General features: G+C 47.1%; 1 protein-coding gene and 1 long non-coding RNA gene across 2 annotated transcripts; both read left to right on the top strand.

Moving 5' to 3' along the window:
- The first annotated feature begins 32,249 nt into the window (after positions 1–32,249).
- Positions 32,250–34,688, top strand: HES1 (hes family bHLH transcription factor 1). Its single transcript, XM_061193257.1, has 4 exons — positions 32,250–32,604; positions 32,744–32,839; positions 33,090–33,177; positions 33,836–34,688. Exons 1-4 carry the CDS (start codon positions 32,497–32,499, stop codon positions 34,384–34,386), a joined length of 843 nt encoding a protein of 280 aa, XP_061049240.1. The 5' UTR covers positions 32,250–32,496; the 3' UTR covers positions 34,387–34,688.
- A 16,272-nt stretch (positions 34,689–50,960) lies between these two features.
- On the top strand, positions 50,961–59,002 carry LOC133093422 (uncharacterized). The gene is made up of 3 exons (XR_009701270.1): positions 50,961–50,983; positions 52,040–52,120; positions 58,900–59,002. It is a non-coding gene; the product is annotated as an uncharacterized LOC133093422 (long non-coding RNA).
- The last annotated feature ends 12,555 nt before the right edge of the window (positions 59,003–71,557 follow it).

The raw sequence follows: 71,557 nt of genomic DNA, 5'->3' as shown, positions 1-71,557 counted from the left end.
CTAAGGGCTCATGCTGAAATCATGGCAACAGAAGATGGTACAGCACCCATCAGGTTGGCAGCCATGAGCAGCCCCTTTCCCAAAGAGTTGTACTGAGAATGTAACATGAGTAAGAAATAAACTGGTGTTGCTTCCAACCACTGAGATTTTGGGATTGTTTGCTACCACAGCATGACCTAACTTATCCTGACTAATACAAGACATAACATATGTAGGACACTGCACATAGTAAATGCTTGATAAATATGTATGGTTGAATAAATACACAGACAAATGTCTGAACAAATGACCAAATGGATGAACTAGTAAATATTTCCAGACTGATGCTGCTATCTCTAAGGGAAGTTTGTGACAATTCTTCTGGCTCCTTTATGGTGAATGTAAACACCTTATGCAGATGCCACTGGTGGCTGGGTTACTGCCTAGGCAATAGGCAAAAGGCTGCCCTTTACGATGATTTTTCCTGCCTACCTGGGGATGTAATATCACCCATGCAGCCCCACACGTGTCCCTGGATGCTACTCTGCTACCTCTGGGGGTGATGAGAAACGGGGTCCTCAGTTGAGGCATCTTTGCCATGGGAGATCCCATCTGGAGACTCCCAGCAAAGTGACCCTTAAGGATCCCTTGAGCTTCCTCACCACCCACAAGGCACACTCATCTGGGAGAAGAGCCCGAGGAGAGGGGGCAGGTGGAATCACGGCGGCCGTCCTGCCAGCCTGGAAATGGAGGGGCTTCTGCAGGAGGCTGCTAAGCACAGCCAGAACTGACTGACCCAGTGGAGGACATACAGACCTCAACCTAGAATGGGCTGAGAACTAACATGGCAGCCCCCTGTCAAGCGCACAGGGTTTACCAAGCTTACCAAGTATTTTCACATCTGGTCCAGAGAGCGACCTGATGAAGTTGCTGAGAATGGAGTCATTATTGTCCTCATTTCACAGAAAAGGAAACTAAGGCTCAGAGCAAGGAGATGAATGTTTCAGGACACCCCATAGCATCTAGAAGAGGTGGATTCAGTCATCGACGTCAGGGGCTTGCTCAGGATTTTCCCTCTGCCTTCTGGAGGGGAGGCTGAGAGCGCTTTTGATTTTTTCATGTCATGTTAAGAGCATCCTTTTTCCTCCTGCTGATTCTTACTGCTTGATGAAGCAGGCATATGGCCTGTTCACCAAAAAAATCCTTAAGGACTGCTCCCCGTAGCTATAAAAAATAAAAGGGAGCTTCCCTGGTGGCACAGTGGTTGAGAATCTGCCTGCCAATGCAGGGGACACGGGTTCGAGCCCTGGTCTGGGAAGATCCCACATGCCGCGGAGCAACTGGGCCCATGAGCCACAACTACTGAGCCTGCACTCTAGAGCCCTCAAGCCTCAACTACTGAGCCCGTGAGCCACAACTGCTGAGCCTGCGCGTCTGGAGCCTGTGCCCCGCAACGGGAGGGGCCGCGATAGTGAGAGGCCCGCGCACCGCGATGAAGACTGGCCCCCGCTTGCCGCAACTAGAGAAAGCCCTCGCACAGAAACGAAGACCCAACACAGCCAAAACTAAATATATTAATTAATTAATAAATTAAAAAAAAAAAAGAGAGAGAGAGAGGGAGAGAGAGAGAGAGAATGCAAACCCAGAAACCAACACAGCACCCAGGAGAAGAGGAGACCATTCTTCTGAAGCGCTGCACTCCTGGACCCACAGAAGAGGGAGGCGTGTGCCCCAGAGGCAGCAGAACTAATGTACCGGGTGTGAGATCAGAGTCACTTTTGAGTGGATTCAAAGCCATAGCAAGGAACTGGCAAGATCAAGTCCAAAAGGCAAGGCAACTAGAGCTGGGACAGCAAACGCCAAGTCAAGTGAAGGGAGGGTGGGTGTCGAGAATAGGTCCAGGAAACCTGAGGTCACTGGGGCTCCCTCTTCTGTGGTGTTTGTGTGGGTCTGAGGACAGGCGTTGCTGCCACAGGGGCCCTACAGGGTGGAGTGTTCCTGGCTGCAGTTTCCTTTTCTGGCTGATGAAGGGTTGACACGAGTTCCTTTGCTTGCCCCGGCTCTGACATTGAAATGGTTTTGAACTGAAAGCCTTCTGAGTTTCCAACTCTAGACCACTGGGGACTGGGCCTAGATTCCATGCAAACCAGCCAGCACAGCAGCTGTCACTGTGTGTGTCCGTTAGTCCTCATGACCCAGCAAGGAGGGCAGGGCGCTCGTGCGGTACTGGTGGAGAAACTGAGGCATGAAGTTCATCGGCGGAGGAGCCCAGATTTGAATCCAGCCCTACCTGGCTGCTAATCTCAGGCTATTGCTGCATCGTGCTCTCCCAAGATCCACCCAGAGCAACACACCTGCTGGAGTCGTATTTTTAAAAAGTTGGCCACCTACATCAACAGAGAACTAAAAGGGACCAGTGAAAAGGGAAGATTCTATCTCTTTCCTTTGCCAAAGAGATAAACACTAATACCGAGGGCAGTGGTACAGAAAGCCATTTGCCCCAATGTCCTTGCCAGAGACAGATAACCCTTATTTGCAAGTTTGGTTAAATAGTAACTCAGGACCCAAGGGCGCTGTCCCATACAAGCGAGACAAAGTCCTTGCCTTTGGCTTCAGAGATCAGCAAATGGAGCCTGAGCATCCAGCAGGCCGCTTTCCTCCCACACTGAGGAGCCCAGCCCAGGGGCCCTCCTCCCCATCGCGTGGTTGCAGTCAGGCCCCGTGTATGTACACTGACAGCCTGGACAAGGAGTGAGAACTCAACCCTCATGTCAAACTGAAAGTCTCCTGGCCTGTGGGAGAACTCAGACTCCACCCCATGCCTGCTTCTGTAAACGCCACCCGGTGTCCTCCACAATTACCCCTGGTCTCACTGGCTGTGACCAGGCAGAGCCCAGAGACTCGGCCCCCACGCCCTCGGCTGCATCACGTGGGAACCGCCTCTTCCAGATGTATCAGGGTTTCTGCTCAATGGGCCTCGGTGATATCTGTACCTCTGTCTGCCCACTGGCCAAGAGCCATGTCGCCCTGAGCCTGTGTCCTCTGTTGCTGTGGACACAGCAGGGTGGCAGTGGGAAAGCAGGGCAGTGACGGATGTCAGTGGTGCTGGAGGAGGGCTCTGGCCATTTCCTAAACATGCTGACATCTCCATTCTCAGCTATCATAGGTGCCAACTTCCTTTCTAACTGTCACAAAAATAAATGACAAATCTAGAGACCTACTTTCCTTCCTTAACTAAACCCTGCTACTCAGTGTTATGTTAAAATCTTAGGAAGTAGGACCTTGGTGTTGGCAATAAACCTCACTCATTAGAGCAGATGAGGAATAAAAATAATAGAACAAACAAACAAAAAAAGCCCCCAAACCAGTGTCTTCCTCTTAGGCAATTGACAGCTTAGACAGGACGATAACTCAGGCTGATGGCCCCACCTGGAACTGGAAACTGAAATAAACCAGACGATGGGCCCCCAAAGAAACGAAACAGGCAGCAAGACCGCTCCTGTCCACCCTTACCAATCAAGTCATGGGGCCATCTGCAAATACACTGTCACTCTAGTTGCTCTTATTAGACCTGGGAACTAACAGCCACCCTGACCCCTACCCTCTTTCATACCTCCAAGCTTCCGTCTAGAAAGATCTTCTTTCCCTCCTCCACTTGGCTCACACCATGTGACATAAGCTCAATGCCACCGCCTTGGTGAGGACTCTCCTGACCTGCCCAGCCCTGAACTTCAATCAGAATTGATCGCTCCCCCTTGTATTCCCCTATTTTGAGCACAGCTATTTGACAACACTTAGCACATTTTATTGTATTTATCTCTTTTAAAAATCAGGCTTTTAGAGAACTTCAAATTATTCTTAAGCAGAGAACGTATTTTCTAAACCCCAAACCTGCCTTGAAGCTGCTCAGCGAATGTTTATTGAATGGATTCATGAGTGACTGGATAACACGCCTTTACAATTATAAATGACTTCTTTATCTGGTCCTCACAGCGTCCCTCATATGAGAGAACAAAGATTTGATTATTCCCATTTTACAGATGAGAACAAGGCCACAGGCTCACTCTCACTCACTCACTTAACACATGTTTATTGTGTACAATTTCAGTTTAGAGGAACACTTCTCAGACTTGAATGTGCACAAGGATTTCCTGGAGAGCTTGGTAAAATGCAGGTTCTGATTTAGCAAGGCTGGGGTGGAGCCTGAGATTCTACATGTCTAACAAGCTCCCAGGTGACACCCGCACTGCTGGTACAAGGGCCACAATGGAGTGCTACCAACCTAGCAGGGTCACTAAGAGAGAGAATATGCCTGATTAGCTTGAGTATGTAGCAGGAAGTAGAGTCTTCTTTGAAACCTGGTGAAGGAGAGACATCATTGTGCCCATTCTACAGATATGGAAACTGATGATCAGAGAGACTAAGTACCTCCTCCAAGGACTAATCCAGTCCTTCTGCCACCAGTTCAGAGCTGCCTCTACTGCCACCCACTACACTCTGTGCCGGGAGGATTCGGAGATGAAGTCATAACATTCGAGCTCAGGAAGACGACAAGGGAGATGCACGTGCACCAGGACCTGTAACACAAAGTGGTCTGAGAGAAGAGCCAGAGGTCCAGAGGTGGGGGAGCACGTGCGGGCCAGATTTTAACCCCCAAAAGTGCCACTTACTTGTTTTCTAGCCACAGCCCAATTAGACTGCAGATGGGGGTCTTCTTCCATCAACCCAATCCCTTTAAAAGAAAGAAAGAAAAAAAAAATACCAAAAAACGGTGGCTTTAGGATTTCTCTTTTAAGCCCTGAAGCTCTTCAGTGGAAAGTGCTGCCCTTCCGACCCACTGATGTAATTGCCATAATTGAAGATTCCAGGCCCCCATGGGGGTAGACAGGGCCCCATTCAGCCATCAGGTCAGTGAAGTGTAAACCTGCTGAGTCCTTCAGATGCCCCGGCCACGGCCTCCCCTCCCCCCCTCCAGCCCTGCAGGCCGGCTCCCCGCGATGCCAGGGCAGCCAGGCCCAGGATGGTCCCTCTCTGGCTCTGGGAATGGTGCCTAATTAAGGGGTCTGTTCTCATCTCCATGGGGCCGACTTAAGGCCTCCTGACAGTAATGAGAGCCACACTTGTGGGACTGGGGGGTGGGAAGGACGGCCCACCTGCTGTCTTAGCACCCTATTAAACAGCAAGTCACACACACACATGCCCACGGTGCAATTCGGCTATAATCACCCTCACGTCTTCAGAGCTACAAGAAGCTGCTCCAATTCTGAAAGAGGAAGGAACCAAAGAGAAGAAATAGCTTGCCCAGGGGCACACAGTGAGTCAGTGGGGCTGGCCTCAGGTGTCCTGTCGCACCTCACAGCACAGACTTCCCCTGGAGGGTGGGGCTCCCCGCCGAGGCCCCGAGGGAGAAAATGTGGGGTGGAGGAGGGGAGGGGACCGGCTCCCAACTGCTCCTTCTGGAGCAGCCAGTTTCAGAGGGCCATCACGGTCACCACAGAGCAGAAGGGAGCGGTCCTCCGGGGCTGGGGCTGCTGGCATCTCCGAGACACCCTTTGATCACACGACAGAGCCATCCTCTGAGTGGGACATTCACTGCTGCAGATGGATTCATACCTAATCCTTGGCCTCCTGGCAATGAACAGGAGCCAGCCTCCGTCACCCTCTCCTGCATTCTTTGTGTCCCTGTCTAACCGCCTCCCTCCTCCCCTCCCCCACCCCCTCCCACCCAGCTTCCTCTCTGCCTCAGCCCAGAGCACCCGAACCAGCTGCCCTGCGACCCATTCTTTCTGTCTCTCCGACAGAGGAATGTTGCACGGTGCCAAGCTCATGGCTGGTTCTCAGTAAATATTCATTAAATATGGTAAAAGTCAAGTCCATGTTTGCTCCAGCTCACAGGCACTCTCAGTGCATTGTTCTGATCACAACCTTGCGTACAGAGAGGACCCTGAGGTGAGGTGAAGCAGAAAGGCTTGGTCCAATAACATGGACCAAAACTCAGAGATACGGGCTCATTTATAAAGATAGTGAATGACAGAATATTTCAGTTGTTCCATGGCACCGTGATAAATTCCCAGAAAGAAGCCAATAAGATCCTGGGTACTAACAATATAATCTGGAGACCCGGGGTTCTTCCAGAAGCCCCCTCACTAGCGTCTCTACTCCCATACTCCCTCTTTCCACCTCCCAGTCCTCTGTGCACACTAGCTATCAGACTGATGGATCCCAGTGCTTGTACTGGGTGACACTCCTGCTCAAAAGCCTTCAATGGCTCCCTATTTCCTCTGCATGAAACCTCTTCTGCCTGGCTCTCAGGGACCTCCTTGGTCTGGCTCAGCCTCAACACCGTAGTTTCCCACTGTGCTTTAGACCACTTCTACCCCTTTAATCGAGTTGTTCTCCTCACCCAGCTCAGACAGTATAGGACAGGGCATGGAGGTGAAGATGAAATTTGGAGCCAGAAGACCCAGATATGAGTCCCAGCTCCACCACTTGACCTCTCTGAACCCAGTTCCACATGGGTAAAATGGGGATGATAATAAAATCCACTCCATAGGGTTGGCGTGAGGATTAAGTGTATAATAAGGGTTAAAGTACTTTATAAATTGTAAAGAGCTAAAGGAATGACAGTTATTCGTATCTAGTCATGATTACTCTCACCTCCAGCACTGCCTTTGATCTCATGATTCTTACACGTGGTCAAACTCAACTCAAGCCCTGCCGCCCATCGAAAAATCATGCCTGATAACTCGAGTTCCCACTGACTAGCTTTTAAGGCCTCACCCATAAAATGTGTGGTTTTGTTCACTGTGTCTTGCCCATGTTAGCCTTAGAACTCCAAGCCTATAGTTATTTACTTGTATATAATATAATACAAAAAAATCAAGTTACTTACAATTTAAAAATAAAGACATTTATAACAGCAAAGCTCAAGATACAAATGGAGGGGAAAATCAGAAAGTTACATCCCCTTGGGGATAATCCTCATTTTCCCTCTTCACATTTTTGTAGAGGAGAGACGTGTATTCCTCAGCCCACAAAAGGGGAAGGTTGGAACTTTTCCATCTCTCTCCTTCCTGGGAGGAGGAGTAGCTAATGAGATGGGTGAGGGCCACATCTACCAGGAGAGGGTCACTGGGTCGGGGCACTGTGATGCAGTCACTGCCTTGTGCTCCTTGGTCTCATCAGAGCAGAACAGGTTCCTGCTCTCTGTCTCCCCCCTGGATTTCTGTAAAAAGCCATCTGCACAGGGAGTCACTCCTCACTGCCCGCGCCCTCTCCCCCTCCACCACCTAGTGTTCTGTTGCTTCTACTCCACCGGCCTTCTAGAAGCAGGCCATAATCTTTTCTTGCAGTAGCTTGAGTAAGTAGACTCAGCATCTACTTGGCGGAACACGAAGGTCCCAAAGTCAGGCTCAGGGAGGGAGCTGGGAGTCCCATCCCATTCCCCAATACCGAGATTAAAAGAGAACCTGCAGTTTTGGAAACTTCCTTTGCAATCGGTGAAACTGATACACTGATGTGCATTCGGCCGCTGGTCCTGGAACCTGTTCCCAATCACTCCAAAAGAGGAGGAGAGACGGTTTCTGCCAAATGTGGCCTATGAGCTTCTTGATAGCCTGGGTATCATTATTTGATAAAAAAATGGAAATATAACTGAAGTTAAAGAGGGATGTGTCCTGATATAAGGGACATTGAGTAACACAATGGGTGGGTTGTCAATGACGGTTTAGCAGAAGATGCCAAAACTATCTTTTCTGTTGTTTGGTAATAGCCCATAATCAAAGTTAAGGGAATGTATTAACTTATGATTCAGTGTAAAGGAACTACACGAATGCAATTCAAACCTATTTCTTTGTGTTGACCCAATCAGAAGGACGGGGCTTAATTCATTATTTCAAGCATGTTTTTGACGAGAGATGAATAGCACACGATTTAGAATTAAACTCATGCATTCCCACATAATGCAGAAATAAAAATTGATATGACCCTGGAGACCTGAAACTAACACAACATTGTAAATCAACTATACTCCAATATAAAATAAAAATTAAATTTAAAATAAATTAATTAAGTAAGTAAAAAACAAACACAAAAATCAATATGACCCTTTGGAAAACAATTTGGCAATATGTATTGAGATATTAATAATGCTTAATAATGCTCCTCTTTTTAGCAATTCCACTTCTGGGAATTTGTCTTAAGAAAAACAAATGTTTTAAAAGTTATATGCTTAAATGTATTAAGTAAATCATGGTACATCAATGGTGAAAGATTGTGCAGTCGTTTGAAATGAAATTTATGTTGCCATCACGTTAAAAAACAAAGTGAATTATTACAATGATCATAATCATGTAAAATCATGAAAGAAAAAGAAGAAAAATATCAAATAAGAAGAGTGATTTTCTTTCACCTTTTCTGCATTTTTCTATTTTTTAAAGTGCTTATATTATAACTGGAAATAAACTTTATTATTAATGTATATAATTAGCTGTCTACAGATCCTACTACTTTTTGATACCAGCCTGGTAGACAACAGAGCTGGCATTCTGTTACAAAAATTAAGAGCTATACTTACTGCCTCACCCAGGTGATGGGGCATCTCACTTCCACCCAGAAGGAAACTCGCTGTTGCTGGTGGGCAGGACCTAGCTTTTTCTAAACTAGAAGTTTTGGAGGTGACTGGGCACATTTGGCCATCTCACTTCAGCTGTGGACTCCCTGAGCAAGAGACAGAGTCTTCCACTTCTTTGATTTAGTCCCCAGGGCTTGACTATAGCTTGTCACCTGCCAAGGGACCAACAAGTTGTTGGTTTGATTGGTTAATCTAATGATTTGTCTTGCTGGTTCTCTAAGATCATCTTAGGTACTCAGTCCATCATTACTGAGGGGCTGAATGATGAAATAGACATCAGTGAACCTTTCTGGGAAGTACTAAAAGAAGACAAAACTCTTACGTATGCCTCCAGGTCCAGCTCAGTGGTCCCCGCAGACCACTCTGCCCTCGCTGCCCCCCACCCCAGCCCCACATCCCCCTGTGACCTTGCACAGACCATGACTGTACACTTGGGCCATGACCCCAGCCTCAATGCAATTGGTTTACTTTTCTGACCCCCTTCACTTGACTCTGAGCTTCTTGGGACAAGGTTTTACATTTTGTTCATTTTTTTATTAAATCTGCCTCTAAGGTTATTAGCAGAGGATGGGACATAATTCATTCCCCATGGCACATAATAGGGGTTCAGCAAATGCTTGCGATCGAAGGAACAAATGAACACAGGACAGGATATCTCAAATACCAACGAGCCATCCAGCCCTGGGCCAGGTGCGCTCTCTGAGGGCTCAAAGGAACCACGGAAGAATTGGCTCAACTCTCACCACACTTCACTGTGATGCAACCTTTACTTGTTTCTCTTCCCTTCTAGGTCGCAAATGCCACGAGGGCAGGGGCTGTGTCTGCCTTATTCACCTCAAACTCCAGCAATCACACAACACCGCCAACTCGATAGATTTCTGTTGAAGGAACGAATGGATGGCAAGGGACTCCAATTTTCGGTTTTGATTTCCTCCAACTGTGATTACTCACTGAACACAAGGGCAGATCACAAATAGTGCTGTGCAGCCTGCCCTTCACCGCCCTTTCTCTTGGTTGTTACTAAGAGCTAAGGAGAACTGTGCAGAGCTGGTGGGGCTCTCTCTCCTCAGCTGAAGATTACCTGGCAACTTAAGCGAGAGCCATAGCAGACCCTCCACCAAAGGAGCCTCCGAGGAGAATGTGGATCTTCCCCAAGCAGGTATGAGCAACAAAAACAATTCGCCCCTCCCCCACACCCCCGATGTCCTTGGAGTTGTACCTACATCTTCAAACTTCCTAATACAAACGACTTCCTTAGAAAAGACGGGGAAATAGCAAAAGAAAGGAGATTCCCTGAAGTTTTGAGACAAAATCGGTTAGGGGACAAAGGGCTCTCTCCTTGCATCTCACCAAAAGATGTCCCAGGCTGTCCCTTGCTCCGCTCTACATCAGCCCTGGTCTCGGTTATAAATACATGGAACTCTGGGCCAGGCCAGACCTCCTAACTCGCTTGTGCATTCACTGGCTCCAGCTCTCATTGGAAACATCCTTTTTGATGCAGCAGCCTAAAGCAGGCATTCTCCAACTTAGTACCTAAGAATCTACATGCAGATCCCCAGGACCCAGTCTTGAGACCCTGCATCAGCAGGCTGGGGATGAGAGCCCGGAATCTGCATTTTAATTCCCCCAGGTAATTCTGAGGTCGAGTGCCCAAGGTCTCTGCTTTGAAAGTGGCTCTTCTAGTCCCAGGATAAAACTCTCCTCCCTGTTTCTCCAGGCCACTGTTTGAGCTCTCTTCTTCCCCATGACTCTCTCAAACCCCAGCGGCAGACTTCTCCTCAGGCACGAGTCACACTAGTATCACTGAACTGTGACACCGTCTTTATTTCCCCAGCACGTCACACAGTACGTGGTCTAGAGCAGATATTCAGAAAATGTCTGTTGAATTAAGGAATGAATAAGTGAATGAATGAGTGAGCAAATGTATAAATTTAACAACACCCCAGAATAATTACCCCCCTTTCAGTTTCTCCCCAGTTTTTCCAGCTCTAACTTGAGGAAAACATGACTTGCTATTCAAGATCATTTTTTGCTCACAGACATAGGGAACAAACTAGTGGTTACCAGCAGGGAAAGGGAGGGGGGGAGGGGCAATAGGAGTAGAGCTGTAAGAGGTACAAACTATTAGGCATAAAACAAGCTATAAGGATAGATTGCACAACACAGGGAATACAGCCAATATTTTATAATAACTATAAATGGAGTATAACCTTTAAAAATTGTGAATCACCATATTGTACACCTGTAACTTATATATCGATAATATTATACATCAACTATATGTCAATTTAAAAAATTAAAAAATAAAGAACAATAGGAGAAAATTCAAAAACAAAATTAAGGCCACACCTATTTACAAGTTAATTTTAAATTAAAAAAATAAATAAATAAAAAGATCGTTTTCCGTTCTCCTTGTCTCGGCGGTGTCTCTCAGAGGCACTGACTGGGAAGCCAGCACCAGTGGAGAAAAGCAGGTCCACAAATACAACCTAAAAGAGACTCTCTGGTCATCTGCTAAAGCCCAGAAAACATCGTTTTCCACATCAAAGATTTGTGGATCAAAGACATCCACGGTATTGCTGCTGCGGTACCCATGCTGGAGAAATGGCGCCAGAAGCTTCTCTTCCCTGCAGGGAAGCCCTAGTCAGCCAGGTCAGATTTGGGGGAGGATGGGAGGCTGATGGTTTGCTCTTCTCCAATCTACTGCTGAGAGAAGCCTTGGGCTGGAAATCCCAGTGGGGAGGTTAATGGTGAATTTTGAATTAAAACACAATAAGCTCCTCATTCATTCCCCATTCACACCTTCCTTTCTTGAGGCTGAAGAAAAGAGGAGAGAGGGGGGATAAATTAGGAGTTTGGGGTTAACAGATACATACCACTATATATAAAATAAACAACAAGGTCCTACTGTATAGCACGGGGAAATATATTCAATATCTTGTAATAACCTATAACAGAAAAGAATCTGACAAAGAACATATGTGTATATATATATGTATGTATAACTGAATCACTTTGCTGTACACCTGAAACTAACACAACACTGTAAATCAACTATACTTAGAAAAAAAGAAGACCCCTTCCTCCTTGGCAAGACTGCCCAGGCTTAATCAGAACCTTAAGCCTCTTTCCTTCACCCATGTTGGAAGCACAGTGACCGTGATTAGAATAGTCTGATGTAAGCGCCGCTTGCGATGAAAAAGTCGCTGACAGACAGTGCAAGCTGACACCATGAGAACAGCCGGAGCTATGAGGTCATTTAGTCCAACAGGTAGGCTGTTCTGTTTTCTCAGCCCTGACATTCGATGCCCCGCCAGTTATTCAATAACCAGAAATGAGGTGGGTCCCACAAATTCCTGAATCTCCTTGGGGATGGAGGGGGAGGAGCTGTGCTTTCTTGATCAAGGGCACCCGAGGAGAAGCCAGAGCTGGAAACCTGCCCCCAGGAGGATGGGTGGATGACACAAAATGCAAGAAGGATATTCAGAAGCAAGTGGCATCATTGCTGTGGCGAGACGAATCATTATTCTACATCATATTTAACCCGGACAGTCATGCCCTGCTCCTAGACGGGAAAGTGAAACTCACCCCCAGACTGAACAAATGTACAAACTCTCAGGTCAAAAGAAGTAGCCAATCCTCAGCAAATTTGTTTTTGAAAAGATGAGGGGGGAAGTTACTATATTATTTGTTTGGGGGGAGGTTTTTTGCTTCTGGATTTGTATGTTACTACGCAATATATTCCATACATATGACCCAACATACAAAGGTTCGAGAGCTTTAAATACATGAAATATGTTGATGAGATACTGTAATTAATGCTTCAAAAAGTAAGTTCAACCAAACATATTTTCCTGTGACCATTTCCTAGAGGTTAAAGGAAAAAGAGGTTGCAGGTTTTTTTCCAGGCATAATATTACAGGTGGGGTGATGTATTAGTGTCCCAGGGCTGCCAAAATAAAGTACCACAAACTTTGGGTGACTTGAAACAACAGAAATGTATTGTCTTGTGAGAGTTTTGGAGGTTGGAAGTCTGCCATCAGGGTGTCAGCAGGGCCATGCTCCCTCTGAAACCTACAGAGGAGAATCTTTGCTTGCCTGTCCAAGATTCTGGTGTTTGCCAGTATTCCTTAGTATTCTAGGCCTGTAGAGGCATCACAGCAGTCTCTACCTCCATCATCACATGGCCATCTTCTCTCTCTGTGTCTCTGTGTCTGTGTCTCTTCTTCTCTTCTTACGAGGACGCCAGTCATTTTGTTTTTTTGTGGTTTTTTAAAAAAATATTTATTTATTTATTTGGTTGCACCAGTCTTAGTTGTGACACGTGGGCTCCTTAGTTGCAGCTCATGGGCTCCACAGTTGCGGCTTGGCAGCTCCTTAGTTGTGGCATGTGAACTCTTAGCTGTGGCATCATGTGGGATCTAGTTCCCTGACCAGGGATCAAAGCCGGGTCCCCTGCATTGGGAGCATGGAGTCTTAACCACTGCGCCACCAGGGAAGCTCTGCCAGTCATTTTGGATTAAAGGCCTACCCTACACCAGTATGACTTCACTTTAGCTTAATGACATCAGCAACAAAGCTCTAACAACACTAATTTTCACATAAGGTCACATTCTGAGGTACTGGGGGTTAGGACTGCAACACATTTTTTTTAGGGGACACAATTCGACCCATAACAGGTGATGACTACCAACAGCTATAAGCCCAGCTCATAAAAGGAAAACACAGAGGCCACAGAATTGATACAGCTCCAGTCAGTCCTGGGAAGGCCCTTAGCTACAGATACATCTGTGATTCCTCCCAAAGAGGGGAACAAGCCATTCATTGATCAATCCTTTTAGCAAATATTCACTAAGCAACTACTAAGTGTCCTACATATGCTGTCTGTGGGTGAGAGAGATAAGACAAGGTCCCAGTTATTGGTGGTGAATATTAGAAGGCACTGGGTAGTATTGTAATTCTTCGTTCCACTGTCTCCAGCCTACCCCACTGAATTGTGAGCAGTTTAAGGGGCAGGTACTTTCCCTGCCTATGCAGCAGCTCCCCCATACCCACAATCCTTTGTGGAATCAGGTTGCAAGGAGCTTTTGGGCAGAGAAAAACCAGCATACAAGTGGTTAAAGGACAGTGTGCTACAGGTCAGAGGAGGCAAAGTCCAAAAGCCCAGGAGGCACAAGGGAAGACTCATAAGATTTTTCCAGCTGCAGAGGATTTTTGAGACCATCTTAGTTGATGGCTTCAAACTTGAACACAAAAAAACCAATGGAACATTTTCTTTGCAAAAAATCATGTGAGGACATACAATGTGTGAACAGGCAAAAGCCAGATCCTTCTGGTGGAAGGAAAAGAGGTCTAGGGAGAGCCCCTCCCACTCAGCACATCTCCAGGTTCTGTCCCTGAGCTTCCTGGGAGGAAACTCCTCCCTAGGCATTTTCTGAAAACCATTAGACTACCAATGGGCAAACTGAGGCCCAGAGAGGTGGTAACGAATACCATGTTCAGTGACATGCGTCCATGGCAGAAGCAGGATCAGAACTCAGATCTTTCTCTGACTTCCAAGGTGAAGCTTCCTGCACCACCTCATGCTCTCAGGGTGAAGGGGACAAGAAGAGGGAGTTTCACACCCTCTGATCTTTCTTTTCATAAAGACAGACTCTACTTTCCTATGGCCTCTGCCTGGTCCCCACATTGCATTTCCTGGCAGGGACATATCCAGCACCAGTCCCTGGGCGTGTGCTCTAATCTTCTTCTCCCAGAGGCAGGGGAAGGGACTCAGTGACTTTCTGGGTCTCTTCCAGCCCAGTGATACTGCGGCTCCAATTAGGCTGCCTTTCCCTGTAACCCCAATGTCACCTTCTAAGCTACCCGGGACTTACTCCACTCCATCCCTTTATGAAAGAGGAAAATCAAGGCTCATGAGATACAAATGGGGAGTGGTTTCTTCACAAGTTTGCTCTGAATCCAGCTTTTTCTCATCCACATAATTGACAGAGAGAGCATGGGTTGGGGAGATGCCTAGATTTCTAAAAGGAAATGAGCCCCCCAAATATGTCCAACTTCATTTGGGACAGTTTAGAAGTCCATACTCAAGGAACAACACCCAATACTCAGTTTTCTTAGCCCAACCAATTCAACACTGAGAGAAGCTTCCAGGGATGCAGGCTCTCCTCATGAGGTGTCCCGTCCACCTCTGAGGTCAGTTTGGCCTCCATCCATTGAAATGACTCCCCAAAGACTCACTGCAACCTCTGAGGAAGGTGAGTCCAGAGTCACTTTCCTGCCAGTCAAAGGAAGGACAGTCATTTGGAGAAATCTCCAGAGAGTGTGGCCTCCAGGAGTAATGATGGGCCTTGACGTGTATATTCAAGACCTGTGGGCTCAAGTCCAGGGTTTGCCACTTACTACTGGTGACTTGGGACCAATCTCTTGATTTCTCTTGAACCTACCCTACCCCCCCTGTAAATTGGGGGTTTATTCAACATTCATTCAACACCCACTGAGCACCTACCAGTGCCAGGTAGAGCTGTGGTCAAATTTTCCCCTCCCTACTTCCCAGGCTATTGTGAGGACCAGACCAGCAGGGATCTGAATGGCTGTCAGTGGTGGGGATACAGGGATGCTGTTTCTACTCTAAGATTCCCATGGAGTGGGAGACATTTATTTCCTCAGCATGTCCTTTACTCCTCCAGACCTCATTCTCTGATCTGATGCCAAAACAATGTGATTGGATCTCATGTTTTTCACGATTTTCCATCACATCGCCCATTTTGAGGGCTGAGTTGGCACCTGAAAAACCATTGTCCATGCAAATTGGCATTCTTCAATTTTCCTATAAAAATGGTGAATGACACGAACTTAGCCTTATCACCCTGTATCCTCAGCAGAGACAGACATACAGAAGATGCTCAATAAATGTGTTGAATGAATGAGTGAATGGGAAATGTTGCCTCCAAAGAAGGGAATTACTCAAATTAGAATTAAGAGGAAGGACCACTTTTCTATGGGTTTATTTTACCCGTCTCCCACTAGCTTAGCATCTTTTCTAATATATTCCTGACTCCATGAATGACTCCAGTTGTGTGTTTCCTCTCTGGCTATGGCATGAAAACCCTTGGGACACAGTGTGCTGTCCAGCTGCCAGGCCCGACTTCAGTCCCCTGATCACACCCGTTACACACGCGGGAGGGGACGATGCGTGTGTCCCCTGCCACCCTCAAGCTAACTGCCAGGGCCAAGTGGAATATTTTCATCCGGCCTTTCTCCCCTTTCTTTTTTCTCTTAAGCTTCTTCTAGTGATAAAAGCTGAAGCAAATTGAAATTGGCAGCTCTGTGGTCTTCCAGCGACAGGCAAAGTACTAGAGATCATGTGAACCACACTTTTAAAAACTTTTAAAAAAATCTAATCTTGCCTCAATAAAAACGACATCATGTCACTGTAACCGGCAGGGGGGGGAAAGGCTTGAAAGTTGCTGGCAGCGGCCCAGCAGAGTTCAGGGGTTCTGTTGGCTGCGCTGAATTCCCACGGGAAAGGTAGAGGGAGAGTACTGCCTTTCAGGTGAGGCTTGGAGGCCCCAGGAAGAGTGGGAGGATGACATAGTCCCCCCCTGAAATCTCCCTTCACTCTCGGCATTGGTGTTATCACGGCTCAGGGGCTGGCTTCCTCCGTCCCTTTTCCCACCTGCCTTCCCTCTCGATGTAGCTCTTGGCTGTGCACCTCCCTCTGGCTGGCTGACTTGGAGGGAGAGACAACAGCCAGCCTGGGACATCTCAATGGTCCAGACCCAGAGCCAAAGAGGGTGGTACCAAATGCCCCAATTCCACCCCAGTGTGGAGCCTTTGCAGACTCAGCCCTATGTGATCTGAGCCAAAGACAAAAATAAAAATGGCAGGTTGGCTGCAGTGGCAACAGCTACCACTGGCCCTTCTGCACGGGAGCTGCGTCAGCCCTGGGGAGCGCAGTCCTGGGAGCTGGTTCCCACAGCAACTCAGTTTACCTTCAGTTGGTAGTTACTGGCTGCTACCAGCCACTGGCTGTTCATTAGCGATCCCCGGATGTGTATGCATGGGACAGGTAAGAGTGACTGCCTCTGGGGCAGGGTTTGGGGGATGAGGGCCACGGATGGAAGGGTTACTTTTCAGGATCTACCCTTTGTACTGCTTGAAAATTTTAACCATATGCACTTTTTAGTTAAATCAATGAACAGATAAAGAGAAATCCATTAGCAGCAAATGAACCCTCAGTGATGCCTGCCTCTCATGACTTCTCAAACTGGGGTACACAGGACGCACAGAGGTACAGAGTGGTCCAACGAGAGGAAATCTGGAACTTCAATTTTCCTTGAAAGGTTGGGCAGAGGGAGCAGATATATTATTTTTATATTAAAAGAAATAAGAATATATGCAGAGTGTAATGCAAAATGTACTTGGATGATTAAGAGGAAACATAATATTTTCATTTGTACGATATGCCATATACCAACAAGCCAACCAACAGGCTAATGAAGTATTCGGTGCCAGTTCTTGTGCTTCAGGGGCCCTGAGGCTGCAGGGGTGCTTGAGGTGTGTCTGTGTCCAGGGGCTGCTCTGTGAAGCTGAGTCTACTTAGTGTCCAGGGACAAAGAGGGGAGGAGGGCAGAAAGTCGGGGCTGGGGGCAGGGGTGGAGCTGAGCTTTGGAGGTTAGGAAGGATCTTGACTGGCAGAGAGCACTGAGCAGGGGAGTTTATGGCCATGTGTTGGTGGCCTGAGCAGCAAGTGCCAGAGGGAAATGTGTGATGTACTGCAGGGAGAAGGGAGGTGGACCCGGATAGCAGAAGACTCTGTTGAGGGGCTGTGGAGCTTAGATTCAATGCAGCCAGCCAGTGCGTCTCAAACTTGCTCCTGAAGCCCCACTTCAAGGTGGAGGGAGGAGCATACACTCCCTGGGGGGTTCAGGAGGTGGCCAGAAGCTGCCCACCACACGGGAGATCTTTCCTAGCAGTGTTAGTTTGACCTTCAAAAATACACCCAAACTCCAATCAACTCTTTGCTACCATTCTGGGCCAAGCCACCTTCATCTCTTACCTGAATGAATGTCATAGCTTCCTAAGCATGATCTCCTTGCCTCCATGCTTGCCTACCCCAGAGCAGCCAAAGCCATCCTTTAATCATATGAAGGAGATCATGTGACCTCTTTGCACAAACCCTTGCAGTGGCTCCCGCCTCCCTCAGAGCACAGCCAGGCCATTAGAATGGCCCAGAGCCTGCCCCATCCAGCCCTGCCACTCTCTGCATCCCCTCCCTCTCCCTCCCATTCCCCCTCGGTTACTTGGAGTCAATCACTCTGGCCTCCTTGTTTTCCGAGAGCACATCGGCCAGACATGGTCCTGCCTCAGAGCCTTTGCACTTGCTGTTTCCTCTCTTTAGGAAGCTACCCCCCAGACGTTCACGTGCTGGCTCCCTCCTCTGTTTCAAGTCTTTTCTCTAAGGCCTTTGCTGACTGTGCCATTTAAACCTGCACCTCCTGGCACTTCCTTCTCCCCATCCCTGCTTGATTCCTCTCTCTAGTACCTGTCATCTTTTAATATACTATCTTACCCATTTATTTATTTTGCTTGTCTACCTCTCCATCTAGAATGTAGGCTCCAAAAGAGTAAGGATTTTTTAGATTTTTATTTATTTATTTATTTATTTAAATGTCTGCTTTTCTACCATGTAAAGTCATGCAACTCCTCCTTAAGAAAAGTTCCATTAATAAGTATAGAAGGAATGAGGGAAATGATTAGACTACACCAGGAATGATTGCCATAGGCAAGATCCTCTGATGGACTCTAAAATTAGTGGGCAGAAGTGTAAGCAGAAACAGAATATTTGAGTAGTCTTGAAGTAACACCCCCCAAACATTTAGGAAATACAAAGGGGAAAATTCTAACTGTACAGTGGCCAGTTCTGGTGGAAACCATCTTCACCTCGTGATCATGGTCAACAACAGCAGTGAAATAGAGCAGCATTGTACGGCCCCTGACATGCTGCCCTGGAAAGGGCTCACCAGCCCTGTGCCGTTCTCCTTAGCAGCAAAGCTCCTCTATACAATTGTGAGAAAACATCAGACAGACCCCAGTGAAGGACACTCCCCGAAGCAACTGACTAGTACTCTTGTCGTATCATGACAGACAAGAAAAGACTGTGGAATTGTCACAGGTTGAAGGGGGACTAAAGCGACAAGATAACTAAATGCACTGTGGACCCTGGATGGGATCCTGGAACAGGATGAAATACAGTAGAGAAAATGATGAAATCCAAAACAAATCTATAGTTTGTACCAAGATTATTTTTCGATGATCAGTCCATGGTTATATAAGATAACCATGTCACCAGGGTGGGGTATGTAACAGAGGCGAAGCTGGTTAAAGGGTATAAGAGAGCTGTACTATTTTTGCAACTTTTCTGTAAGTCTAAAATTCTCTCAAAAAAATTTTAAGGGTCGTTGGAGTCAAATTTGGCAGTTATTTTTCACTGAACTCTAGGCTTTGGGGCTGAAAGTAGGGAAAATAAGTCTAGGAGTTACTATTAAAAGTGGAATTGTGGGGCTTCCCTGGTGGCACAGTGGTTAAGAACCCCCCTGCCAATGCAGGGGACATGGGTTCGAGCCCTGGTCCGGGAAGATCCCACATGCCACGAAGCAACTAAGCCCACCGTGCACCACAACTACTGAGCCTGCGCTCTAGAGCCCATGAGCCACAGCTACTGAATCCACGCGCCACAACTACTGAAGCCCGTGAGCCTAGAGCCCGTGCTCCACAACAAGGGAAGCCCCCGCTCGCCGCAACTAGAGAAAGCCTGTGCGCAGCAACGAAGAACCAATGCAGCCTAATTAATTGATTAATTAATTTAAAAAATAATAATTTTTAAAAAAGCAGAATTGTGGAAGAAGGGTCTCCACAGTTAGTTGTTCGAGCGACAGCCCTGCATGGCATCTTTTGAGTCCTCTTTCCCCACCACGACCCAGTCAGTCACCAAGACCTGAACCTCTTTAATTCATTCCCCCCAGCCCTCCAGCCCCCCTTTAATGAAGGCAGTTCTCCACCCTCTCCTCTGCCAGGGCCTCCCTTGCACCAGGTGAAAACGGAAGAGGGTAACGTGTGGGACTCTGGAGAAAGGGTGCCCCTAAAAGCCCATAAAGAGAATCCCTTGCACACCACCGACACAGAGTGACCAGACAGGTGGGAAGAAAAAGAAGGCACATGACATGGAAACCAAGGGGGAAAAGTTGCCTGACCTCTCAGCAAGTGAAAGGGAATATCAATAAAACTCAAAAGGCCCAGTCGTGGTCACTCCACACAATCTTTATTCAGTGAGAGAAAGCGGTGGGCCCCGCACAGGGTATCAAAGACTGAGAGCCCGCATTATCTCCATTTTTTCCTCAAAAAACCCAGCATATTTGGGTGTTTTTCTTTTTTTAATCTGCCCCCTTTCACTTATTGTCTCAGGGTAAACACTTGTGATTCATAAATGCCTGAAGAGTGAATCAGTATTCTCCTGTTCAAACCAGCAGAGGCCATATCCAACAATAGCCCACAAGGTATTATTAATCATTAAATAGGCACATATAAGAACACTCAGGTGAAGGAGCCATTTTTCTTTTCTTTCTTTTTTTTTTTTAAGGAAATTAACAAAGCCCAAACCTTGAGTTTGAACTATTTAGAAAAAGAAATGTGTTTTTTGTTTGTTTGTTCGGCTTTTGGTTTTGGGGTGGGTTTTGGTTTTTGTTTACCACTAAAGACTTAGTCAAATTCAAGGCAAAAAGAGCAAATATTTCAGGTGGGAAAATGTTCTTTCCTTTAGAGTCTTCCTTCAGCCATTAAACAATGGACTGAGTGTCAAATTGCAGCACTCACTTTTTCCACATTCACATGCCCAAGAAAAATGGATGTTCTCAGCCATGGTTGGTCAGTGCAAGAGTCCCTGGCAGCATTGCTATGCTGTAGCCATAACCTGGGTGCAAACTCGCAGGTGGGGAAGCTTGGACCACACCTGCTCTATCGAAGAAGAAACCGAGTCATGTCAAACATGCCTTAAGCACAACCATCCAACCATCACAGGGCCTCCCTCTGACCCTCCCTTCTCCTATACACACTAAGGTCCCCTCGGTTCAAAACTGGGGCTGCTCCCTGTATGGAAGGTAAATCAATGGCATCACCTTCCAGAGACGAAGAAATGCTAAAACATTAGTGACTTAAAAATAATATTTCTTAGGAATTCCCTGGCGGTTTATTGGTTAGGACTCCAGGCTTCCACTGCAGGGGGCATGGATTCAATCCCTGGTTGGGGAACTAAGATCCCACAAGCCGCATGGCACGGCCAAAAAAAAATTTTTTTTTCTTCTTAGGAAGTATCTCTGATAAAAGATATCTAAATAGACAGATGAACAATCTAGGACCTGCCATTGTAGGCCCACAGAACTACGATGGTCATGTGTCCCAGTTTTTATGCCAATTGTCCTGACATAATTGTTAATAGCATTCGTTTTCACTCTCAAAAGTGTTCCAGTTTAGACCATAAATTATATGGGCATCTACAAGCAGGAAAGGTCTCAGACGTTCATCTTTCCCACCCATCTTACCTCATGGAAGTGTGACTGGCATCCAGGGAGGGCCTGCCCATGTTTACTCTTTTGGATGAAGTGTCCCTCGACAGCCCTTCCCGGTCCCTCGTGTTGTCGGCGAGGGGGAATGAATCCCCCTCCTGTCCACAGCCTGTGTGCCTGGCCCCTGCCGATGCCCTTGCCTCCATCTAGAGCTCTACTTTCCATGGGCCTGAGGCTCATTTTAATTATTCCAGGCAGGGCTACACCAAGGTCTGCACCTGCCCACAAACAAAGCCACCAGAGTGCTTAGATGGTAGAGACCCTCCTCCCTGGAAAAGAAGAAGAAGCCAGCTAATTTTTTAGGTTCCTCCTGGTCCCACAGCCTTTGATTCATAAAAGACTGCTGAAGCTTTTGATTTGTCAAATACCTGTAGACCAATTTATCACAGTGGTTGTCCATCCATTTCTTTGAGAATATTAACATCTGAATATTTTTTAAATGAATGAGTGTCTATCTTGTATGCCAGATATAAATATAAACATATATATGGCATATATATAGCAAAATGATAAAAGCATCTGAGAACTTATATGGTATTTACAATATGCCAGGCACTGTTCTAAACATATTCCATATATTGGTCCTCCTAACAATCCTATAAGGTAAGTACTATGAATTTCTCCCCATTTAACAGGCAAGTAAAGTGAGGTACAGAATAGTCATGTCACATAGCTAGAAAGTGAATAAGCTGGAACGTGAACCCAGGCAGTCAGGCTCCAGAGCCTTTGCTTTTTCGCCACCCTGAACATATATAGAGATATGCGCTCAACATTCCTAACAAATAATCACCGGGTCAGTCAAATCTCAGCTGTAAAACATTGAGGAAGGTGCTATTTAAATCTAAGAGGCCATTTCACCTCGACTTTACAGCCCCCTTTATCAATAATACTCAGCATCGTAAAACAACAGGTGTGTTGGGGTACTCTATAAAAACAGGTGTTTTTGTGTGCTGTATTGACACTTTTTTAACCCAGTGTGCCTGGGCGTGATTCCTACATATTCTTGGTTACACGCAATCTTCCACGAGGGGCTGGCATGCATAGGGAGAGTGAGGGCAGGAGAAGAGGTGAGCAGTGGTCCTTCCTGGGGACCAGGTGTAGGCTTCTGCACCTCCCGGTGACTGCCCACCAGACTCACCTTTCCCAGGTATCCTCCTTGTTTTCTTTCCCAGTTTTCCAGCAGGACCAGTGATCTCTCCCGTAGCCTTTTTCCTTCCATCTGCTGCCCAGTGGTGGAACCAGCCTGCTTACATCTTACTTATTAACTATACGTAGATATGGCAGACTGCGATTACAGTAGAATTGTTTGGGAGCTCAATATCTCGCTCCTTCCCACGTACCTTACCCTGGGAATTGCTTTGTACTTTCGTATTGCCGTGTGCTGGTGTGTCTTTAATAACCATCAATAAAGATAGGCCTGGGAAAACACAGCCGTAGATTCCTCTCAATTCTCCTGATTGCAACAGAGGAGAGCTGTCCGCAGGGGTGTCCCTGCTGCCCAGAGGTGCTTACCCGGAGTCGTCAAAGTAAACCCACTCCTTGGACTCAGCAACCTAGGAAAATTTAGAAAAGTACCCTGACCCTCTCAGGGGTCCATTGAATTGCCAGTAAAACATTTTTTTAAGTCGAATTTCACTCGTGCATTTATTGTCCAAATATTTGGGGGTGCTGACTCTGTGAAAGATATTATAACAGACACCGTAAGGAGTTTCTTTGCTTCTTTATCAGAGAAGCAATAGAGATGAAGAATGTGGAGAGTAAAGGCGCAATTTTTATAATATAAACCTGGGATGTCGCCCCTCTGTACAGATGGATAGCATTTGAATAGCAGGAAAGGATGGAAGTAACTGTCAAAATAGACATGTAGTTTTGCCCTCCCCATAGTAGGTGCTCGCAAATAGTCACCGACCTGAATTAAGTTAAACAGGCAATTGGAGATTGGACGGCTTTCACCCCTGACAGGATTGTCTGGCTACCATCCACACAGGTTCACTCCATACAAAGAAAACAAGCTGCGACTCCACCCTCTGTCCAGATGACTTGGAGCTCCAGACACCAAGTCCAGGTCTGTCCCAGGGGCCGGGACTTTGAGGGTAAGTGAGGAGGGTGTAGAGGGCTGAATAGCCCCCCAGGACAGGGAGCTCAAATACTTGAACGTGAGTACCAGGTCCCTCTGTGACTGTGGGAGCCTGGTGAGATAAAGGCCACAGCTGGATCCGTGGATGAGACCCGCACAGCTTGGCAACCTGTTCCAGGAGACAGCCAACGCTCAGGGACTTTATCAAGAGAGCTCCATCGGTCAGGCAGGAGGGGCCGCCACTCACAGCCTCCAGGTTCCTCTCCGATTTCAGTCAAGGGGCCTGTAGAAGCCCAACCCTGCAAAAGGAGCTTCCTCTCCCCTACCTTCCAGCGCAGAGGCAGAGTTGAGCTGAGGGGACCCAGAATGCACTGCAATATGTGGGCAGTTGCCCACATGGTCAGGGAGCTGGAGATGAACCCTGGGTCCTCGGTCCTTCCCCTGGCACTAGAAGAATTTGATGTGCTTGCCTCCCCCTCTGCTCTGAGTCACCCTGCCGCCTCCTCTCCAGGACGACCACCCTCAGACTGGCTACAGAGCAGGATGCAGTCTCCATACTGCCCCCATTCCCTGCCATCACCCCGAACAATCCCACTGCTTTTTCTAGTCTGTGGGCTCTTGTGTTATGCCTATAGCAATATAAAAGCATAGAACAAATAACCTGTGAGGAAAAGTGATGTCGGTTCCAGAGTTCTACAGGGCCCTCAGTCACAGACCCGGTCTCCCTTCCTGAGATTTTCCAGGAAGCCTCTCAGAAGGTACCAGATGCTGAACTAAGCAGCTCAACCTCAGCCCAGTGAAAACTATGGTCACCACTTTTCCATGTCCTTTCCGGAACCTGCTCAGTCATCTTCTTGCTAAGTGGGATTCCTTCCCCTCACCTTCTCCACCCTGGCTTCCTGCCACAAGAAAGTACCCCTCCTCCTTGCTCCCCGCCCAAGATGTGTCCTCCGGATTACTGATACTCTCTAACAAATTGACAGTCATCTCCCTTCTTCCCTCTGCTCCAGTTTCTTGACATCTTATTCTTGCTGGTGGCTGAGAAAGGAAAGTCTGTTCTCTCCTGGCCTCTAAGCTCCTTGCCCTGTTTCTCTAGAGGTACAACTTTCCAGGAAGCTTGTCTATCCTATATCCTGTGCCCTCAACAGCCCATGGTGTCCTGAACTAATCACTTGAATCCTCTCTCTCCCCCTCCCTGGGCCTTCCACCATGTCTTTCTAGGCTAGGTTATAAGGCTATATATGAGGACAAAATGCTGTAATGAACTGTAAAGTGCCTTGTCCACTGTCAAATACTACAAGGCAAGAAGACAGGTACCCTCCAACTCTGTGGAAGAGACCAGAAGCTCCCGAAATGCTAGAACCCCCCAGAGTCTTAAGTGGCAATTGTGGCAGCTGCCCGGACTGTCTTTTCTTGTTCCCTAAGCCTGATACCTAAAAGGAAAATGTATATCTCACATGCAAATACCATCTCTCTACCACTTGGAAAAATTCATTCTTTTTCTCACCTCTCACTCTGCTATTCTGTGTGGCCCCTGCAAGTGGCTTCCTGTCTCCTGGAACTCAGAAATCAAGATCTCTTCTTTTCCAGAGGTCACAGGGTGGTGAGCAAATTCTAGAGGGAATCACGATGCAGCAAGCCTGGCATTTAACCACGCTGTGTGCTGGGCATATTCTGTCACACCACCACACTCGCATACCAGCAGGTAGCTCCGGTTCTCAACCGGAAAATCCATCTTTGGTGGTAATGTTAGTCACTTGCTGTAGATGATATTTCAAAACGTTCTTCTCATACAGATACAGAGGGGAGGGTTTCTGGACTGGTGGGTAGGAAACTCGAGCCTAATTCTGGCCTTCTCTTCCCTCTCTGCGGAGGCTGTTAAACCTTAGTCCAGTCACTTCTTCCTAGGCTCAATTTTCCTATGCATTCAATGAACGGACCCATTAAGGCACCTGTTAGGTCTCTTACTTTGCCTCCCCTACCCCTTTCCTATAAGCCGAGGAAAATAAGCAAGGGTAACAATGACAGTGACTTTGATTTAAAATATGCCTTATACATTCATCCCATATCACTTTCTGGCCCTAAGTTTTATCCAAATGATTCTCTTGGTTAGCTGCATTGTTTTTGTTTTTGATTTTTTGAGAAATTTGATCTGATGTCACAATATGAGCAGCTATCGCCCAGCAAACCCATGTCCTGGGTTTAAAGGGGCTAAGACTTCACCCCACCTTCCTGAGTCTTCCAGAGGCCCCTACAGGCACCAGCCCCCGTGCAGTTCTGAGCTTTTCACACACAAGGGTGCAAGTCAGCAACCGTGCAATCCCTCAGAAATGACCGCCTTCATCCCTGGGCTTGCAGGCTTGCCTCACTGCAGCCCTGCTCATAGAGTAAAAAGTTAGCTGAGAGCACATTTAGAGCCTGCCCGCCATGGCTGCTGTGGCCAAATGTGGGAGTTAAGCTGTCCCCGGTGCCCTGCCCCCGCCCCATGGGAAAGGCTTTCCTGGCAACCATCCTCTTTTTGGGCCCATTAGAAAAGTGCACATTCCCTTGGTCCCACAGGCTGTGGTGAAGTTTTCCAAAGGGCTTGGGGGAAGCAGAAAGCATTACAGCCTGCTATGAGCCAATGCTGAAAAGTTTCTGTTTTTCCACCTTCACCCGCGATTTGCAGTTCGAGGTCCCAGCTTGGCCAGAAACTAACTAGGCAGTTTCGTTTAGAAGTAGCAACTTATTTTTATCAAAGATGGAATGCAGAGCTGCGGTCCTTTCGAATGCCACTGCATGGCAACCAGGACTCTTGCTGCAAGCATTCCTGAATCCTCTTCTGTGGGTAGACACTTGGCTTTCTTGTCTATCCCTTTCTCCATCCAAATGCTGGGTGCAGAGCCGCTCAAGTGCCTCAAAATTAAGAGAAAAAAAAGTTCTGGAAATTCAAAGTATCTTTATTAAAGTGTCTATTTTATTTTATTTATTTATTTATTTATTTATTTAAAGTGTCTATTTTAAATCCAAGTTCTGGCAGTGATCACAACTCTATAAACCCATCCTCAGTTTCCCAAAGCCCACAGCACTGTGGCGTGATGGAAAGGGCTTCGAGCTGGCTTCTGGCCCCCACTCTGGCCCTATGTTGCTTGAACCAGTCCCTGGCCCTCTCTGGGCCTTAGAGTACCCACTTGTAATCGGAGATTGCCTGGAACAGCTTCCTCAACCTTTCTGGGTCAAAAAAGCTTTGAGATTCTGCTAAAAGCTGTGAACCCTCTCCTTGGGGGCGGCGGGGGAATGATGCATTTGTTCATTCATTCAAAAAGTATTTATTAAGCTCCTGCTAAATATGCATGGAGAGACATAATTTTGAATTCCATTTCAGGGGGTTCCCTGGGGGTTCATCCGTGAACCTTAAGGTCAGAAATCCCGGTCGTGAATTCTGCTGTGATGAGCATATATGGACTCATCTAGAAGGACCACAATAATGATTTTAGTAAAGGATCACAAAACTACCAGTCAGGCAGATGCCAGAAGATGAAGGCAGCAAGGCAGTCATTACATCATGCAGGTGACGCCTGGCTTCTCTCGCCTTCTCGGTGCCCCCAGCCAGCACGCGCGAGGGCAAACACGCGTGCACACCGGGGCAGGAATGTGCTGTTTCTGGGCACTTGTACTGTGGGGAGCTGGCTGCAGCCCTACAGAGACAAACATCTCTTCTATCCTGGGCTTTATTTTTCTCACGGTCTCTGAAAGGGCTGCGATCAGGTGATACGTGTGGGACTGCTCCCTGTACAGGTGCGGAGCAGGTATGGAGGGGAGGGGAAAATCCGCCCAGTGTGTACTTACTCAAAGCTCTTTCAATAGCCCTCCCAGGATAGCTCTTGGCAGGGCAGCTACCACGTCTCTGGCAGGCTGCAGGGAATCTGAGTGTGAGAAAGTCAGTCAAGCGGAGGAAAAGGGGGAAAAAAAAAAAAAAAAGCTTCAAGTCCTCAGGCAAAATACCTTTTTTCTTCTTCTCTCACTCTTTCTCCTTTCTTTAGCTTTAAACCAAACCCACAAACCATTCCGATACCCAGGGACAAAGGGGAGTCTCACTAGAGATGCGGTTATTTGTTTTATGGTTTAAAGCAAACAGGTGATGCAATAAGATGGAGAAAAATCACCCTTCATGGGGCAGAAAGGGGGAAGGAGACAAACACAGCAGCCCCTGATTGTATTTATTGGGCATGATACAGTGGGAAAGATTCCTGGTGTTTTGCTGGTCTCACATGGGGATCAAAGAAATGACCTCCGCTGATGAACAGGGTTCAGTTTTCTCTGTGCTTTGGGAGGAGGGGCGGAGGGGATGAGGAAGACGGAAAAATAAAGGCTGTTTCTCTCTAAGAAGAGCTTTCCAAATCCAAAAGGCTTTTCTTGAGTTTAGGAGCTTAGTTACCCATTTGAGAAGGTGCAGAGAGTGTCCCGTTGGTTGGTACTGTTTTCACTGCCCAGGATAAGGATGCTGAAAAATAGCCTCTGAGCACATTTGCAAAGAAAGTTTCTACTTGAATGGTTGGGATGGAGGGCTGACAATTTCATGGCTTGGTTTTTTGTTTGTTTGTTTATTTGGTCCAGAAACAAATTCATGGCAAAATTTTGACCAGCTCTGTCTCTCTATCTGAAAATGTGTGTTTAAATTATTTGCTCATTCTACCAGTCTAAGCACTCCTAAAGTGGCAGTAAACGAGTTGTTGATTAACTATTTGGCCAATGAGGCTGTTTTAGGCACTGCAGTGAGACCATAACTTGACTATGTTCAACATTCTCCACGCACCTTCAGGGTGCCAAATCCTCAGGAGATGACAGAATCAGGGGGAAAAAAAAAAAAGGCTCTTAGGCTAGAAGGGACACGGGGTGGCATGCCCTGCTAGTTAATTAGGGCCCAAGAGCAGACAGCAGTCAATGTCATAGCAGAGTTTAATAGTAGAGGAAGTCACTGGCTCTCATAGATTTGGGGGTAACCTGGAAAGGGTTAACAATCTTCCCTGGGAAGATTTTCATTCCTTGGAAGAATCTGGGTCAGAGTATTTATGCAGTTTTTAAAAAGTCAGATGCTGAGCAGAAGCATTTTAAGAAGCTTGCAAAGTCTGTACAGCAGAAAGCAGGGTAACTCATAGTCTCATCACCTTTCACCAAGAGGATGTCAAACACACAGGGAAACTCCACTTTTTTCAAAAGCAACAGACAATTTTCTGTCATCACCACTTTTCCATCTGTTTAAAATAAGAAAGAAAAGTCCTTCCCCACTGGCCCAGGTTGCAGGTCAACAAAGGAGGCATTGTTCATCATTTCTTCAGAACATGATAGGGCACAGCCCACTCTGCAGTGTGTAAAGAAAACACAAAAAAATCCCAGAGAGTAGCCTGAGGGGCAAGAGTGAGTAAACTCAGCCTGCAATGAGGTACAGGTTTGGCTGCAGACTTGAGGGCTGTCCTGGAAGACGGAAATGAGGCTTGGAAGGTAAATTCGGTCCCAGTCACAAGGATTCCTTGGTTGGACTCCAGGTTGTGGGGGAACATTGCAGTAAAGGGTAGGCAGGTTTCTGCAGAACTTGGATCATTGGACAATGTGCAGTCAACGCCCAGGTGAGCTAGTTCTAGGCAGGTGCTTCCGGGTGAGTGTCAGTCTACACCTGTCACCTAGGAACCTCCTTTACTGGTTTGAACCTCCTAACTGGGCCCTCTGCCTCTGAACCTTGCAAACCACTCTCCACGTTTTCCCAGAGCCATCTTTCTAAAGAAGAACTTTGATGTCCCTTCTCTGCTCGAGAGCATTTCATAGCTCTCCACTGTCTGAAGATAAATCCAAAGTCATTTAGCAAGATGTTTAAGGGCCTTAAGTCTCCTCCTCCTCCAGTGCCTTCTTACACTCCTGGCTGTCACACACCCTAGGCTCCAGACCATGTTCCCTGAATAAAGACCTCAAGTTTCAAAGTCTAGGCTTTCAGTGCCATGGGTACTGCCATCCTCCCCAGCCCCATGACTCACCACATTTCCAATGCCCCAATCCTACCTATTTTTCAAGATACAAAGCACAGGACACCTCCTCCAGGAATTTTTCCAGGATACCCCAATTTATGAGTAATTCAATTATCCTAAAACTTCATAGCATTTTACTTCTATCTAGACACATAACTGTCTCTCTTGAACCTAGGACCTACAAAAGGAATATACGTGGAAATAGGCAGGTATCAGCTGCACTTAAGAGTTCAGTGTCTCTCTGCCCTAGGCTCCCTGAGGGCAATAACTATTGTATTTATCCCTGTACCCCCCCCCCCCATACAGACCAGAAATAGTGTTGCCCATACAGGTGTGGTTCAGTGTTTCTTTTAGGTTCTCCTGATCTGATGGCTTGGGCCATCATCCAAGCCCTAAAAGAAAGGAATAATAGAGGAATGCTCGGTCATCAATCAGGAAATCAGTCTGTCTGCCTCCAGAGTTGCAACTCCTTACAGGCTGCCATTCTATCTGTCGTCGTGGTAATCCCAGGGTTTAACACAGTGTCTGGCACAGAGCATGCGTTCCGTAATGAAAAGAAGAGAGGGGCTTGCCCAAGGTCACCCAGAGTCGGGAACCGCTGAATTTCATCCGGGACGAGATCTGGTGAAATCATTTACAGCATTATCTCAGTGGGGAGCTCAGAGGAAGGAAGGAATGAAGTGACTGAGAAATGTGTGCCAGGCCTCCGGCGGCCTCTAAGCCTAGGGAAAGGCTGGGAGGGCGGGGGGCGACATCAAACAAGACGCGCTCGGCTCCCGGGCTGCCCCGAGCCGCCCGAGCAGCGCCCCGAGCTCCCGGGCGGCGGGAAGGGCGGAAGGGGTGGGGGCGCGGGGCCCGACGACCCGGGCAAGCGGGCAGGAGGGAGGGAGGCGGCGGCGGCGGCGGTGGCGGCCGGCCGGCCGGCCGGGGCAGTGCGCGTCGCCCGCCCTGCGCGGCAAATCCCCCAGGGAGGCCGCCGCCAGAGCCCTGGCGCTCCCGGCCCGGCGCCCGCCACGTGGCACCCGGCGGCGGCAGCGGCGGCTCCTCCCGGCGCGAGGCCTGGCCAACCGGCAGCACGCAGCCGCCCGCGCCGCCCGCCTCCTCCCGGCCGCCCGCCGGCGGCCTCCCGGGCGCAGCGAGGGGGAGCTGCCCGGCCGCCCTGGACCCGGGGAAAGGCGGGCGGCGCGAAGCTGCTTTAACCGCAGCCGCCGAGCGGAGGCAGGAGGCTGACCCGGCCGCTTCCTAAGTGCGGTCAGGCATCTCGTGACCGCGGCGGGCGCCGGAGGCCCCGCGGTGGGAGGGAGGGCCGGGGCTGGGAGCAAACAAGAAGGCCCCCACCCCTCCCCCGGGCTGTTGCTAGTGAGGCTTTCGGCAGAGTTAAAACCTCAAGCCCGAAATCAGGGGTGGAGTGGGGGGTTGGAATAATTCCCCACTCTCCACCCCAGGGCGTGCGCTCCCCGCCCGGAAGGGCTGACCTTGGCCCGGCGGAGTTGGGGGTGGGGGGGTGGTAAGCTCCGGGGCTCGGCTCCCGCCGCCCCCTCGGATTCCTGGCCCGGCGGAGACCAGAGGAGGGGGGCCCGGACACACTCACTCACACACACACACACACACACACACACACACACACACACCACACACGCAGCGCGCGCCAATGAGCCCCGGCCAAGGCGCAGGGGGCGGGGTTTTCCCAGGCTCGAGCACAGCAGCTGCTATTTACCTTCTTGGCTTCTCCCGGGGACCAGGAACCAGCCCCCGCGCTCCGCCGCCCGCCGCCGCCCCCCGCCTCCCTGCCCCCGGGGCGCGCGCACACACACTCACACACGCACGCACACACACATCCTCCCGGCCGGGCCGCAGCCGCGGCGGCAATAAAACATCCTGGCACGTGCTTCGGCTCCTGGCGCGCCCTCGCCGGCCGGCTGATGTCAAACTGCAGCTCGGCTGGTGTAGCTCTTAAAGGGCCCGCGCGCGCCGGGTGCCGAGGCTGCCCCGGCCGCCCGCGGGGCGAGAAGGAGGGAGAGGCTGCTGCTCGGCTCGCCACCTCAACATGCGGCAGAATCGAGAGCCGGCGGGTGGAAAGGGAAAGGGTGGCGAGGACGCGCGCGCGTCCCTGAGGCATTGCCATGAAAGCCCCCCTTGTTCATCTTTCATTTGAAATTCCATTTCCTTTCTGCTCAGTTGGAAATTATTCTGATTGTTTCCTGGGGAAGCGCGGGGTCCAAGCCCCCAACTCCAGAAGAGAAATGAGGGCCGGGCCGGGGTGGGCGTGTGTGGGGGGGGAGAGGGCGGGGATCAAAAACCACTTTGCTCTAAAAAACCTGCAAATTTAAGATGGAGGCACTTTTTCTGCATGCAAAAAGGAATTTTTTGGGTCCGTTTTCTGCATGGTCGACTTTCACCCCTCTCCTCCCCCGAATGTGCGGAGTCTGGGCGGGAAATCACTTGGATGTTTCCGTAACTCACACCCTTACACAATTCCCCCCTTTTAACCACTGCAATTATAACCTTTTATCCTTGCCCTTCTAAACCTTTTTAAAAATATATTTCAAATGAACTTCTTCTTAGCGTCAAAGCAGCTCTATTACACATGAACGGAAATAAGGAGCAAAGACCCTAGCCCCAAAAGAAATAAACTAGACTAGAGCAAACCCAATGCGGAAAAATCCTCTGTAAAGCAAAGCCCAGCAGGGAGAGTAGCAAAGGGTTAAAATCCTTTTGATTGACGTTGTAGCCTCTGGTGCCCCGGGCTCAGGCGCGCGCCATTGGCCGCCAGGCCTTGTGCCTGGCGGCCAATGGGGGGGCGCGGTCCACGAGCGGTGCCGCGTGTCTCCTCCTCCCATTGGCTGAAAGTTACTGTGGGAAAGAAAGTTTGGGAAGTTTCACACGAGCCGTTCGCGTGCAGTCCCAGATATATATAGAGGCCGCCAGGGCCTGGGGATCACACAGGATCCGGAGCTGGTGCTGATAACAGCGGAATCCCCCGTCTACCTCTCTCCTTGGTCCTGGAATTGCGCTACCGATCACCAAGTAGCCATAAGATATTGTAATAAACCCTCAGCACTTGCTCAGTAGTTTCGCGAAAGTCTCAAGTAGAAGGGACATAAACAAAACAATTTTTTTGTGTGTGAAGAACTCCAAAAATAAAATTCTCTAGGGATTAAAAAAAAAAAAAGGAAGGAAAAGAAAATGCCAGCTGATATAATGGAGAAAAATTCCTCGTCCCCGGTGGCTGCTACCCCAGCCAGTGTCAACACGACACCGGATAAACCAAAGACAGCATCTGAGCACAGAAAGGTAAGGGCAGTACCTGCATCTCTTGCAGCCCCAAGAGATTAAGACGGGGTTGGGGGCTCCTTTCTCCCTTAAAATCAAGGGGTGAAATGGCAGGTCCCATGGGAACTCAGCGCTCTTTTTTTTTTTTTTTTCTTTACAGTCATCAAAGCCTATCATGGAGAAAAGACGAAGAGCAAGAATAAATGAAAGTCTGAGCCAGCTGAAAACACTGATTTTGGATGCTCTTAAGAAAGATGTAAGTGGATAATTCTGCTTTTTTAAAAAAAAATAAAAAACCAAAATACTATTTCTCAGGTATTAAGAATGAAACCCCCTTGCCAGCGGGATCTCCGCCTGCACTGCATTCTCTGAGGCGGGAGGGCTGAGCCCCTCTAGCCGGGGTCTAGGGATGTCGCCACCACGGCCGGGGGGGTGGAGGGACCCCCAGCACTCCGAGGCCGCTGGCGGGGCTCTCACTTTCCTCCCTTGCCTTCTCTTCGGTGCAGAGCTCACGGCATTCTAAGCTGGAGAAGGCAGACATTCTGGAAATGACAGTGAAGCACCTCCGGAACCTGCAGCGGGCGCAGATGACGGGTGAGGGCGGCTCGCCGCGTCCCCCTCTGCGGGCGTCCATCTCTCTCCGCGGTGATTTCTTCCAGACTTCCGCCCGTGGTTGTGAGAGGCATTCAGCTACATTTTACTGCCTTGGCTCACTCTTGCGTTCCCACGGTCTGGGGCTTATTTATAGCCACAACTCCAAGTTGTTACTGTTCCGGAAAGGGAGGGAGAGAGGTTGTAGCAGCGAGGGCGGCGGGCGGCTTGGCAGTGGGGGAAGCGGGTGGGGGCGAAAGGACTTGGAACCGTGGCGGTTTTTAAGCTGCGTGGAGCCTGGGGTCATCTGATTTAACACTCTCTCCTCCCCCACTACTGAACGGGAAATAAGGCTAGGATGGTGGAGAAGGGGGGAAGGGCATTATCCAAGGTCACATCGCGCGAGGGTGGGGAGGAGGCAAATCTGAGGCTTGAGATCGGTTTAAATGGAGTGACAGGGAACGGAGAGGGAGCGTCTCGGGTTCGGTCGCCAAGCTAGTGTGGAGAGGCGGATGGTTTTTCTAAACCCAGCCCGGTAGCCAAGAGGCAGCTCCGCGGGCGGGTGGTCAGGGAGGCGCGCCGCGGGGACCTCCCAGGGCGGAGGCGGCGGCTTCGGGGCCAGGGCTGTTCGGTGACCCGTCTGTCTCCTTCTGGCCCGCAGCCGCGCTAAGCACAGACCCGAGCGTGCTGGGGAAGTACCGCGCCGGCTTCAGCGAGTGCATGAACGAGGTGACCCGCTTCCTGTCCACGTGTGAGGGCGTTAACACCGAGGTGCGCACCCGGCTCCTCGGCCACCTGGCCAACTGCATGACCCAGATCAACGCCATGACCTACCCTGGGCAGCCGCACCCCGCCTTACAGGCGCCGCCGCCACCCCCTCCGGGACCCGGAGGTCCGCAGCACGCGCCGTTCGCGCCGCCTCCGCCGCTCGTGCCCATCCCCGGGGGTGCGGCGCCCCCTCCCGGCGGCGCGCCCTGCAAGCTGGGCAGCCCGGCTGGAGAGGCGGCTAAGGTGTTCGGCGGCTTCCAGGTGGTGCCGGCTCCTGACGGCCAGTTTGCCTTCCTCATCCCCAACGGGGCCTTCGCTCACAGCGGCCCAGTCATCCCAGTCTACACCAGCAACAGCGGGACCTCCGTGGGCCCCAACGCGGTGTCGCCTTCCAGCGGCCCCTCGCTCACGGCGGACTCCATGTGGAGGCCGTGGCGGAACTGAGGGGCTCAGGCCACCCCTCCCCCTAAATTCCCCAACCCACCTCTCTTCCCTCGGGACACTAAACAGGAACTTGGAGGCTGGGAAAGAAGGGACGACTTTTGTGATTAAGTGGTTACTTTGGTTTTTTTAATTTCTAAAGTTACTTTTTTGTAGAGAGCTGTATTAAGTGACTGACCATGCACTATATTTGTATATATTTTATATGTTCATATTGGATTGCGCCTTTGTATTATAAAAGTTCAGATGACATTTCGTTTTTTACACGAGATTTCTTTTTTATGTGATGCCAAAGATGTTTGAAAATGCTCTTAAAATATCTTCCTTTTGGGAAGTTTATTTGAGAAAATATAATAAAAGAAAAAAAAGAGTGAATGCTCTTATGTCTTAGAACTGATTATTTCAGAATATGTAAAAAAGAAGGTCTCGGGCAGAATTTGAATTACATGTAATCTGAGAATTCAGGAATTGGCTCTTTTGTTATTAAAAGAACATTTTAAAAAATCTGTCCAACCTTCTACCAACCCTCCTTGAACTAAATTCCATTGAATTTGTGAGAGAACCCATCTGATACGGCTTCCCTGATCAATTTGTGGTCAATCTCTTAAAGGATTTCAAAAACTTTTCTAGTTGCAATTGGGTAGTTCATTCAGTCCTGGCGGTCATACTAGCTCCTTCTGAGGGTGGAACAGGGCTGAATTCATGAAGTTCATCAATCCAGTACTATTGCCCGCTGCACATTTACGGGTGGCTCCTGCACCACTACTGCCCTGGGGTAGCTCACCAACATCCAAGTGAAAACAGTCTTCATAGCTGCAGCCTCCAGCCTTCAAGTGTCGGAGTCTTCCTTTAATTAGTCTTTAGGTGCAGCTAGACATTTTCTGTACCAGCATCTAAAAGTTTGAAATGCCTCTCTGCACCCTCTTCAAGCAAGCTGAGAAGGTCAACAGATTCCTTCTGCCAAGGAACAGCTAGTTAGACTCCCAAGTGGAGCCCGAGTCCAGATGATTAACACCAGACATATGTTTTTGATAAGTTTCTGTGCTTGGCTCTAATAGAGAAAGCATGTGGGGGCCTTGCTGGCAAGCACACAGGCCATCTTCCCCTTTTAATACAAACAGCAAGCGACCCCTTTGCTTGGTCATGCCCCATTTCCAGGCAAGATGTGGGCTCCAGATAGAAGCAAAAGGGTTGTCTCCGGTTTCAGCTCACATAACCCTCCTTAACAAGTCCTAACTCAAAGCGGACAGCTTTAAACTGTGCCAGGATCTGCAGGGAATTTCTTCCAAATCCCATCACAAAGGCTTGTCAGATTTTGTCAGATTTGGCCAGGTGTTTGACTGCATCCAGGTGTTGGGGAAATGAAAACCACGAGCCCTGCGAGACCAGACACATCAGCGGCGCTGTGGGTCTGGCGGACGCGCCTTCCTCCCCCACCGACGGCCAGTCGTCCTCCCTGCCCGGCCCCTCCCGCCAGCCTCCTCTCACCCCCCTTCTTTTGGAAGGGCTTCTGGGAGGAGAAGGATGAGGCGGGAGAGATCAATCTTTGAAGCCTTCCTAACAAAGATAAAGCCAACGATTTTCTGTCTTGTTTCAAAAGCTTTACCTCTCCCCCGCCTAGCTGGCCTTTTCCACAGGCCAGTGTGGAGAGCCGCTCTATCACAGGAATGATCTAGCAGACAGCAGTCAGTTTTCTCAAATACCTTCCACCCAGTTTCAGACCTAGAGTGAGAGGTTTAAAAGATACTTTAAAAATTTTGGCTCCTACTTGCCTCATTTTGTGTCTGTGAAAGGTGTCCAACACACCTTCCCCCCAGAGAAATACACACACATACACACACAGCCTTCTTTATCATATCATTTTTCTGCCGTTTCTCTCTTGTTTAAACACAAACATAATAACAATTGCTCTTTTAAGACACCCATTCCAAGCTCAAATGCTTCACTTGGTAAATCTGTCCTCTGGCTCCGCTGGAAGTGTCCCAGCAGAAATAATGGAGACAACAGGGTCTCATTTTTATAGAAGTACATTTATGTTCTTAAAAATTGACACACACACACAGTGAGATCACTAAATCAACTCAAAACTAAATCTCTTTGTCTTTCCCTGTGCTGAAGGGGAACAACTGAAAAGAGTGGATTTTTATTAATATCATCAAAAGCACACAGATATGGGGGGAGTGATTAAGGAAAAGAAGTAAACATTTGTTCGTTTGAAAATAATTACTAGTTTGAAAATGGTCTTTTTTTCCTGAATTTGGGTTTAAACTAGTAGATGAGGCATTTCTGTACAATATAGAAAGAAAGGGGAGACCCTAGGCCCCAATGGGGATTTTCAGGCTCTTGTGTCAGCTCTGCCACCAAACTCACTGTGTCACTTTGGATGAGTCATTTCCCTTCTCTGGAACATTTCCAAGTCCGTAAAATGAGTGGGTTTATGTCTAAGGCCTTGTGCCCTCCTGCACCCAGGCTCTTTCTGGAGTAATTAGTTGGGGGAGAGGAGAAGCTTCAATCTGGCCCCCACCTGGATCCTTCGGGCCTGAACTAATTACACAGCCTCGGGTCGCACCCAGCAGCCCCTCTCCCCCGCTCCCGGGCGGTGACGATGGCTCCTGGAGATCAGGCGCGGCTCCCAGCTCCACGTCCGGATGCTGGCCGCCGGCCTCGCTGCCGCGTGCATTAGCCTCTCAATGGAGACCCTCGGGGCTCCGGCCCCCCGCCGTCCCCGGCAGCATCCGGAGCGGAAAAGGCGCTGAACTGGAAGGGGGCTCTCTTGGGTCTAGACGGGCGCCTTCTCTAAGCGGTGAATTGCCGCGACTGGGAGGCGCGCCCCATTGCACCCCACGTGTTGCTGGAGTGGGGACCCAGGGGTTAAGCTGGACCCCCTCATCGTCACCGCCGTCCCGGGAAACCTGTCATTAAAGTCAATTAACTTTTCCCACACCCCTTGGCCGGTAACAACCCGCTGCTAGCTTCCTCCCCGGCTCCTAAGTGCAACCAGATGGGCGGCCGAGCTGCCCCCGCCGCGCGCCCGCCGGGGCCGCCGGGGGTTCCAGGGAGGCCGCCAGGGCCCGCGGCCCGGGCGGGGAGCAGGCCGGGGCGGCCACGCCGGGCCAGCCCCGGCGGCCCTGCAGCCAAGGTGGTTTGCTTAGCAGGCCCGGCTGCTTTCTGGCAGGAAATGAATAGCTCCCAGATGAGCTCAGGCAACCTGAGAGGTCGTGAGAACGGCGCGAACCCCCGCCTGTGCAGCCGGCAGCCTGCCAGGCCGCGGGGGGAGCGGGCGGCGGCGGCGGCGGCGGGAGGCCGGGAGGCCCGGCGGGCGGGCGGGCGGCGGCGGGGGGAGAGGGAGGAGGGAGCCGCTGACACACGAGCCCGCGCCCGCTCCCGCTGACAGGCAGGCAGCCGCCCGCGCCCGGCCGCCTCCCCCGCTTCCCCGCCCGCGGCCCCAGCGCCTCCCAAGCAGCAGGCCCTTAGCCGCAGAAACGCGGCCGCCCGGCCCGCCGGGCCCGGGGGTGGGGCCGCCTGCCAGTGTTTTTTCCAGTTCCCCCGGTAGCTCCGGGCCGCATTTAGAAGCCGGGAAACTGGGCCGAGGCCAGTGTCAGGGCAGCACAGGCCCTCGCGGCCGCCGGAGCCCTGCCAAGCGGCAGGCCAGGCCTTGGGCGGCGGGGGTGGGGTGGGGATGGAGGCGGGGGTGGGGTGGGGATGGAGGCGGGGGTGGGGTGGGGATGGAGGCGGGGGTGGGGTGGGGATGGAGGCGGGGGTGGGGTGGGGATGGAGGCGGGGGTGGGGGGGGATGGAGACAGGGGGGGATGGAGACAGGGGGGGATGGAGACAGGGGGGGATGGAGGGGGGATGGAGACGGGGGGGATGGAGGGGGGATGGAGGCGGTGGGGGGGAATGGAGGCGGCGCGGGGAGCGGTCGGGCAAGGGCGGCTCAACGCACACCGTCGTCCCAAAAAAGAGCCATCGTCCCAAAAAAGAGCCGACAGACGGCAACTCGCGACTCCGTAAAAAAGGAATCTCATCTTCGAAAACCCCAGCACCTACTAAGTGCCCAGTAAGCCCCCTGCAAGCGTTAAAAAGATAACACTAAGTCCCACCCAGCCCCTGCCCTTCCAGAGCTCTCAGTTTAGCTGGGGAGACAGACAAACATCCAAGTGACTCACCCCCGACCTGATGTGGGACGTGCCAGAAAAGAAGTTTCAACAAAGGGCACCTAAGAACAGAGAGATTGATTCTGATTTGAGAGGAAACCGGGTAAGGTCTTCAGAGAGTTGGCACCTGAAGCGGAGAGGTGACAGATGCGTTCCACAGGAAGAGATGGGACTGGAACTGTGAGGGAAAACGCAGAGAGAGGTAAATATGTAAGTCCAGTTTGGGGGAATTTCAGGAAGTTTGCCATGGTTGTACTGAAATTTTCAAATATATGAATTGGCTCAGAGGTCAAAAACATAGAGCCAAGGTTGTCTGCTTCAGTCCTTGGACTGCAGAATAGCCCAGAGGTTAAAAGCACATGATCTGGCTTCAGGTTGTCTAGGTTGTAAGTCCAGGCAAATTACTTATCTTCTCTGTGCCTCCTTTGTACCGTACGTGTCATTTGTACCTCACAGGGTGGTATGGCATAGGGTTGTGAAGATGAAATGCATAAATGCAGGCAAAGCATTTAGAGTGGTGCTTGGCATGTAAGCCCCCAGTGCATGTCAGCTATTAATGATTCCTAAGCCACAGTGAGGGATGTTCACCAAACGGGAAAGCCAGCCCTGGCCTTTGCCCAGTGATTTCAGGAGCTGCTTGTAATTGCACCGGGCCCCATGTGAAAGCACCACTGCCTCTTCCCTAGGTTCTGAATTTCATGTATGCATTCAATAATTATTGAACCAGGTACCATGGAAATAAAGGGAGAAGAAAGGCATGATCTCTGTAGGTATAAAGCTCACAGTCTAGTAGGCCCAACAGACTAATTTAAAAAAAAAATTAATTACTCTATGTTAAGTGCCATAAAAGAGGAGTAGTGTACACTGGTGGTACAAAAAGGTGGTGACACGTCGTAACAGGTAACTTTTGTGGCCTCCAAATCATGATTAATTTTTGTATAAATTTTTGTGACCATAGAAAGTGCTGGTATAGTAAATAACTAGTCAAATTCTACCTAAGAAAAATTAGTGTCAAATGGTTAATTTTAAGATTAATCATTTTACAATACTAATATCTTCTGAATGAGCAGAGTCACCTTGATATGGTCAAGGAATGGACGGGGAGTCAGGGAATCCTGGTTCCAAACTGGCCACTGCCTGTGAGATGCTCAGCAAGTCCTCTTAAGTCTCTGGTCTTCAGTTTCCTCACTGACAAGGTGAGAAGCTTAGACCAGAAGTCTCTGAAGTCCTTCTCAAGTCCACAGTCTGTGATTATCTCCTCAGCATGCTTCCGTGTGCCTCTACAGCTTGACACTTGTGATGTGGCTACAAGAACCTGTATCTACAAGAACCTGTATCTGGCACATTTCAAAACTTTCAACCAAGGTCCTGGGATGATTTTACATCAGGTATTTTCATCTGCAGTTAAAGATTTGGAAACAGACCTGAAGCATGGGCCCTGTACTTCCACTGTTGCAAGGAAATAGGCCACATGTTTTCTTGGAGACCTGCTGTGTTAGTGAGAATCGTGTTCACTGTGTGACCCATCAAAGGAAGACTACATCTGACAGGATTAGATGTATCTAATATCTGCCACTGAGACCCTATCCTTCGCTGTGATATCTTGTTATCTTACTTGGAAAACAGAATAGCAAGAGTTAAAAATGCCATCACTTTCCCTCTTCACCCTAAGCACTTTCTCCCCACCCCCCCCTTCACTCACACACTTCTTTTCTGAAAAGAGAATGTGGTCTGTTGATTACCAGACTCTCTCCATTTAGGAAACATATTTCCCCAGCTGGTTAGAGTTTTTCCACTGGTACACTTACTGAAGTAACTAAACTTACTGAATTAGTCTGGTTAAACAAGAAGAAATTAGTGAAGTCAGTCTGAATTAGTGAAAAATCTGAATTTTAAATATCCAATAGGAGGAAGAACAGTAAACTTGGCAAATACTTGTAGTGAGTCTGAATTCATAGTTTACAGAAGCGCTTGCTTTCATAAAACTAATGCACTAAAGTCATTTAAAGACTGTATTCTCTTAAGCAGGTTAAACATAGCTCTTGCAGTATTATTTATACTATAAATCTTTATAGTAAGAATAAGAAGAGCCATGATTTGCAGCTCAAGTAAATAATTGAAGTCTAAATTAATAATAAGGCTTTACTGCAGCTATTCTTTCTATGTCTGGATATGTTTCCAATTGTAATTTGCCTTTAGTTAAGCAGGGATCAATGAATCTTCTTTTTTTTTTTAGAATTGCAAGTATCAATGATAGTGATGTTATTTAAGGAACATTCTTTGTAGTTTACTATTTTGTTATTGACAAATGTGATCTGTTTTCATGTTAAACTAATTCTGCTAGTTTAGTCATCAATATGAGACATGAAATTTATAAATCCAGTTGACAAAACCTCCAGCCTAGAGAAAAACTACTTCAATTGACAAACACCACCACCCTAAACTTGATGTTTTCTGGTAGTTTCTCTTCTATCAGCTTTTCCCCTAAGCCATACATTTGTCCCTATGGCATCAAAATGTAAAACAGGAATATTATTCCTTAAGGGGGCCAGGAGAGGGTAAGTGCCACGTCAAATCAGTTTCAGAAGCAAGTACCATATACGACATTTAGGAGTAAAAGTAAGTAAAAGTACTCGAGGCATTTCTTCATTTTAGTGAATACCCAATAGATATCTGGGATCAGGGATGAGATACAAACTATAAAGGAAGGCTTCCCGTACCCCAGATTTGTGAAGAACAAATACTCTTGAACAGAAGTTATTCTTTCCTGTGCCTGTTCCATAATTAGGACCCATAAGATTATTTTCATACAAATAGAATCTTGAAGGAGCAAACAGATATTTCCCTTAAAACTCTGTATAACAAAGTAATTGTGGAATTGCCCATTAATACCTTACAGAGGAGAGCAAGCCTCTAAAAAACTCTGAAACCAAAGACTCGTTTGGATTATTTTTGTTTTCTTATTTTGGAGTTGGGGGAAGGGCACGATGGGAAAGGAGCATAATGTATGATCATCTAGAGAACTTGGAAACTACTGTGATCTCATTGAGATTTCATTTTAAGTTCAAACCAGGGAGTATCCATCCAAAGAAGAGACATTTTGAAACAGTTTAGTGCTGGGAGCAGTTCATAAAGGATAACTTAAAATGTCATTCTTGCCTCAAATATTCACACAGCTCCTATACAAAGACCTGAGGCTATAGTCATATTTACACGCATATGCTAGTTTAAAAATAGAAGTTGGATTTCAAACAATTGATCATCTTGAGACATAGCAACTGTTTCTAACCTATGTGGGGTTGAATTCAACTTTTTTTTTTTTTTAACAAATTTATTTATTTATTTATTTTTGGCTGTGTTGGGTCTTCATTGCTGCGCGCGGGCTTTAGTTGCTGCGAGCGGTGCGCGGGCTTCTCATTGCGGTGGCTTCTCTTGTTGCGGAGCACGGGCTCTAGGCGCGCAGGCTTCAGAAACTGTGGCTCGCGGTCTCAGTAGTTGTGGCTCGGGGGCTCTAGAGCGCAGGCTCCGTAGCTGTGGCTCACCGTCTTAGTTGCTCCGGGGCATGTGGGATCTTCCCTGACCAGGGCTCGAACCCGTGTCCCCTGCATTGGCAGGAGGAATCTTAACCACTGCGCCACCAGGGAAGCTCCTCAACTTAATTTTTTAAAAGCCAAGTTTTCATGTTCAGCGTACAGCCTCCAGCCACGGGTTCAGATCTTGCTCTGTGCTGCCCCTCATCTGAGCTAGTCCCTCCTCAGCCTTTCCACTGTTCTCTCTGGAAACTTGTTCTCTTAAATAAATGCCACTCTACCTGCAGCCTCGGTATGAACACCCCCCACCCCCCCCACCCCCGCACTGCCGGTTCTGCTTTTCCTTTGAGCCTACTGGGTGGGTGACACATCACTGTGCCCACTCCACGTGTGAGTAGGGTAGGAAGCAGGGTAGGGGAATGAGGGGTGCGGGTCCCAGGGCTGCAGCGTGAGGACCTATTCCCAGTGCCATCCCCCCCCAACACCCTTGCCCAGACAGGGCTTTTCCTTCCGCGGGGAAAAGTCTGGTGTCATCCAGCTCTCCCACTCCTTGGTTGTCAGGTCCTGGTCAGCTCTCCTTCTGACTGGTCCTGGCTTCTCCCCTTAAGCTTACTTCCACCTGGCTCCATCCTTCCCTTCTTTCTCAGGGACTGCACTCTGGATGCCTTTCCCCTTCATCAAGGATGTGGCCCACAAAACATCAGCTCTTATTCCTGAATTTTCAACCTCCTTTACATTTTTTACTTTTTCCTCAGCATATAAATACATTCATTTTTCTACCGTCTTTCAGAGCCAGCTTCCACCACCCTGCACCCCTCTCTCCACCCGTGACTGCCCTCCTCCCTTCTCACCAAGGACCCTAGACTCTAGTTCTAGCTCGTAGCCTCCCCTGCCTCACTTCTCTCTCACTGTTATCCCTGCAGTCAGACTTCTGAATGCCCCTCCCTCTGTGAACAAATCAGATGGTCCCTCTTTTGTTCTTTCCTCTGTCAACATTTGTGAGGTTCTGACCATGTGCAGACTCCATCCTGGACATTCTCTCCTTCCTTAGCCCCCCTGGCGCCCCTTTTTCCTGACTTCCTCCAACCTCTCTGGTGACTTCTCAACATCTATCATGGGATTTTTTTCCCGCGACCTACGCATTAAGGTTGCTTCCCTGAAAAGTCTATCCATGACCTTTTCCTGTTGTCACTCGTCACCCACCACAGTGACTGGTATCTGCATGAAGACCACCACCAAATCTGGTATCTTCAATCCCAAATTCTGTCCTGAGCGCCAGACCGTGGACCTAGCCACCCACGGGCCATCTCCACATGAAAGTCAGTAGGTCCCCATCTCTGCGAGGTGTCCTACCCCTGTCTTCCCAGGCTTAATGCGTCTTCCTCAACCCCACCACCGATCTCCTCCCTGCATCCCACAAGACACCGGGAACCATCAGGCTTCCCTGTTGTTCGAATCTCAGCCTCCTTTGTCATTGCCTTTGTGCAGGAGCTTCGAGGTTTTTGCTTTCACCTCCTTCAGTCTTGCCTCCCTCCAACCCATCAAGCACACACCAGTCACATAGCCAAACAACCACGTCACCGAGAGAAAACTCCCAAAGGCTTCCTATTGCCTCCACCTCCAGAGAAACTCACGTGATTTGCTCCTGACCTACCCTCCTGCCTTATACCCTACAAGAAGTCAGCATCCTTCTGCACTGCACCAGTGCCATGAGCCCTCCGTCCCTTTACACACACTGTCCCTGCGCTGGAAGCATCACTCTTCCACCTCTCTAGAGACCTCCTACATATGCATCCTTCAAGACTTTGCTCAATTCACCTGCTTCCAGAAACACATCCTGACCCCTCCCCGTCCCTCTTGGCCCCTCCTGGAGCATTCAACACAGCACTGATGATACTGGATTATAGTGTATCTTTATCTCTCTCCCCAACCCAGACTGTGCAAGTTTTGGAGGCAAAAACAACATATTTTTTCTCTACTCACAGCATGTGGCACAATGCCTGCCATACAGAAATCCTTCAGGAAGCTATACATTACTAGTGTAAGAAGAAGGAGGATATTAATAAAAATAACAACTCACATTTGAATAATACTTTAAGGTTCACAAAATGCTTTCGCAAACACTCTCTCATTTGATACCAAAAGCAATCCATGTAGGTAAGTAGGACTGAAAATGTTATTCTCATAGCCAACGTGGATAATTCATCTCAAAGAGAGGAAATGGTTTGGCCAAGGTGGCAGCTAGAGAGTGACAGAAACCTGTTCTCCTCACTCCTGCTTTGCTGCCTTGGATGCGTAACTGAATCTCTCAGGGCACAAGAAGCACAGGTCCCTTCCATCCTCCTGTCTACCGAGCGGCAGAAGAATTAATGCAATCGAAGCCAAGGTTTTTATTTACACGGAAAGCTTAATGATTCTCAATGGAAAAGAATCAAAAAAAAAAAAAAAAGAATATAGATATATACATAAATATATATGTATAACAGAATCACTTTGCTGTACACTTGAAACTAAGACAATAATGTAAATCAACTATACCTCAATAAAAAAATAAACAAACTGGGTGGAACAAAAAAAAAAAAAAAAAAAGCTTAATGATTCTCAGCACAAATGAATTGCCAGGAACTTTTCAGAACCAAAAATTATAGAGAGAGAATGGGAAAATAAATCCTAAACTTTAAGAAGTAAGAAAAGTATCCAATTTTGAAGATCATATTTGTGTGGCTGGTTTGAGAGTCATTCTTTAATAGGTGAAGGAGTCACACCATGACCCAGAGAAACCAGTGGGTAAAAGCACCTAAGGGTGTAACAAGGCGTTCCAAAGCACCAGCCATGGGGGTGGCCACACCAGAACAGCTGCCAATACAGGGCGGCTATTTGCAACAAGATCAATACAGTCTCTGTAAGCAAAATGTCCCAGAGCCACGAAGCAGTTTCTGAATTTCCAGATATAGTTTGGGCTTTTCTTTCCTGTCTGTGACTGCCGGTGTTTGCATCCCAGTTTTGTGGTAGATCAAAATGAGCATGTATTACCTGAGGGGTTTCTTTAGAAGAGACAGTTTGTTGAGGTCACCTGCAGCTCAGGATGCGATACCGGAAACCAGGGGCATCCAGCACCAGTGGGTCACCGGCCCACAGAATAGCTCTCCGTTGCAGCTGGCTAGTCATTCACCAGGGATTCGTGTAGCACCTACTTTGTGCCAGGCGCTCTTCCAGGCACCAGAGTTTCTGCAGTGAACAAGACAGGCAGGCCACAGCTCTCAGTGAGCACATATCCCACTGCGGAGAAGACAGTTAAAAAAAAGAAAAGAATAAATAAAGGAGAGAAAGTCAGCTCATGGTAAATACTATGAAGAAACTAAAATCCGGTGCTGTGATAAAAGGGACAGAAGTGTGGCTGGGGGTCTAATTTGGGATGGATGATCAGGGAAGGCGTCACTGAGGAGGTGACTCCTGAAGCCAGGAAGGCCAATAAAACAAAAAGCCCAACCTGATTTTATAGGTCCGAAAATGTCACCTCTGGCCAGCCTGGGCAAGGTTTGTAAATGGCTGACCGTGGTGCCTGGGGCCACAAAGAGGACCAGTGTCATTTGCTGCTGTTTCATGAATACAATTACTAAAAACTTCTCCCAGTTTGCAAAGCACTTGAAATATTCGAGGTAGAAGCTAATTCAGAGAAAACGGATGTAATTCCTTTGTTTCCTGCAGGAAGAAGTGGGGTCTATGGCACGAGCTTTGGTTCTGTACCCATGTGTTCATTCCGTAGATAATCCTCTGAGCTTTCACCTTGCACACGGTGGTGGACTGGGAACCCTGGGGATGCAGTGATGAACAGACGTGAAGGCCTTCAGGAGGTCATAGTCTAGAGAGAGCCATGGTGTATGGACCATATTGGAGGAAAAGTGCTGAAAGCCGTCATCCCAACACCCCACCCCGGTCTAGCCAGGAGCCCTTCTCCACGGTTCTGTATTTCTCCATTCATTCATTTATCGAATATTTATTGTATACCCATTATGTGCCAAGCCTGGAAATACAAAGGAGAATAAGGCAGATGGGGGTCCCTGATTTCTCAGGACTTAAGTCGTAGCCAGGAGGAGAGAGACAATAAAACATTAAACAAAGAAATTAACAAGGTAATTTCTAAACTGATGAAGTCTTCTGAGGAACATAAAATAGGGCATGAGCTAGCATGTTGGTGGGGGAGGGAGGAGTCCTCTGGAGAAGACTGTGAAGGGTGGGAGGATCCAGCAAGTCAAGATCTCAGGAGAGAACATGACAGGCAGGGATACGGTGGGAGAAAGTCCAGCAGCAGCAAAGAGCAACGGCGTGTCAGGGGAACAGCAAGGCCAGCGTGCCTGAAACATGCTGACCAAGGGGAGTGGGGCCCTCACTCAGCCTCAGAAAGGCTGGCAGTTCACGTGGGGCTTTGATGGTCTCAGTGAGGAATTTGGGTCCGACCCTAAGAGCAATGGGAAACCACTGGAGCAGCGATGCCCCATAGAGATCAAATGTGAGCCACGTGTGCGATTTAAAATGTTCTAGTAGCCACATTTTTTAAAAGTACAAAGAAACATTAATATTAATTTTAATATTTTATTTAACCCAATATATCCAAAATATTACTTCAACATGTAATCCATGTGTAAAATTATTAATGGGATATTTTACATTCTATTTTGGGGAACTAAGTCTTTGACATAGGTGTCTGTGTTATACTGACAGCAATTCTCAATTCAGACCAGCCACATTTCGCGTGCTCAGTAGACACCTGTGGCCAGTGGCTGCCATCCTGGCCAGAGCAGCATTGGAGGGTCTAATGATAATCGTCTTCCCAGATAGCCAGGCTCAGGGCTATCTTTCATTTCTCCCTTCCCCTCACACCTACCTGCCATCATCATCCACCAGGAACTTAGATAGTTCCCTCTCAAACTACCACATCTATCCCAACATCTACCCCAGCTCAACTGTCTTCAATATTTTGCACATCAGTTATTGCTACATCTTCAGAATTGTGCTTTTTGCCTTTGCTCTATCTCCACCAATCTCTTGTCGCCGGACTACTGATGTTTCTGCTAAAACACAGCTCCCCCTTCTCCCTTCTCCCCCCCAAATCTTCCATAGCTCCCACTGCCCTCATATAACACAGTTAAAACCCAGGTCCTACTTGGTCCACTTCATCTCACTTGCACCAGTGACTTATGCAAGTAATGAAAGTCATGTAATTTTATTTCCCAGAATATCCTTAAACACTATGAACAGTTGTAAAAACATTGAAAGCTTTCAGGCTTTTGTTTCCATTTATTATTCCCCTTTAATAGTAATTTTTCTCTCTGTACAAAAGTGTTCTCTATTTTTTTCTTATTTGATAGTTTTTATTTTGTGAAGATTTTTTTTTCTTTTAAAGGCAATTCCAGTGACCTGCAACATTTGGATATGAGTTGCCTACTTATTGCTTGATTTCTTGGTAGTTCTCATCCCACAAACCAACTGCTAGCAAAAGTGATACATGGCAAATATACATCATCAGGATAATGTACATAATCACATGGGAAGTGTGTGTATATAAACATTTAAGCGAAAGTAAATTTAATTGTGTTTTGAGCCACCTATGACATCACTTGAAATTACAAGAAACTCTATGAGCTATAACAAGTCCAGGCTGGAAATCTCTAAAATCTTCCTTGACTTTGGTTTTGACCTTATAAGAACAACTGAGCTGCCATCTTTGAAGTACAGTTGAAGGCCATTCCTCATGTTTTTCTTTTTCCCCTTGGTTGAAACATTTAAGTAGCTGAATATGTAATTTTTGCAGACCCCACTCCAAAAGAGCCATCAAAACCAAAATTCACCTGATGCCTACATGTCCACACAACTGCTCTTGACTATGGATGTGAGATATTAACTCCAGAAATAGACTGGATGTGAATTGAGTCATAAATTGCTATTGAAGGAAGTTTGCGCTTACATCCCTGGAAAGTAATATTAAAAGGCCAGGGGTTCACAAGCCTGCTGCAGCTGGAGTCCCCTAAATCTTGTCTATCAACTTGATTTGGCTTGATTCTAATTTGGTTTGAGAGCCTACTTCTGTTCTTTGCATGTATTTGAGTATAAATGAAGGTCTAATAGTACTTTTTCCTTGTCTAACAGGCACATAAAGGCACTTCTCCTTGCCAGACCATGGGGTCCAGGGCTTTTCTAAGAAAATCCACCAACAAAGCTCGTAAAACTTGTGGCTCCCCAGGCTGCCTCGAGTTCTGGTCTCCAATTTTCGTATTTCCTCCTAACATTAAACTCTTACTGAGCACCTACTATGTGCGCGCACTGTGTCACTGTGGAGAGACAGATGAATGAGACACTAGTCTCTCCATCTCTGGAGAATTTAGGTATAAATAAAATATTTTCAAAAGGGGGGCCCCTAAGGTGATTCAAAGAAAATGAGCGCTTCTTTTTTGAAAGGCTGGGATGCCAGCCAGTTTGGCAGTTGAGAGCAGAGGAAGAAGTGAAGAGGTTAGAAGAAGTCCCAGGGCTGGGTGTGGTTTCCAGAGGGAGGGCAGAGAAAGGCCAGGTCTGACTGGTTTCATGTGCTAATGAGTCACAGCCATCAATCAATCCTTGTCCATGAAAGCTGCCTCTTTAAATCCCCTGGAGGGGGCCAGGTGGAGCCAGAACCTGACCTGGAGACGGGCCCTGCCCCAACTCACGGTGACCTCGGCAGTGTCACTTGCCCTAATTTAACTCCAGTTTCTTTATCTGTAAAATGGGAACATTGGATCATATGGTCCCAGGAGTCCTCCCAGTAGGCCTGCCCCCCTGAATGAGGGCCAATACATGTGGACAGTGTGAACTGTGGAAGTATTTATGCCAGATGTTGCAGTTAGATGGCTGTGTTCCATGAGTTGCAAGTCTACATTATCTGCCCCCAGACACAGAGCCCCTTTCAATTGCTCTTTTCTCCACCCTCGTCCCGAATCTCTGCCCACTCCTATTTCTGCCTCGTTTGTTTCCCTCTACTCCCTTCTGTTTGGTTCATGTTTCATTCATTCATTCAACAGCTACGTTTAGCACCTTGCTATGTAGTGGGCACCACATCAAGTACCCCTCTCTCTCCCAGCCCCACTCTGGGGTGAACTTCCAAGTGGAAAGGGAAGAAGAGAAGGCAGGGAGACTGGGCTGTCCTGCGCAGTCAGGCTGGTCCCAGGAACCTGATGCTGGACTCCTGAGCTCCAGGGAGGGCCCTGCGACCCTGTGCGTGGGCCACGCGGCAGCAGCCATCCGTTTCCTGGATTCTCGCCAGATTCCCTGGAGGGTGAGGGGAGCTCCTGTTAACGGGGTCCTACTACACTTCAGGCTCAGCCTTTCAAAATGAAACGGCCACTCCCTCCTCCTCCCCCACTCCTCCCTCCCCAGTTCTTTTTCCCTCTTGCGTTACAACCGTTTCAGGCCCTTTGGCCTCCTTACGCTTGAGGATATTTGGGTTTGTTGATGGGCGCAGAGAGGAGGCAAGTGACCCCAATAAGTGGAAGGGCGAGTATGGGCGTGACAAGCCTCAAGGAGAGGGCACTGGCCCCCCAGCCGAAGGTTAAAGCTGAGGTAGGAAGTTGCGCTGGGGGAGGGGCCTCCGATGGAGCGAGGCCCCTGGTGAGGCCTGACGGTAGCTGAGTAACTAGGTTTCGGGGTTCAGGTTACCTGACAGCAGCTGGCATTTCTCTGCCACCTCCAAGTCACCTGCTCTCCCCTCCCTGTGGCTTCTATTTCTTTGAGCTGGGAGGGGCCGTTGTGGAATCTGATTGAGACTCAGAGCTGGAGGACACCTACCTCAGGGGAGCCAGGGCGAGCCCCTCACCCCGCTCCATGGACCAAGTGGCGGGCCTGGGTCCCACCCCACCTGGAGACTGACATCTCCGTGAGGGGAGCCATCACCTTTCCTTCTGTCCTGTGAGAGTCCCATCTCATTTTTCTTGCTCCTGAAGAGTGTTTCTGCATGTAAGTAAGGAGGTGGTGAAGGCAAGAAGGGGGAGTGTTGAACCAGGGACCCAGGGCTGCCCAAAGTTGCTGCAACTTCCGAATGAAAGAAGAAAAAAAAAATCTCTGAGTTGTGGTGAGGAGGGCTGTTTCAGAAAGAAATGAATTGGGATGAGAGTGGGGTGGTGGGTGTGGAGAGAGAGAGACAGAGAGAGGGAGAGGGAGCGAGAATGAGAGTGATTTATGGTATTCTGAGAGCAAAAAGTTAGCTCTGGTCCCTTGCCACGGCCTGAGAATCTCCGTATCTCAATCTCTCTCACTTTTCTCGCTCCTCCTGCCCCACACCCCTCTCCCTCTCTGTCTTCTTTTGCTTCAGTGGTTTGTGTTATCATTTGCCAAGCTCCTTGGGACTTGGTGTGTACTTCAGCCCCAGCTCTAAGTCTTCCCCCGACTCCAGGAATGGTACACATAAACCACTGAGAATGGAGCCCTCCTCACCAGAAACAGCACACGGGCTTCTGCTCAGCCTCTGTGGCCTTGGACCAGCTCTTGGGATGGGCTCCTGTCTGGAGACAGGCACCCCCACAGCCTGCCTCACAGACACTGGCCCGGCCGGCCTAGGGAGCCTCTACCTCCCAGGGGAACTGGCAGGCCATGCCCACCGTCACCCCTCACCCTGGGCTAAGCCAGGTCCAAGGCACAAGGCTTCTCTCCCTGGGGACCAACCACACAACTCAGTGACCTTGAGAAAGTTATTTTTGTCTCTACAGACTTCCCTTTCTCTGTTTTAAAATAGATCAGAGACTTAACGCTGCTTAATTCATAAAGAAGCTGCATGGAAAAAGACTGACTTGTCCTGAAGTGTTTTGGCTTCCTGAGAAGAGCCCAAGGTTCCAGGAAACCTCCTTGAGCCACAGAGACGCATGCGCGCACAGACACATGCACGATGCACAGGTCAGCCCCATGCTCCCTTCGCACCACACCCATTCCCAGACGGGGCTGGAGCGCCGGGGACGGGGACGTCGTTTGTGCACTAGTGGATCCCCGTGCAAAGTAGTGCTTGGAATAAAGTTAATGCTCAATAAATATGTATTGAATGAATGAGCTTGACAAATACTGCCTGTGTCCCCTCCCTGTGCCAGTCACCATGCCCTCAAGTTGCTCACGGTCCGGGAGAGAGACAAGCACGTAAACAAATACAGCCAACACAGAGTGAGTGATAAGGGCCACCAGGACAGAAGAGAATGCAGGGCACGGGAAGGCTCAGAAGAGAGAGTTTGGCTCTGCCCTGTGGGGGGCTGGGGAGAGAGGGGTGTGGAGGTTCTGAGCATTGCAGGAAAGGTGGGATTTCATCAGTTGGACAAGAGGGGCAGGGGCTGGTGGCAGATATCTTCCAGCAGAGGGAAAACATGTTCAAAAGCACAGAGCCCTGAACCAGCATGGAAGAGTCATGACACCCACGAATAGTCCCTCCCTGGAGCTGGACCACAGGAGGGAAGCAGAGCACTAGGAGATGAGCAGGGGAGGCTGGAGGCTGGACAAGGAGGGCTGGATCCTGTAGGTCATTGTGTCTCAATACTTTCAAGTGATTCCTATACTAAGCTTCAACATTCTTCTTGGACCCTTAAAATGTAATAGTCTTACTCATCTCTCTGCTGATTGAGAGACTGTATAAACATGACGGGTGTACAAAACCTCCACAGTAACTCTGAGACTCCCCCCACCCCCGTGCCTGTCTCCACATCAGCGTCTGTATGTTGGAAAGCATTACTTAGGAGGACCGTTTAATTTATCATTCAAACTGGTTCACTTTGGGGAGTGAAAGGGGTCACTATGAATAACTGCACCAGGGCAACAAGCAAGAACTAGGACCATTCTGGGCAAATCAGGATGTCGGGTCACCCTAGCTAAAGGTCTTAGGCTGCATTGAAGGGTTTTATAGAGGTAAACAGTGTGATCAGATTCATGTTATTGGAATTGAGTTACTGTCTCACTTTCATTTCTTCACAGAACAGAGGGAGTAAGAGGATAAGGATGGTTCAGATGTTCTCGGAGGCCCTTTCCAGCTTCGGCACTCTATAAATCTGTTTGGTAGGCATTTGAACAGTGAGAAGGGTTGGATAAAACATAACCTCAAGGAAGTTTTGGGGGTGGACTGCAATTCAACCTAAACTGTGAAGATCCATACCAATATCCTGTGTTTTTAGTTGAAACCCAATGAATGTACCCAAGAAAAACACTCCCAAGGAAACTCCACTCATCCCCCGATCCAGGAAGGGAAAGGCGATGCCCATGAAAACATTCCATTGAAATTAAAGCCCTGCTGCCAATCAACCTCTCCCACAAGTCCTAGCCCTCCCTCCCTCCTCCTCCTGACTCTGGTAGCAAGCAGGTGAGATGTGAGTGGATCTGTGTAAGGATGTGAGCATGAAATGCTTCAGTTAGTGCGGTCGGCTCAACTGCCATAACAACCCTCTCCCTCTAAAAAACACTCTCTCAGAAAAAAAATCTTCATGGCTCTTCATTGCCTAGAGAATTAAGCACAAACTCTTCAACTTCCATTTCAAGATCCTCTACAATATGAAGACAAGCCACTTTCTTCATGCACCTTTTCTTACAATCTAATTGGACTTTGTGATGACCACACTTTATATTATTCTCTCTAGGTGCTAACTCAGGTTATCTACACCCTACTTCAAATTTATATCAAATTTATATCAAAATTATATCATTAAATTTCATCTCTTCCATGAAACTTGTCTTTCCTCCTCCCTCTCTTCTTTTCTTTCAAGTTACTTAAACACTTGCCTTTCAAGATACATATATACTATACTTCTAAATAAAGGTATAATTAATGAGTGCTGGTATCTATCTCTGAATCCTCTTTCCTAAGGAACTGATAACAAGTGTGGTTTAAAGAAGTTTAGATTCGCTTCTATGTGTCCCACAGTAGGCTATTTATGTCCAGTTTGGAGATGCAAAGGAAGTAGAATTAGCCAAACACTTTTGAAAAAGAACAAAATTGGAGGATTACAGTATCTGATTTCAAGACTTATTTGAATGCTACAGTAATCAAGACAATATGACATTTGTGTAGCAATGAGCAAATAGGTCAATGGAACAGAGAATCCAGAAATAGACCCCACATATATAGTCAACTGATTTTTGACAGACAGGTGAAAACAATTTAATGAGGAAATATTGATCTATTCAACAAATTGTGCTGGAACAGTTGGATGAACAATGCAAAAAACCAACAAAAAAAGACCTTTGATCTATACTTCACGTCACATTGAAGAAAGAACCCAAAACAGATCTTAGTCTAAATATAAAACCTAAAACTATAAAACTTCTAGAAGAAATATAGGAGAAAATCCTTGTGACCCAGGGTTAGGCAAAGATTTCTTAGATACAACACAAAAAAGCGTAGTACATTGCAAAAAATTAATAAATTAGACTTCACCAAAATTAAGAATGTCTCTTCAAAAGACACTGTTTTGAGAAATTAAAAAAGAATAACACTGGTGAAAAAGAGAAAAAAGAATTTGGAGAAAATATTTGCAAATCACAGATTTGATAAGAGAACTGTATCCAGATTATATAATGAACTTTCAAAACTCAATAATAAGAACAAAAAAACCAATTACAAAATGGGCAAAAGAGTTAGACTCTTCATCCAAAAAGAATATGGATGGCAAACAAGCACATGAAAAGATGTACATTCTTAGTCATCACGGAAATGCCAATTAAAATCACAATGAGATATGCCCCCATGACACACCCACTAAAACCAGTCAAATACTAAAAAGGCTGACTGTATTAGGTGTTGGAAAGGATGTGGAGTAACCAGAACTCTCACACACCACTGGAGAGAATGTAAAATGGTACAACCACTTTGGAAAGCAGCTTTTTAAAAACTTAAACCTATGCCTAACGTATGATGCAGCCATTCCACTTCTAGGTATTTACCAAGAGATAGGAAAGTGTACATCCTTACAAAGACTTATCCATAAATATTCAAGGCAGCTTTATTTGTAATAACCAAAAACTGAAAACAATACAAATGTCTATCGATAGGTGAATGGATAAACAAATTGTAGTATATCCATACAATAGACTACTGCTCAGCAAGAAAATGGGAAAACTTGTTGACCTATGCAACAACATGGATGAATCTCAGAATAGTTATGCTGAGTGAGAGAAGTCAGAAAAAGAAGAGTACATCCTCTATGATTCCACTTATATAAAATTCTACAAAATGCAAACCATAGTGACATAGGCAAATCAATAGCTGCCTAGAGACTGGGGGAGAAGGGCAGAGAGGGTGCTGGAGAGGACAGAGAGGGATCACAAAGGGAGAAGGGGAAACTTTTGAGGGTGATGGATATATTCACTATCTTGATTGTGGTGATGGTTTCCTGAGTGTACACATGTGTCAGAGCTTACCAAACTGTACACTTTTTTACATACATTTTTTAAATTGAAGTATAGTTAATTTACAATGTCGTGTTTCAAGTATATAGCAAAGTGATTATATGATAGGAAACATATATATATATGTTCTTTTTCATATTCTTTTCCATTATAGGTTATTATAAGATATTAAGTGTAGTTCCCTGTGCTATACAGTAGGTCCTTGTTGGTTATCTATTTTATACACAGTAGTGTGTTAATCCCAAATCTCTAATTTATCCCTCCCCCACCTTCCCCTTTGGTAACCATAAGTTTGTTTTCTATGTCTGTGAGTCTGTTTCTGTTTCATAGATAAGTTCATTTGTGTCACATTTTAGATGCCACATATAAGTGATATCATATGATATTTGTCTTTCTCTGTCTGACTTACTTCACTTAGTATGATAATCTCTAGGTCCATTCATGTTGCTGCAAATGGCATTATCTCACTCTTTTTTATGTACCACATCTTCTTTATCCATTCATCTGTTGATGGACATTTAAGTTGTTTCCATGTCTTGGCTATTGTAAATAGTACTGATATGAACCAAATTGTACACTTTTTTTTTTTTTTAATTTATTTATTTATTTATTTATGGCTGTGTTGGGTCTTCGTTTCTGTGCGAGGGCTTTCTCTAGTTGCGGCAAGCGGGGACCACTCTTCATCGCGGTGCGCGGGCCTCTCACTACTGCGGACTCTCTTGTTGCGGAGCACAGGCTCCAGCCGCGCAGGCTCAGTAATTGTGGCTCACGGGCCCAGTTGTTCCGCGGCATGTGGGATCTTCCCAGACCAGGGCTCGAACCCGTGTCCCCTACATTGGCAGGCAGACTCTCAACCACTGCGCCACCAGGGAAGCCCTGTACACTTTTAATATGAGTTTATTTTATGTCAAGAATCCCTCATTAAAGCTTAATTTTCAAAAATAGACATATTTCTAAAACCTAGGAGCTCAGAGTCATGGTCTCACTGAAAAGACACCACTAGAAGAAGAGAAGAGTTTTCATTTGTTTGTCTACTTTGTTTTAACTGCATCGAGTCCAGCATCCTCCACAATCTGGCCCAACAAACTTAAAATGGACTGCTGTTCCCACAAAGCTTCCATACCGGCTACTGGACCATCTGGGTGGGAGGAGGGGTAAATATCTAAGTCTGATTTCTTGAGACTTGCACCAAATGCTTCTGAACCACAAGTGGTCCCCTGGGATAGGATTGAAGGACTGGTCCCCAGGGCCTTAGAACTGAAAGGGGTTTTTGGGGTCTTCTGGTCCCATCTCCATCCCATGTGGGAATCCCCTCCACTTTGGAATAACCATCATTTCCCCTCTGACAATATCTTCCAGGATGGAAAACTCCACTATTCAGGAATAGGATGCAAGTAGCTACATTCCAACAGGAAGAAACCAGAGGAGGACAAGAGGAAGTGAGAGAGCTGTCCTCTTGACCCTGAAACCCATCAGGATCCCTATCCTTTCTTTCAATGTGGTTCCTTAGGAATCTTAAATTTGGGAGGAAATCAACATCTTTTCGATAGACAAATACATTTCCGTTGCCCTGTGATGGAAGAGGGATGGGGAGAAAGGGAGATAAATGAATTTGAAAAATGAGACTTGAGTTGCCAACAAATTCTTTTAAAAAGGAAAACAGTTTGCATTTCTGACCCCATGGGCTATTTCTGTTTGATTGGAGTGGTTTATACGTTAGTTAGCTCCAAAGAATTTTGAGCACATCTCTTAATGTTTCATTGTCTTGGCTTTCCCAGTTTTGTGCATTTAAAATCAAGAGCCTGGGCTTGCCTTTCTCCTGCTCAGCAAGGCTCATAAGAATACTGGATCTGGGGAGAGAAAAAAGCTCTGTACAGAAAGACCAGGGCTGTGTCATTTCTATTTCTCCTTGACACCTTTTCAAGCTTGGTGATTTCGGCTACTTCTCTGAAGGGAATAATCTTTTAAGCTCTCCATCCAATCTGTTCTCAGACAGGAGTTTAAACTCTCTCCCTTTCAAAGTTTATCAGACAGATCTACAGAGACTTCCCGGGAGGATGTTTACAAAGGACTTTGAGTGTTGCCAAGAAAAGAGAGAACGAGAAAGGTAGGGTTTCTGAAGGGCAGTTTCAGAGGCGGTGAGGTTAAAACATAAAAGGACCTTTCATTCTCTTACTAACAGGTTGTCCTAAGGCCAGTGGTGGGCAAATCAGTGTGCGACAGGGGCAGATGTCTTCCCTGTTGGAGAGGGTCCTCATCATCACTTGAGCCAGTGGAATTTGCTTCTTAGGGTAGACTTGCTCTCTCCTGTTGCAGAGTTGGAATTATTCCAGAGATTAAAGCTCATAGTTCAATTTCCCCTCACTCCTCTGCTTCTTTTAGAATCACTTTATTTCTCTGGGGGTTCTTCTTAAAAAGCGATGTCATGCTTAGTAACAGTATCAGATCGACATGACTGTGTAGCAGTAATCGTGTAAGAATAAATTCTTCTCCACTGGGGAGAGGAGAATTCTAGAACACGGTAATCACCATATCCAATAAATCATGCGATACAGGCACAGTGCATTTGGAGTATGGCTTCAGTAATATCAGAATTATTTAGAAATTGTGTACCTATTCAGGTATTTGCAACCCTGAAGGTCCCCAACTGTAGAAATCTAAATGCATTTGGTTTTTTAAGTTTGGATTCATTATGCGAGAAATTTCTCCCCATATTTAAACATATGTTAATACAAAGTTAGGTCTGGAGAATAACTTCTTTTAATGTATTACTTAGGTGTTTTTTAAAAAAATTCTATAAAAACAAACACTTCTACAGCCAGTCTTAAGAAACAATTTTTCTCTCTGATCAAGATGTCTTCATTTTATCCAGTAAAAGATAAGTTTTCATCATCATAATCAAGCAGAAGAGAAATGATTCCCAGTGAGCTGCACGGCAAGTTGGGTAATGGTAGTTAATTTTAATTAACAAGCTCTGTTTTTGAATTGTTAATCACCATTCCTTTCATTTTAGTCAAGACGAAAACTAAATGGGTTTCCCCCCCTCCCTCTTCAATGAACTATTACATTTCAAATGTCTTAGGAAAAGAAAATGAACTTATGCCATTCGTCATAAAGCTGAGGTCTTCAACTGTAGGAAGAAAGACCTTGTTACGCATGGCAACGTCCTTGTGTGATGAAAAAGAAAACCTAAAAGATCTTCCAAAGAGTATCCACTGCAAAGTGAGTGGGTGGGAGGGCTGTGTGTCGGGAGAGAGGAGAGGAGGGTTGGCATTCAGCAGGAAATTTCCATGTGGGCCCAATAGACAGGGAAATCATAATATTAGGTACAAAGCTCTAGCCTTCAAGTCATGTAACATTAACATGAAAAATTGGGAACCAAATTTTATGTTTCATGATACTGCTTTCAACACAGCATGTTGCACAGCAGGCGAGCACACACACACACACACACACACACACACACACACACACTTTCTTTTTGGCCGCATCATGGGCTTGCAAGATGTTAGTTACCTGACCAGGGACTGATCCCGGCCCTTGGTAGTGAAAGTGCAGAGTCCTAACCACTGGACTGCCAGGGAATTCACACACTTTTTTTTAATTAGTCTTTATTTCTTAGAGCACTTTAAGTTCAGAATATTTTTTTTTAAAGAAGAAAAACCATGGGTCTCTACATATTGCCAAGAAAGACCTCTAAGAACAAAGAGTAGCAGTAAGATTATTGAGAATTAAGCAAAATCTTAGAACAGGCTTCATCGATCTAAGTTACTTCTACCCACCACTGGGTGGTAGTATGATTGAAACCTTCATTCCCAGGTAAACTGTCCTCAAATCTCCCCCACTCTCCTCAGGTCACTGATGTCACCAGCTGGGACGTGTGTTTGTGTGTGTGTTTGTGTGTGTCTGTGTGTGTGTGTTTCCTTTGAATCAACAGAATGCTGTCCTGACTGAATGTGATCTGCAGCCATCATGACAGAGGGTATTGTTCTGCCCTTTTCAATCAATGGTTTTCCATCCAGAGGACAGAGGGGTGGCTTAGAAAGAGGTCACCACGGGGCATGTGGCCTGCATTATGGTCCTGGGCTTGTTTTATGACACCAGAAGATATGCATAGTCAGCCCAAAGGAAAGAAATCAAAGTCTTTCAATTAAATTTTAAACATACACATGTCCATGCCACTGCCCCACTGAAAGTCAAGAACCTTACAGTTGCCTGGTGTAAAGGATCTCAAACTTGCGTCAAACCCCTCTGAGCTACAAGTTCGGAAAGATTTTTGCCTGTCAGTGTGTTACTTTCATTAAATCATAATTGGATTTCTCATTTTTCATTAATTAAAACTACTAACAATAACAGCTGCCTTTAATCAAGGGCACACTATGGACCACCCCTAACAACTCTGCGACGTGGATGTGATTATCGCCCTTATTTCACAGGCGAGGACACTGGGGTTCAGAGAGATCAAGGCGCTCCATCAAAGTCATCCGCTCAGGAAGTGGATGAGCACGGCGTGACCCCAGACCTGTCTTCCCGTCAAAGCCCAGGTGATTCATCACAATTCTGTTTGGCCCAGCAGAGCCTCCGGTTGCAGGAAGCAGTCCCCGGTGCACCCACACGGCCAAGAGCAAAGGAAGGGGGCATCCTGTGGACACTACAACCCCTATCCAGGCAAATGCGGCATTCCCGGCAAGCTCTCGGAGATGCTGAAAATTGTTCACAGGCCTCTTCTCATCTTCCCCACCATTAACACCTTGATCCCAGAAGTCTGTGGGCTCAGAGATAGAGAATCACTTGCTAAGTCCCATCCCCTCACCTAAGAGACAGTTTGATTTTCGGTGGGGCTGTGCAGTGGATATCTGTTCCAGGACACGGAAAGTGTGCCTCCCAGCCCCTTCCACTGTTGGAGACCCCCGGAAGAGGAGAAATGGTATACAGGCTTAGGCATGACATGACTCCTTATTTTCCTTATTATTATTATTTTTTCCTCTGCAAAATTGCTTTCCCTGGGATGCTATTCCTCACTGCCCAAGAAGTAAAGTCTTCAGCCTTGACTAACAAATATTGGAGAATTCTACTGTTCTTTTTTAAAATAATTCCTTCAGTTGTATGACGTTATGAGCGTGTGATCTGCTTGCTGTCTCTAAGATTTCGGCGATACCACATGCTGACTGGTGCTGGCCATTTTGAAACAATCTGGGACCTAAACCTACAGGCCAAGAAAGACAAAGAGAGAGCCGGGCCATCAATCATTAGCAGATGTCCTGAAGCTGCTTTCTCACACTGCAGAGGTGGGAGTGGGGTCGGGCAGAAGAATGGGAACATTTAAATAGATCTTACTGGGACTTAAAAAATGAATTAGTACCATTAGATCTTTGAGACAAGCTGAGTCGATGTTGAAAATAATATTTGAAGAACACCACGAACCCAGCTTCTCTTTCAGGTGAAACGGCCCAGGAGCTCACATTTCTGTTGACTGTTAGCTGCTGGGGGCCTGGCCTGAGCCTATTCATCTCCGTGTCCCCCAGTGCCTCATATACAACTTGGCAAGGAAATACGGGCTTTATTACTAAAAATAAAGTCCAGAACCTCCAGAGTTGGCACTGGAAGAAGACTAGCTAGGGAGCAAGATGGGGGTCTGGGGAAGGCAGCTCCAGGGAACCTCATTCCACATAGGACTCGCCTTCTCCTTGGAGTGGTACCACTCTCACCTCCATGATGGTCTCAGGGAAGGGCTGGACTTCCTCTAATCTGTAGCTTCAACCATGTTTCTAGGCGAGGTCTGGAGCCTGCTGAGGGAGGCAGGAGCATTAGAAAAGACTGCACCAAGGGAAAAGAAAATCCACAAGAGGGAGGTAACTAGATCCAGCGAGTCTTGAGAATCTGGCTTTAAAACATGGCTTTACATATCAACACCTTGCCGGTCACCGTGGGCCCTTTTCCCTGCCTCTGTGTGGCAGAGAACATATTTCACCCACATCTCCCAGCAGGGGTGCCTTAAGCCTCCAGAATTCTCCATGTCTGCTGCCCGAAGACATTCCACTTAAGTAATTCAGAAGTTTTACAAGCATTACAGTCAAATCTATACTTTTTATAATATAGTTAGAAATATTTTTAATGAAAGAAAGAACTGTACTATATTAGTACAAGGAATTCTACTATATTAACACATCGGAGACCACTAACGGAAATCTATAACTCATTTTAGGGCTGACTTTAGAATAAAAGTTGCTACCTCTACATACTTGAGGAGTGTCAATTGACGGCAAAGCCACCCTCAGAAAAATTTCCCATTTGCAACCCGGACATGATGTAACAAAATAAATTATGGAAATTTATCCAATGCAGAGGCTCATAAGACAGGAACTGGCACCCCATTCTCCAATTTCAAGATTTTATGTTGGTCAAGACAAACAGCCTCTTGTTGAGTTGATAATTAATGTCATACATTTGAACATAGAAAATAGGTTTATACCAACGAAACACCACTTTTATTTGTTTTATATATTGGGTTCCACCTCAGATTTTATTTTTTTATTATTATTATTTTTTAAATTATTTATTTATGTATATGTATGTATGTATGTATTGGCTGCGTCGGGTCTTCCTTGCTGCGCGCGGGCTTTCTCTAGTTGCGGCGAGCGGGATCTACTCTTCGTTGTGGTGCGCAGGCTTCTCATTGCGGCGGCTTCTTTTGTTGCAGAGCACGTGCTCTAGGCGCGCAGGCTTCAGTAGTTGTGGCTCGTGGGCTCTAGAGCGCAGGCTCAGTAGTTGTGGCGCACGGGCTTAGTTGCTCCGCGGCATGTGGGATCTTCCCGGACCAGGGCTCGAACCCGTGTCTCCTGCATTGGCAGGCGGACTCTTAACCACTGCGCCATCAGGGAAGCCCTCAGATTTCATTTTTTAAAAAGACTTCTGTGTCTTAAAAAGTTTGAGAGCCCCTCCCTAAAGCACTTAAAGGAGGTTGAGCCTTTTCGCCTGCTCCCAGGGATCCTGAGAGTCACCTACTCACAGACTTGTCCCTATGCTTTGGAGGACTGAACAGGAAAACCGGGTCTCAAGGCAATTCAACCAGGAGGCACTTGAAGCGGGGAGGGAGCTGAGGGAGAGGGGGGTGGTTCATGAAGTCCTTTGCTGACTCCCCACTTCTCTCCTTTACGGTGGTTTTCTTGGGTCTGGGGAACCATTTTTCTTTTCTAAAGCTGAAGGATGCTGTCGGTTGGTCCACCATACCCCAGCATAAACTGAGGGGAACAGCCATCAGAAATGCTTTAACGGATAAATTTCTTACACACAACAGCCCAGCAACTGCCGAGATTATGACAACATCTTTGCACATCAGTGGCAAAGGGCCCTGCAGAGTGACCTAGACCAAGCTGGCATTTACCTATGAGGACACTGAGGCCCAGAGAGGGAAGCAACTTACCCAAGGTCACACCACGATGCTCCCTCCTCTCTCCATGATGCCCCCCCATGTCCTCACTCGCGATGGGGATCAGCTCTAAGGTGAGAGGGTTAACCTTCATTCTGAAAGATGTTAGTAGTGATTTATACTTTTAAATGTGGCTAATGGTAGAAATAAAATGGTAATGAGAAAGCAACATAGGCTTTCAAAGTAACTTCACCAAAGCGAACATTAAACCTGATTTGATCACACCCATTAGAGATTTCAGCTGAACATTAAAGGCATGTTTCTTGGGAATTTATCTGATGGATGTGGCAGGGTCAGCTGCTAGGGATAAAGAACCATCTCTGAAATGTTCAACTAGATAAATTTTTATCAATTACAGGTATAAGAGAATGTGAAATGCTACACATAAATCAAATTATTTCTAAAATGAAGCAGCTATTTTTTAAAATTCTTTTTCATAATGCAAGTCATTTTACCTTTATTGGCCTGTGTAATAAGTAAAAAGGTGCTTGGGGAGGGTAGATTTTATTTATTAATTGTTTCAGATGTTGGGTTTTATAAAGTGAGAGACACCTATATGGAGAGCTTTAAGTTTGGAAGGTACCTTACAGACTATCTAGTCCAACTCCTTCATTTTCTGAATGAGGCAGCTGTGGTCCAGAGAGGGGAAGGGACTGTCCCAAGGTCACACAGCAATCAACATCAGAGCCAGCACTACAAAAACACCTCCAGATCCAGGTCAAGGCATTATTTGATTAATAGCCAGCAGAGCTTCCTGTGCTGTGAGTTGCAGGAACAAGATTCCAGAACTGAAAACACAAAGGCGCACAGTCTACTTCCTTTATGTCACTTTTTTTCACTTTTAAAAATATAATATTTTTACTTATTCAATTTTCAAAAAATTTAAAAATGGTATGCAATAAGGCACATGCAATTAAACAAGGAAGGAAGGGGGAGGGGAAAGAGGGAGGGACGGAGGGAAGAAGGAAAAAGGAAGAAAGGAAAGAAAGAAAGCAGAAATCAGAACGTGTATATCATGCACACACTTATGTATGCTGTGTGTCTGGTCTTGGGCGGCAGTCAAGGAATACCTATTTTGAGTGAAATCAAAATCTCTAATAAGATGGTCACTAAAATTGATTTAGATCTGAGTTTCCTGGTCATAAAGTTTTCATTTGTTTATTTATTTCCCAAGAAATCTTCACTAGAGGTATAACTAGAGATTCTCCCTTTCTCCCCCCCAATCCCATCACATCTCCCTACACACCAGCCTGAGAGCCATGGAACAGAGCTGCAGCACTTGGGAGCTAAAGGCTCCACTAAGGCCATCCCTCCAGCTGACTGAGGGACAACTGGAAGCCCAGGGAGGGAGGGAGTTTGCTATAGTGATGGTGGAGTCCAAGAAAACTTACATCTGAGTTTCAGGGATGTTAATGATTTTTTTTTTAATTTTTTAGACTTGTTTTTACAAATATCCCCAGGTGCACAGCAATAGACAGCATCCCTGATCCCTAGCCACCTCCCCAAGAACCTTGAGCCTGATGGTCACGGAACGCTTTACTCCCATGGTGTTTTAGTTACAACATTCTTTCATGCCTGGCATGTTCCATGGAACCACAGCTGATGTCTGTGAGGCGAGAGGACAGAAGAGGAAATTGGGCCTCGAAGAGTCAGATTCCACCCAAGTCAAGCTGCTGGTGGATCAGCTCCGGGCTGTGAATCAGGCTCCTGGAGGCAAGTCCACTCTTTCCTCTCCACCCTGTGGCCTCGGTGAAAAAGCAAACAGCAGACAGTGACAGAGGAACTAGGGCATCCCACTGCCCACTGACAGAGCCCCGATTAGGACACCGGGATAGCTAGTTAGGGCGCCAGCTCCATGGTCCAAGTACCATGTCTTATAAGCATTAAACATCTAGTACAAGGGGATTTAAGTGAAATAGTTGTTTTAAAGGGATATGGTATTTTTTCAAGGTAAAGCATTCAAGGACTTTGTGTTTGAAGTTTTACAGAACACTAAGGGTACCTCAACAGATGACTGGCAAACCTCATGATCACCCAGGGGCTTCTGGGCATCAGGTTAACACTGTTCATGATTCAAGGGAATTAAGACAAACTTCAAAATGAGATTCACCAGGTCTTGAGGAGGTAAGAACCGAGGGAGGCGTAGGTAAAAGTAAAGCAATTGTCAAGCATGGGAAAAAAAAAAAAAAGAATAATTCTGTAGTCAGAATCCTACTTCTGGACCTGAGCCATAAAGTTTAAAATAATAATAATAATAGTCATAGTAGTAATAGTAATAATAACCTGGCATCCTGATTCAATTTAAGTATGAAATCCAGTGTCCACAGACAGCTGCTGAGCTAGGCGCATCCTGCCGGGGCATCCATGAACACATTGTCAGAGACGCAGGATAACTGGAAGCAGAGAGGGCCCAGCTGGGCCATCCCCCCCAACCCCCTGCCCAGCCCCTGTTTGAATTTGCAATGCCAGCGGTTAGAAAAAGTGTCTGCATCTTGTAAACACAGCAAATTTGATCTGGAAATCATTGAGAAAACATAAACACGGAGCCTCGTGTGGTCATGTTTACACTGTTCCAGCCCTGGTGAAAGATGAGCCCGTTATGGAAGGATTGGTTTTTTTCAAAGGTGCTTTTTCTTTTTAAAATGAAAATCCCAAGTACACATTACCATGAAGACCAAAGTCCTAACAGAGACACCATAAGTACGTGAACAAGTGTTGCTTAAGCAGGTAATAGACATAATGTGACATTTATGCATGTCTTCTGCAATTGCAGAAACTCTCCTTTTCCAAAAATCAATTATTTTTGAAGTGGAAATTTACAGTACACTACTGGAGCAGTTTCTAAACTATATCTTTAGTTAAGAATATGGTTTCATGGGGGACTTCCCGGGTGGCACAGTGGTTAAGAATCCGCCTGCCAATGCAGGGGACACGGGTTCGATCCCTGGTCCGGGAAGATCCCACATGCCATGGAGCAACTAAGCCCGTGCGCCACAACTACTGAGCCTGCGCTCTAGAGGCCGCAACCCACAACCACTGAGCCCATGAGCCACAACTACTGAAGCCCGTGTGCTGCCACTACTGAAGCCCACGCGCCTAGAACCTTTGCACCGCAACGAAGAGTAGCCCCCGCTCACCACAACTAGAGAAAGCCCACGTGCAGCAACGAAGACCCAAGACAGCCAAAAAAAAAAAGAATATGGTTTCATGACTATTTCATGTTTCCCAAATCCATTCTAAATTTGCAGTAACATGGACCAGGAATTTAGTCCAGTTCCTTCATTTAACCAATAAATAGAGACACAGATGGAGAAAGTGACTTATTTAAGGTTACAGAGATTTTTAGTGCCAGAGGCAAAAATAAGACAGTGATTTCCTGATTTCTACTGGTTCTTTCAGGATATGTCTCTTTCAGGTGTTGCTATTTATGTAACATTTTTGTCCAAGGGCATTTATTAGATATTGTGTTCTATATGGAGCAGGTAATAGGTTTTATTCCACAAACACGGGCATGAAAGAAATGCCACATGATTTTTCTAAAAACAAATGAATTCTGATTAGGAGCATCCAGTTCATTAGGTTGGTGGAGAAATTTACCCATTCGGTCATGAGTGAATGGGACTCATCCTGGAAGCGGCATTGGGACCATCCACCTGGGGGCCATGGAAGGGGCCCAAGGTTTGGAAGTGAAGCAGCTGTAAGGGCCTCTGGTTATTGATGTCTTTATAGTCCAAGGTCCCTACAGGCCGTCAGCTCACCTGCTCCTGGGCTGTGGCCTCTGCAGAAGATGGGGGACCCTGGGCTCACCGAGGCTCTGCCTCTACCCTGGGGCCCTGGGAGAGAAGAGAATAAGGGCCCAGAACCCCAAACTGCTTCTCTTCTACGTCTGGGAGAACCTCTCCAGCCCACTCTCCCCTCTCGTCCCCTTCTCTCCCCTTCTGCTCCCCAGCCTCCCCTGCTGCCTCCTTCTCCTGTCAGCACAATCCTCTCTAAAGTCAGGCCAGAAATGGGGAGAGAATGATCTTGAAGAACTCCTGGTTTCAATCCTACAGCCCAAAGAGTCCTGAAACAAGGAAACCCAAAGGCTTAATTATCTACCTAGAATGAGAGGGGGAAAAATACAGTAAGAACAAAGTCCAAGTGGATATCTCAGTAAATTTTCCTGCCATTTGTACATGCCAACTTTACCGTGCAGAATTCCAATCCTTTCGCAATGAAAACAATAACACACTTGTACAACATCTGATGGTCTACAGGGCACTTCATACTCACTAGCTCGTTGCATCCTCAAACACTGCAAGGTGGGTCTTTGTTACCCCATTTTACAGGTGAGGAGACCAAGGCTCAGTGAAGTGAGGAGATATTTGTGGTTCTTTTTTTCCTGGTTCTGAGAAGAGGGTGGCAAGCCATGCATGTCAAATATCCTCTGAACTTGGCCGAACTCTCAGTAAACCCACACCTGTCAATACCACTCCATGATATATTTCCTCCTTCCCCTCTAAACAGCCGAATGAACTTGGGTGAAACACCAAGGCTTTCAACATTCTTCTGGTGTGAGCTCCATTGTTTTTGTTCATTCAGCTTCAAGGTTAAAAAAAACAAAAGACCAAAGATCATAAACAATCTCCCTATTTTTGTTCCTTCTCAGCATTTGAAGGTTTTGAAAAGAAATCCAGTGAATGATAAAAAGAATTGTTAAATTCCCTAAGGCTATTTGGTTGAGGTCTTTGTGCCCTGGTACCAAGACACCTGAGACTGTGTCCTCAACCTCATCTGTCTCCACATGCCCAGCCTGATTCACACCTCCAACAGGGCCGTGGCACTGACTGGTGTCAGCTTCCTCGTCTCTCTGGAGAAACAGGCTGCAAACCTACGAAAGCTTCCTCAGTCACTGATATGTTCTGAATGTTTGTGTCCCCCCAAAATTCACATGTTGAATCCCTAATGCCCAATGTGATGGTATGAGGAGGTGGGGCCTTTGGGAGGTGATTAGGTCATGAGGGTGGAGCCCTCATGAATGGGATTGGTGCCTTGATAAAAGGGACCTGGGAGTGTGCCCTTGCCTCTTCCTCCATGTGAGGACACAGTAAGAAGACGACCATCTATGAACCAGGAAGCAAGCCCTCACCAGACACCAGATCTGCTGGTGCCTTGATCTCAAACTTCCAGCCTCCAGAACTACGAGAAATAAACTTGTTTGTTAGCCTCCCACTCGGTGGTGTTCTGTTTTAGTGGCCAGGCCAAACTAAGAGAGTCATTCATAGCATCCAGTCACTCAGCAAACATTTACCGAGCAGCGCGATGTGCCAGGCATTGTTCTAGGCATGTGGATATGGTCACAACCAAAACCAAGTCCCTGCCCTCGTGGAGCTCCTGTTCTGGGGGAGGGAGGGCATGACAGATGGTGAATAGAAATAAATAAATAATACCTCAGGCGATGATAGGGGCATGAAGAAATTACAGCAGGGTAAGGGGGGGATCTTCTTCTAGAGAATAATGTCTCCAGAAGGGCCTGGGTACATTTAGCAAGGACTCAGACCTCATCTCTGCTAGGTGTGTGAGCAGGCAGGGAGCATGCAGTATTAGCACAGATGTGCCCTGGAAGCTGTAGAGGGCTGTGCCCATCCACAAAACTGCCAGGACACAGAGGCCATCCAGCCTGGGGCAGGTTGGCGGGGGGTGCAGCTCCAGGTTGAAGTTCACAGCCATTTCCCCATCCCCCACCCACTCTCAGCGTGGCCTTCCCTACCTCACTTCACCTCCCCAGATCCAAGGGTCTTCGTTTATAAAATGGGACACAGCAGGCTGAAAGGTCTCTCTTCCATTCATCATTTTCCCCTAGGACTGCATTCTCTGAGACTTTTATTCCACTTTCTGTCATTTTATTTTTGATTCTAACTAGTTAAATCCGAAAATGACCCAATGAATGGCCGGTAGGCCTGGTCAAAGATCTGCCTCGGGAAAGGATGGGACATTCCTTCTCCAGCAGAGGATGAAATCAGCCATCTAGAAATCAGAGCTTTTTGCACAAACTCTGGGAGGGACAATGTAAGAAAGTAGCCAAGAGAATTTTGAAAAAGAACAATGAAGGAAAGCTTATCTCACCAAACACCACAACATCACAACGTAGCTAGGACATTTTCAACCATCTTCCTGTAATGGTGCAGGAATTGGTAGACACCCATGAACTCGAGTACCTCCGTAACAGCTGGGAAATGGCTACTGACCCGAACCCCCTGTGTGCCCTGCCCACCCGGCCCCCCATCCTCTCCCTTGGGACCCCCAGGACCCTGCTTCAACACTGCAGGCTGATGGCCAGCATCTGTGCTGATTGGCAGATGTCATTTAATATGTTTAATATCTCATCACCCCCACCACACCCAGCACTCCCAAACTCTGTTGGTGGTGGTTTGTCCTTTTGAAAGTATAATATAGTTTGGCAGTTTCTAGCAAAGTAAAAGTATGCATACCTTTCGGCCCAGCAATTCCACTTCAGTGATTTTTTTTCTACAACATATTTTACATACACGAAACACTGCAGAGATGTTTCTTGCAGTCTTATTTATAATAACAAACAAACAACAAATCAAAACACCACAGAAATCATCTTAAAGCCCAACAATGGAAGCCTGGTTAAGTAGTAGTTCATCCAGGGAATACCGTGCAGCTATTTCGATGAAGACCTCAACAAACAGCCCTAAACTCTGCAGCAGTTCATTGGCTTATTTAGTGGAGAAGTCCACACGGAGGGAGGGTTTCGGATTCCGTGTTTCTATCATTCTCTTAGCTCACCCTCCTCCATGCATTACCTTCATGCTCTGCTGGCTTCTCTCAGAGCCGACAAACTTCAATAGCCCTCCCAGGCCTGACATCTGCACACAGAGCAGCTCAGACAGAGGGACAGAGGGGTCTGCTCTTCCTGCGGTCACCCAGGAACATCTTGCCCCTCCCCGAGACTGGAGTGATCCCAAGCTCACTGCTGAGGCTGATACCAACCAGGCTCATCCCTAGAACTAGGGAAGAGGTCAACCCCACCCAAATGCCAAGGATCCTCCCCAAGGGGGAAGGGGCAGAGTGGATGGGCGGGGGCAACCACAGTACCTAGCATGGCAGCCATGAAAAAGAAGAAGGTGCATCTCTACTTGTAATGACATTGGAAGCTCTTCATAATACATCATTAGGTGAGAAGATCAAGGTGCAGAACAACATGCAGGGTATGACCCCACTTAAAGTAAAAATGTTACTAACTAATATATTCATAAATGTACCAATAATTGTATGTAAATTCTGGAAGGATAGAGCCAAACCATTGGTAGAGATGTCATCTGGGAGTGGAGTGAGCAGGGTAAGATTGTGGTTAGGGTAGGGGAAAGGGAAGGGCGGGGCTTTTGTTTCTAACTCTAAATTTATATTTTGTTCAAATTTTTAAAATTAAATAATAGTATATTGTATAGATTTAAAGTGAAACAAAAAGCAGTATTACTTGGCTAGGCCATGGCCGTCTTTTCACTAAAGTTTCAACTCTAGCGTCCCTCTAAGATGTGACCTTGTCTGACTCTCTAACATCTGCTCCAGGGCCTCCACGTTCAGGCAGGCAGGCAGGCTGTGCACTGCACAACTCAAGGGGGAACCATCACACAGTGCCCTGTTGATTGTGAAAGTTGGGACTCGTCCTCTCCAGAAACTCTTCTCCACCACTGACCTCATGCCATCACATGTTCTCTGTTCACCATTTCTTTTTTTTTAATTTATTTTTGGCTGCGTCGGGTCTTCGCTGCTGTGTGTAGGCTTTCTTTAGTTGCAGTGAATGGGGGCTACACTTCGTTGCAGTGCGCGGGCTTCTCATTGCGGTGGCTTCTCTTGTGGTGGAGCACGGGCTCTAGGCACGCAGGCTTCAGTAGTTGTGGCACGCAGGCTCAGTAGTTGTGACTCATGGGCTTAGTTGCTCCGCAGCATGTGGGATCTTCCCAGACCAGGGCTCAAACCTGTGTCCCCTGCATTGGCAGGCAGATTCTTAACCACTGCGCCACCAGGGAAGTCCTGTTCACCATTTCTGAGATACGCAATGTCCTTTTGTTCCCCTTTACATACACTGTCCCTCTCTTAGGAAAGTATCTCTTCATTTTCTCCAGCCTTAAACTCTTACTCTTTCAAGACCCAGTTCAAGGGGACTTCCCCGGCGGTCCAGTGGTTAAGACTCAGTGCTTCCACTGTAGGGGGCGTGGGTTCGATCCCTGGTCAGGGAACTACGATCCCACATGCTGTGTGGCACGGCCAAAAGATTTAAAAAATAAAATAAAATATGTCCACAAGTTTAAAAAAAAAAAAGACCCCGTTCAAATATCTCTCTTCTTCAAAGGTCCCCCAGCACAATTTCTTTATTTTGTCCCTACCACTATGACTTCTCCTACCATATTGGTTTGTAATTTTCCCAGTGAACTCCTGGGGACAAAAACTTAATGTTATATTCATTTGGTTTCCTCAGAGTGCATTGTGTGTAACATGAACAAGGGGATCAGTGAACGAACACCAGTAGCAACCCTAGAACCTTGATTTTTAACTTGATTGTCCAAAAGGCTTTCACTATTCGACTGATGCTTCTCTCAAACTGTTCTGCAAAACATATCCCTTAAAAGGTTAATCTGAATTTTAAGATGAGATTCAATGGACAAATATTAGGAGAATGTTGCATTATGGTAAGAGTTTCTTTACCTACTCAGAGGTTTTAATATGCTAATAATTATTTTGAATCACCAAGGAGGGGAAATAGGAAACCAGTTCTAAACTTGCTTGATCACTGACCTACTTTTTCACAAATACCTATTCTCTCAAGAGATCTATTGTTATTTTGGGTTGGCCCAAAAGTTCGTTAGGGTTTTTCTGTAAGATGTTATGGAAAAACCCAAACGAACTTTTGGGCCAACCCAATTCTTTCTCTATACCTAGTTTCCATACTCCCTAACCAAGCAAAAGCGAACCAATGGTTTCATACATTAGTAAAAGTAAAGACAGAGGGAAGGTTGGGGCCAAACATTGGAGGACTTGCAATGTCGAACTAAGGATGGGTTCTAGTTGGTTGGCAGTAGGGAGACCCTGGAAAATGTCAAGTTGAGGCTTTGTGTTTTAGAAAGTCACCCTGGAGTCACTGGGGAAAAAGGATTGTTAGGGAGCCGGGGTGGATGAAGCAGGAAGACAAGTTAGGAGGCTGTTGATGTATCCTGGCGAGAAGCAGTGGTGGCCTCGTATGGAGTGGTGGCAGCAGAATTGAGAGAGGGACAGAGAGACAGAGACAGAGAGACCCTCAGAAAAAGCTGTAAGGTGGAATTAGCAGGATTTAGGACTTGGTCACCAACTAAATTGCCTCAGAGAGTTGGGAGGGTTTTAGGTGAAGTTGAGACCAGTGTGCAAAATTGAAGGAAGAGTCAAAAAAACTCAGTGATCAAGATAAATACCATTTTTATGCCATATTTTTAAAATAAAAATGAATGCAAAATATTCATGATGTATAAAATATGAAAAGTTTCAATAAAGACAAGATCTCTTACAGAGTTTTTCCTTCTGCTTCCATCTGCAATACGGCCGAGCAGTCATACTGAAGGTGGGAGGGCTCCCAGTTTACAAAATTGTGGTGCTTTTAAAAAGTCAGTGGAGGAGGAATTGGTTTG

This window comes from Eubalaena glacialis, chromosome 6, assembly GCF_028564815.1.
Source record: "Eubalaena glacialis isolate mEubGla1 chromosome 6, mEubGla1.1.hap2.+ XY, whole genome shotgun sequence".
NCBI classification, from domain to species: domain Eukaryota; kingdom Metazoa; phylum Chordata; class Mammalia; order Artiodactyla; family Balaenidae; genus Eubalaena; species Eubalaena glacialis.
The sequence above is the reverse complement of the archived record's forward strand: the minus strand, read 5'-3'. Positions and strand labels throughout refer to the sequence as shown.

What these genes read in the sequence shown, in the direction of transcription:
- HES1 (XM_061193257.1), top strand. Translation starts at nt 32,497, where the DNA reads ATGCCAGCTGATATAATGGAGAAAAATTCCTCGTCCCCGGTGGCTGCT. An exon ending in CAGCATCTGAGCACAGAAAG is followed by an intron (nt 32,605 to 32,743) that starts GTAAGGGCAGTA and finishes TTTTCTTTACAG; the next exon opens with TCATCAAAGCCTATCATGGA. An exon ending in TGGATGCTCTTAAGAAAGAT is followed by an intron (nt 32,840 to 33,089) that starts GTAAGTGGATAA and finishes TCTTCGGTGCAG; the next exon opens with AGCTCACGGCATTCTAAGCT.